At 41.8% G+C, this 72,089-nt stretch overlaps 1 protein-coding gene across 1 annotated transcript; it reads right to left on the bottom strand.

Moving 5' to 3' along the window:
• Nucleotides 1-33,251: 33,251 nt before the first annotated feature.
• Nucleotides 33,252-63,212, bottom strand: LOC145396812 (uncharacterized). The gene is made up of 3 exons (XM_080270100.1): nt 63,055-63,212; nt 34,046-34,217; nt 33,252-33,479 (listed from the first exon to the last, which is right to left on the bottom strand). The coding sequence occupies exons 1-3, from the start codon at nt 63,210-63,212 to the stop codon at nt 33,252-33,254; spliced, it is 558 nt and encodes a 185-aa protein (XP_080126226.1).
• Nucleotides 63,213-72,089: the final 8,877 nt, after the last annotated feature.

Genomic DNA, 72,089 nt, shown 5'->3' with positions numbered 1-72,089 from the left:
AAGAAAGATGCCAATAATCAAGAATAAAGAATATAAGCACAGGTTAGTGGTGACCAGTTTTATCTAATAAAACTGGTAAAGAAAGAAAATTAAACAAACAACTGACTGTAAAAACTATTACGAAAATTAATAGAACTGAATCAATAATCACCAATAAGTTAGTGCCGATAGACCTTAATGATAAATACCTAAGTATGAGTGAGTGAGTATTATCTCATGAATAGCTTTAAAGATAGGAGTTAATTTCCTGGAATGAGGTCGCCAAATGTCACGGGGTTTTGAAAAAGTATGTAATATTAAAGAATATTATTCAATAATACTTGAGAACAGGGACTAAGAATTTACTTGTGAAAATCAAGCAAAGATTACTAAATGCCAGCTTACTTCACCGATTCTCTAAGGATGAGAATTTATAAACTTTCTCAACAGTACACAGCAGAGATTAATTATTCATACGTGCCATTTAGTAGTACTGTTGGCCTCTGGAGAAAGTGACTCCACCCCTGACAATCAATAACTAATGCCATTAATGACAACACGTTCTTGCTGATGCATTAACTCCTGGTTGCACAACGGATTTTAAGCTTAATACAAAAGGACTGGCCTGAGTACCAGTTATGAATAGCAAAGCGTTTATGCAAACTAGGAGCTATAAGTGAAATTAGCTCGTGGAGAAATAAAACACGAATTTACATTACATTAAGGTCAAGAAAAAGAACTGTTAATTTATTGATTACAATAAAATAAATTAACCTTACATGAGTCTCAAGATGAATCCAAAATTAGTAGATCGCACTCACTCACTCACTAGAAAGCTAACTCTTAAACCTAGGAAAAAATGAAAAGAAATACTGGTCAGAAAAGCGGACAATGCTGATGACTGGGCGTCGTTGCTGAGGAAGGATGCTGCACACGCTGAGTCTCTCGCCAATCATGCTAGGTGGAAATTGAATAGCAGCGGAGGAGGAAAATAGGCGTCGTTGCTGAGGAAGGACGCTGCCACACACACTACCTGCTTCCGCAGCACTCAAATCTTACCTGATTCAAATCGTGGGAGAGAGGCGAGTGTCGTGGCTGCACTTGCTAACGGCCAACGAGTGTGAGAGATACACACCCGCAATATAACTCAGGCTGAGGTAAATGTTGCATACAAAGACGATCACATATGAAATAGTGAAAAATGCCGTGAAAAACAATCCCAATCAGGTGAATACGTGGCGGTTAAACTGAGCGATAAATACTTGGTTTCCCACCAAAGTTAATGTCACGAGTTTATTCAAATACTTACTCGCGCCAACTTGTGACAGTGATGTGGTGTGTGGGAGGAAGAGAAGACGCAGGGGTAGTGCAAGGAACAGCATGGTGGACTGAAGAGGTGAGACAGGCTGTGGCACAAAAGAAGAAAGCATACAATGAATGGATGAGATATAGGGACGTGGAAGAAGTTGAGAGGCGGAAGAGAGAGTTATATGTAGAAAGAAAGAGAGAGGTGAAAAGATTAGTAAGAGAGAGTAAGAAGAGAGTGGATGAGGAATTTGGAAGGATTTCGATTGTAAAGTGGAGGGACTGTAAGAAAATGTTCTGGAAAGAGGAGAAGAGAGTTAGACAGGATGGAAGTGAGGTTAGCAGGGGAGTGAAAGATAAAAATGGTAGATTACTAGTGGAGAAGGGAGAAAAAGTGAGCAGATGGGGAGAACACTTTAAGGAATTGTTCAACATAGAGGATGGACGTAATGCGAGTATATGTGGCTGAAGAATGGCTGGGAGAAGGAGGGAGGTGAGAAGACAGGAAGAAATCAGTAGGATAGAAGTTGTGGAAGCAATGAAGAAAGTTAAATCCGGGAAAGCACCAGGAATTGATGGAGTGTGTGGTGAAATGCTGTAGCATGGGGGAGAGATAGTAGTAGAATGGATGTGGAAGATGTGCAGATTGGCCTGGGAGGAAGGTAGAGTCCTGGAGGATTGGAAGTCAGGTATAATTATTCCCTTGTACAAAGGAAAAGAGGAAAAAGAAGTGTGTGGTAATCATAGGGGCATTTGTCTTCTTAGTATAATAGGAAAAGTGTATTGTAGGATACTTATTGACAGAGTTAGAGAAAGAACAGATGAATTAGTTGGAGAAGAACAGGGAGGCTTTAGGAAGGGGAGATGTTGTGTAGATCAGATATTCATTCTTAGATCTTAAGTGGAAAAGTTTCTAGAGAAGGGAAAGAAGTTGTATCCGGCTTTCATGGATTTGGAGGAAGCATATGACAGGATGGATAGACAAGGATTATGGAAAGTATAAAGAATATATGGAGTAGATGGGAAGTTGCTGAATGCTGTGAAGAGTATGTATGATGGTGCTCAGGCTGCAGTGCATGTGGATGGTGAACTAAGTGAATTTTTCTCTTTGAATGTTGGGTTGAAACAGGGATATGTCATGTCTCCATGGTTGTTCAATCTGTACATGGATGGGGTAATAAAAGAGGTACAAGGTAGGGTAGTGGATTTTGGAGTGGCCCTGGTGAGAGAGGATAATGTTTGGAAACTCCCTGTACTGTTGTTTGCAGATGATACTGTGTTGTTGAGTGAAGACGAAGGGGAGCTGCAAGGCTTGGTGGATGAGTTTGGGAGAGTGTGTAAGAAACGAAATCTAAAGGTGAATGTAGGGAAGAGTAAAGTGATGGTCTTTGAGAGAGGTGAAGTCAGTGAATGTACAGCGAGGTTGAATGGTGAGGAATTGGAAAATGAGTACGTTTAAGTACTTGGGTAGTGTGATGAGGAAGGATGGAGGTTTGGAGAGTGAAGTGCTTGAAAGGGTTCAGCAGGGAAGAAAGGTTGCTGGTTCTTTGAAAGCAGTGATAAGAAACAGGGAAGTGAGCATGGAAGTGAAAAAGTTACTACATGACAGTAATGTGATACCAACTCTAATGTATGGAAGTGAAGCTTGGACGTTGTTGGAAGGACACAAGTCAAGAGTGACAGCAGTGGAAATGAGTTATTTAAGAGGAGCCTGTGGAGTCACATGGATAGACAGGAAGCGTTAGGAGGAACACACTGAGGTGGTTTGGCCATGTGGAGAGGATGGTGGGTGAGAGACTGACGAAAAAAGCGTATATGAGTGAGGTGGAGGGGGGAAGAGGGAGGGGGAGGCCGAGGATGAGATGGAGGGATGTGGTGGAGAGGTTTATGAGAGAGGGAGGTGTGATTTGGGAGCAGGGCAGTGAAATGGTGAGGGACAGGGAGACGTGGAGGAGATTTGTTTGTGGCCACCCCAAACGGGATTGAGGCGTCTGGCAATAGATAGATAGATAGAGAGAACAAACAATACGTATGATAAATTTTTATGTATGAAGATAGATGAAGAAAAAGAGATTTTTTTATATTTCAGATCATAATCTGATGGAAATAACAGTACAAGACAAAGTGAAAAGGTAAGAGATATGAGAAAGGGGAATGGATTGAAAGGGATTACTATAAAACTGAGAAAGAGACGTTAAAGGTCTATATAAAAGAAATGGAAAAAGCATTGAGAAAAAAGGAAGTAGAAAATATGAAAGAGTTAGACATAATGATAATTGAAATAGCTGAAAGTACTTTAAAAGGCAATTATAGGAGGAGGCAAAACAAAAACCAATATGGTTAAGTGAGAAATTAAGAAAAATGGAAAAGAGACGAAACAGAAATATGAGAAAGGCCATTAAAATAATAAACAGGAAGAGGAGGTATGGAAAAGGTTTTAACTAGAACAAATAAAGGTACAGTTACCGATAAAGGAAGCAATGTATAAACATGAAACGAAATTAACAAATGTAACAAAGGAAGACACCAGAGAGAAAAATATGTGGAAATATATCAAAATGCTGAAAGAAGATAAGGAAATGGCAGTGGAGGATCTAAAGATATGCAGAGAAAATGGTAAAGAAGGAGAGGAAAATATGCAGATAGAAATATTGAATTTCTGTGGTGCAGTATACAGGACATGAAAAATGATATCAGTAGAGTATGGAATGAGGAAAAAAGAGGGCAGTATGAAAATGAATGTGAAAGGATAACAGAAGACATAAAAACGAGGAAGCAGTTTCAAGTAGTGAGACTAGGAGAGAAAGCTGAGGAGCAGGAAATACGGCATATAAGTGCATGCAATGTGAAAAGTAGCGAACACATGGAAATATATTCAAAGTAAAAGGAGGGATAATCAGTATGAAAGAAGAAATTATTAATGAGAAAATGGTTAGACAATGTTTAAAAAAAAATGAGAAACAAAAAGTCAGTGGGACAGGACGGAATTAGGCCAGAATTTTACAAAAGTTTCTTGGAGAGCGATATCATGATGACAACATTATTAGAATGCTTGACTAATGTAATAAGTACGGGTAATCCAAGAGAGGAATGGAAACACAGTAACAGTAATGAGCCCCAAGACAGGCAAACCTAAAGTAAATGAATTAAGACCCATAGTGCTAGCAAATAATGATTATAAGCTGTTAATGGCAGTAATGAGGTTAGGCATTGAAGAACACCTAAAGAATAATGAAATGAGAAAAGATACACAAGCCGATTTCACAAGAGGGAAAATAGAAAATAATGCATTTGTATTGTTATTGTACTGAAAACACATTTAGAATGAAAATGCCACTAATTGTAATTGCTATAGATTATGCGAAAGCATTTGATAGTAAGAAGAGAGGAAATGATAGAAATTCTAATGGCGAATAGATTTAACCCACATATGATAGAAGTAATAACGAATATGTACGAAGGATATAAAACAAAGAAGATTGGGAGAAGGTAGAGAGGTAATAAAATCAGTAGAGAGTGGAATACGCCATGGGTTCACAGGTTCAACAACTATTTTCAAGCAAGTAACACAAAATAATGGAGATTGGAAAAACTAGGCAAAGGTTACCAAGGTGAAAGGTGTAAGATAACGTAATTATATTACGCAGTGATGGATTATTGCAATCAAAACAACATAGGGGATGCAGAAAAAGTAATACAGGAGGTTATAGAGGTTAGTGTGGGCTAACAAGAAATACGCAGAAGAGCCAAGTATTAATATTTAATATGAAAAATAAACCTGGTGAGATTAAGGGTATAAGGGTGAGTCAAAGAATAAAGTATTTTAGGATAACAATAAATGATAGTAAGTGTAATGCTAGGTGAAATTAGGCTCAACTTCTCGTTCCTATTACACCTAACGTGGAGCGGGGTCCTCTTTCGAGACCGGAGCTTAGTGCAATAAAGAGAGGCAGAACACAAAAACTCTAAGCAACAACCTTTACACGTGTATTACCACAATCAGACACAGGACAAGTCAGCAGATATTACAGCACAATACATAGCAATGTAAAACCTTATCTAGGGTATGGGTATCTAGCAGGATACTTGCTTCTCTGACAGTAATGACAACACAATCAATCCTAGTGTATTAAGGGTGCAGTGAATATAGGCGCGCGCGGGAGGCGCGGGGGTGGGGGTGGGGTGAGTTTCCCGAGGAGGGGATAGGGGAGGGTGCGGGGAGTGACTTGGGATGGCTAGGGGAAAGTTATGGTAATATTGGAGAGAGGCAGATATTAGCAGTGAAGCATATACGTTTTCCACTAGCCAAGGGACTTTGGTAATTGATTTTATTATTGATTCACACTTACTCGGGATACTGGGGTGAGAGACAGTGATATACAAGATTTATGGGCAGCGTGGAGGGGGAAGGGAATACCATTAATACTCTCCTTCATAATATTCCTTTAGAGCTCGCAGTAGTAGGGGTATGTCACTACAGAGGAATCTCCAGGCGGCACAGGCTTACTAATTGTAGGTAAGGGACGTCACTCATAAATATAGTTCAACAGATCCTGTTCCACACACTCGTCCTTTGGTTTCTCACTGTGATCTTACTCGCCCTGATATTCACTATATTAAGTCACTGCACAATACTATACTAGGGGAAATCACACTTAACCTAAATCACTCATACTGCAGCATCACAAGTATTCATCATGGGGATAGGCGGGAACATGCTGTCGGCGATCCTGCCGGGCTAGGGGCACCGCCAATGTGAGGCATGCCAAGAGGGCACGGGACAACTCGTAAGGGCGTCCTCTCGCGTCCTTGGCTACCCGTGGCTTCCGGGCTAGGCTCAGGAGTGTGGCCCTCGGGACTGGGGCCGAATAGCTCCACGAACCTCTGTTGTAAGTCTCGGCCTGTAGTGGGAGCCTTACGGCGTCGTGGGGGCGTAGGGAGATCGCGCCCGGGTGTCCTGGGGAGAATCGAGAGAGACTGCGGACTGCGGTCTCCAGCGTCTAGGGGCGCCGACAGAGGAGGGCTGCGGCATCAACTTCCACTGGGGCCCGTCAGGTGCATCTGCTCTAGAGCCAGACGTAGGGAGCAGAGGCCAGGGGAGGCTGTGAGGCCTGTCTGGGTCACTCTGGGATGGGAGGCCTGGGCTCTAGTCTCCTGCTGTAGTGACGTCTCACTCCTTGCCTCTTTCTGTGTACCCTCGGAGCGACAATAGATCGTCTCACGAGGAAGGGAGCGACAATAGGCCGTCTCTACCAGGACACTTTCAGAGCGACAATAGGCCGTCTCACGAGGAGGGGAGCGACAATAGGCCGTCTCTACCCGAGCACTTTCGGAGCGACAATAGGTCGTCTCACGAGAGCGGGAGCGACAATAGGTCGTCTCTACCGGGACACTTTCGGAGTGACAATCAGCCATCTCACGAGAAGGGGAGCGACAATAGGCCGTCTCTACCAGAGCACTGTCAGAGCGACAATAGGCCATCTCACGAAGGCAGGAGCGACAATAGGCTGTCTCTACCTGAACACTTTCGGAGCAACAATAGGCCATCTCTACCTGAACACTTTCGGAGCAACAATAGGTCGTCTCACGAGGGCGGGAGCGACAATAGGCTGTCTCTACCGGAGCACTTTCGGAACGACAATAGGCCGTCTCAAGAAGAGGGGCGCCGTCTGGAGTGCCTATGACAACTCCACCCCTAGCTGGTTCAACAATCCCACTCCGTGAAGGTAGTATCTTTGTCCTACGGCGGCGATGGCGTGGTGGCTGTGTGACATAGGGGTGCACGGCCCGGGCTGACACATGTCGCTGTTGCCGGGAGTAGTTCTGACTGGTGGCGGCTACCCCGTGGGGTCCGTGTGGGGGTGTCGGTACATTCTCGGGCATACTGAGCTGTATTTTGCTTGACCCGTTGTTGGGGGCACTATGGTATATTTCGGGGGCACTGTTCTTTAAGTCACGCATTTTACCACTCTTCCCCTGTAAAAAGTCACGTCCTCGTGGCTGGAGGTGGAATGCTTGTGTGTTGGAGGTGGTGTACACGGGCTGGAGGTGTTGCAGCACAGTTTGCCAGGCGACAGTGTAGGGGTTTTCTTCTTGTTCTGGGTTGCAGGTGAGGAAGAGTGTGGAGGTGGTGGTGGTAGACTGGAGGAGGGTTAGCAGCTGGTGTGGCCCGCGGAGTCTGTGGTTCCTGCCAAGGGTAGACGCCCATACGGCCCGCTTCACTCTCATCTTGCTTGGTGTGGCTGTCTGTGTGGTTGGAAGCTGAATGCTGGATACCGAGGGTAAGGGCCGGGTTTTGTGCCGCGGTAATGCGGCGTTGAGTCTCTGGGGAGTACAGGTAGAGGAGATTTGGGCCTGATGTAGCTTGATGGTGTGAAGTCGTGGAGAGGTGGGTGGTGTAGGGGTGTGGGTTAATCAGGTGGGTCGGCATGAGAGTCGGCCAGAGGGGGTGGTGGTGGTGGTTCTGAGGGTGGGTGTGGGTGGGGAGGTAGGCATGCGGGGTGGGCGGGGTCGGTTAGCACGGGCTGTTCCGCGCGTTGGGGGCGCAGTGGAAGGTAAGATCGTCGGAGTGGGCGTGCATAGGTGTGGAGGGGAGAGGGCGGTGGTAGTGGGTTGTCCTGTGGGGGTGGCGGGGTGGGCGGGGTACGTGGGCTTGGGTGGAAAGGGTGAGGTGGCAGAGAGAAGGGGTGAGGGTGAGCGAGGTGTGGCGGGTGAGATGTCAGGTGAGGTGCGGGGGGTGGTGGAGGTGGTGGAGGCTGAGGTGGTAGGGGAGGTGGAGGGGGTTGGCGAGGAGGAAACATAGCACTCGTATGTGGAAGTGACAGGCAGTGCGGGAGCAGGGGGAGGTTGGGGGTGTGGGGTCGGTAGCGGTGGTGAGGTGGCAGGAGAGTTGACTTGGAGGGTAGGTGGCGAGGAGGGAGTGCGATCTTGTGGCGCCATCCCTGTGTTTGGTGGTGGGGTGGTTTGGGCGGTAGCAGGGTTCTGTGCTAGTGGTGTGGGGTGGGCGGTGGGTACTAAGCTAGGGGATGGTGCGGGTGTGGGGGTGATGGCGGACGGTGTGCGGTGCTGGAACCGTGGTGGCTTGGCAGGGGCTGTGGAGTGGGATGTGGCAGGTGGTGTGTGTGTCGTCAGAGGCAAGGAAAGGTGGGGTGAGGTGTAGGGGGAGAGGGAGCCGGTGGTGGCGGGGAGATGCTGCCTCGCGGGGTTGTCTAAATGTTCGGGGATGGGGCGGTGCAGGTGGTAGCAGGGGGCTGAGCTCATGAGAGAGCGATGGGTGGTGGGGTGTGGGGTGTGGTGGGTGGCAAGGCATCTGGTGAGGTTACTGGGGACGAGGTGGTGATCTGTGGGGATGGTGAGGTTGAAGGTGGGGTAGAGGAGGTGAGCGAGGAAAAAAAGGTGGCTGGGGATGAGGAGCAGGGAGTGATAGGGAAGGTGAATGAGTTAACCATGTGGGCGAGGAAAGTGAGCGGTGGTGAAATGATGGTGGTGGGTGGTGCGGGGTGGTAGGTGGAAGGCAGTAGACAGGGGGAGGTGGTTTTAGGAAGTAGGTTAGGGGAAGATGAGGAAAGGGTCCTAGAAGGCCTGTGAAGAGGGAGGCCGGTTTTGTGTTGAGGGGGTATAGTGGTGTGTGGGGTGGGAAGGTTAGAACTAGGGGCAGGAATAGGGGAAGGTAGAACAGAAGAGATAGTGAGAGGGGAGGAAAAGGAAAGATAACGTTCCCCCCTGTCATAGACTGGGGGAGATGTGAGGTGGCCCCCGCCATTATGGTGGGATGCGGGGGCAGTGGGGGGGTGCTTTTTGTGTTTCCTTTTTTGTATTTTCTTCCCCTGAGGCTTAGGGGAATTTGCGTATGGTGGGGAGGTTTGTCAGCGCCCTCGTGCCATTTGGCTGCACTGGGCAGTTTCTAGCCGCTCACGGATGTCGTGGATCAGGCATCCGTGGTACCACGGAGAAAATTCCCACGGGTTGAAGGTGATGAGGTCAACGAGGAATTGATTTATTTCGCCAATGCGTTAAGGGGTGGCATGGACGGCTAAAAGGCGCCTCATTAAACTGATATCTTTATCCAGGTCTCCCGTCGGTTTGTGTATTATGAAATGTTCTTTAATATAATCGGGGAGAATCCTGAGGAGTGTATGAAACGTGAGTTGTTCCTGGGATTGTTCATCTGCCTCTGGGTAGGCAGTGGTGACTTGGTGTCTTGCCAGAGTTAGGGTATCATTTAGATTCCCATCAAATTTTAGACTATCCAGTTGGATTTAGTGCCACCACTTTCCCTAATGATGGGGTGATGGCTTGTACAGTGAACTTTGTAAAGTTCTGCCAGGTGAGCTCCGGGACGATTTTCGGTGCTATGTTCGCCGCCGCTTTACCCAACAGTGGTAGTGTGATTGCAATTTTTTGTTGGTCATTTTCAAAGCCAATATTCAGTAAGGGTTTAATTATTGCCAGATATGTGTGTATATCATACTGGTTGGGGTCAAATTTGGGTAACTGAACGTGCGGTTCAGTTGCCATTTTGCCAAATATTCCTGATTACCTCTCTTTTACGCCCAGATCTAGAACCACCGCTGGCCACCAGTGTAATGCTAGGTGGAATTAGGCTCGACTTCTCGTTCCTATTACACCTAACGTGGAGCGGGGTCCTCTTTCGAGACTGTAGCTTAGTGCAATAAAGAGAGGCAGGACACAAAAACTCTAGGCAACAACCTTTACACGTGTATTACCACAATCAGACACAGGACAAGTCAGCAGATATTACAGCACAATACATAGCAATATAAATCCTTATCTAGGATATGGGTATCTCGCAGGACACTTGCTTCTCTGACAGTAATGACAACACAATCAATCCTAGTGTATTAAGGGTGCAGTGAATATAGGCGTGCGCGGGAGGCGCGGGGGGGGGGGTTGAGTCTCACGAGGAGGGGATAGGGGAGGGTGCGGGGAGTGACTTGGGACGGCTAGGGGAAAGTTATGGTAATATTGGAGAGAGGCAGATATTAGCAGTGAAGCATATACGTTTTCCACTAGCCAAGGGACTTTGGTAATTGATTTTATTATTCATTCACACTTACTCGGGATACTGGGGTGAGAGACAGTGATATACAAGATTTATGGGCAGCGTGGAGGGGGAAGGGAATACCATTAATACTCTCCTTCATAATATTCCATTAGAGCTCGCAGTAGTAAGTGAATATCGGGGCGAGTAAGATCACAGTGAGAAACTAAAGGACGAGTGTGTGGAACAGGGTCTGTTGAACTATATTTATGAGTGACGTCCGTTACATACAATTAGTAAGCCTGTGCCGCCTGGCTTACTAATTGTATGTAAGGGACGTCACTCATAAATATAGTTCAACAGATCCTGTTCCACACACTCGTCCTTTAGTTTCTCACTGTGATCTTACTCGCCCTGATATTCACTATATTAAGTCACTGCACAATTCTATACTAGGGGAAACCACATTTAACCTAAATCACTCGTACTGCAGCATCACAAGTATTCATCATGGGGATAGGCGGGAACATGCTGTCGGCGATCCTGCCGGGCTAGGGGCACCACCAATGTGAGGCATGCCAAGAGGGCACGGGACAACTCGTAAGGGCGTCCTCTCGCGTCCTTGGCTACCCATGGCTTCCGGGCTGGGCTCAGGAGTGTGGCCCTCGGGACTGGGGCCGAATAGCTCCAGGAACCTCTGTTGTAAGTCTCGGCCTATAGTGGGAGCCTTACGGCGTCGTGGGGGCGTAGGGAGATCGCGCCCGGGTGTCCTGGGGAGAATCGAGAGAGACTGCGGACTGCGGTCTCCAGCGTCTAGGGGCGCCGACAGAGGAGGGCTGCGGCATCGACTTCCACTGGGGCCCGTCAGGTGCATCTGCTCTAGAGCCAGACGTAGGGAGCAGAGGCCAGGGGAGGCTGTGAGGCCTGTCTGGGTCACTCTGGGATGGGAGGCCTGGGCTCTAGTCTCCTGCCGTTGTGACGTCTCACTCCTTGCCTCTTTCTGTGTACCCTCGGAGCGACAATAGATCATCTCACGAGGAAGGGAGTGACAATAGGCCATCTCTACCAGGACACTTTCGGAGCGACAATAGGCCGTCTCATGAGGAGGGGCGCTGTCTGGAGTGTCTATGACAACTCCACCCCTAGCTGGTTCAACAATCCCACTCCGTGAAGGTAGTATCTTTGTCCTACGGCGGCGATGGCGTTGTGGCTGCGTGACATAGGGGCGCACGGCCCGGGCTGACTTTTGTCGCTGTTGCCAGGAGTGGTACTGACTGGTGGCGGCTACCCCATGGGGTCCGTGTGGGGGTGTCGGTACATTCTCGGGCATACTGAGCTGTATTTTGCTTGCCCCGTTGTTGGGGCACTATGGTATATTTCAGGGGCACTGTTCTTTAAGTCACGCATTTTAGTAAGTATTATTTTAAGGTGCATTAGGAAGAGATGATAAGGAAGGCAAGAAGACCGGCAAATATGGCCTATTCAGTTAAAGCCCAGAGTTGTTCAAAAACGTTAATAGGAAAGACGTACTGGAAAAACATAGCTTTGCCATCAATATTGTATGGTGTGAATCTTACTGGGTTAACAAAGCACGAAATAGATGAAATACAAAATATAGAATATAGCATATATAGACAAAATTGGGGGGATCAGGGATATGTACACATAGCCGCACTGAGATGAGAAATGGGCTGAACAAGTATGAGGGAAAGAAAAATGGAAGGGCAATGGAATTACTTAAGCCAAATATTATATGGTAAAAGTAATGATTTGATGAGGAGTATAATTGATGAAATGAGAGAACAGAGGAAGGGAAAGAGGTTGAATGAGCTTATCAAAGATCTGAAAGGGGCAGGGATAGAGAGTGGAAGTATAAATACTGTAACTTGTGAAGAAATAAAAAAGAGAATGAGAGAATGGGACACAAAAGTGTGGAAGCAGGAAATGAGAGAAAAAACAAGTCTGAAAATATATCAAGAATGGATTGTAAGGGGTGCGAATTATGAGGTAAAAGAGACAGAGATTGTCCAGGTGCTTGAGGGTGCAAAGGTGGATGTATGTGGAGTAACTGAAACTAAATGGAGAGGAGAGAGTGTGAGGGAATGGTAGTATGGATGGGGTATATGTGCAGGAGTAGGTGAGAATGAGAGGGCAAAAGAAGGAGTATGTATTGTTGTGAGTAAAAGATAGAAGAAGAACATAAGAGAGTATGGATCAGTTGGCTCAAGGATTGTGTGGGTAAGATTGAAAGTTGGAATACAAATGTGGGCAATTGTGTGCGTGTATGCTCCAACGCAAGATCGTGCAAGCAGAGTGAGAGAAGAGTTCCGGACAAATGTGGAAGTGTGGATGAAAAAGTTTGGAAGCAATGAGAGAGTGTTTTTGATCGGTGATATGAATGGTAAAGTAGGGAATGTGAAGGTGGATGGAATAGTTGGTGAGTGGGGTGTGCCTGCTGAGATAGGTGAGAATGGCAGTGCGTTAGTGGACACTTATGCCGGGAGGGGGTTGGTGATAGCCAATACCCTCTTCAGGCACAAATTGATCCACAGGTATAAATGGCGAGTGATGAGAAGAGTGGGTAGTGAACTGAATGAAAGGAAGGCAATGTTTGATTATGTGGATGAAAGGATGTGAAGGATGTGAAGATGAGTAATGAATGCAAGAGCATATAGAGGTTGGGGGAGTGGACTTTCTGATCACTACTTAGTGGTGGCCAGTATCAAGATCCAAGTAAGATGGACAAATAGAAGAAGGGAAGGACAGGAAGAAGGAGTAGTTGCAAGGAAAGTGGAAAGGTTACAAGAGGATGAGAAAATGGCAGATATAAGAGAGAAGTAGCGGAATGATTGGGTACATATGAACTGGAGCAGATGGGGGACGTGAAAGGTGTGTGCAGGATATTTACAGAAGAAATATGTGCAGGGTGATGTGGTGTGTGGGGTGAAGAGAAGACAAAGGGGGGTGCAAGGAACAGCTTGGTGGAATGACGAGGTGAGACAGGCTGTGGCACAAAAGAAGAAAGCATACAATGAATGGATGAGATATAGGGGCGTGGAAGAAGTTGAGAGGCGGAAGAGTTATATGTAGAAAGAAAGAGAGAGGTGAAAAGATTAGTAAGAGAGAATAAGAAGAGAGTGGATGAGGCATTTGGAAGGAATTTGAGTGTAAAGTGGAGGGACTGTAAGAAAATGTTCTGGAAAGAGATGAAGAGAGTAAGACAGGGTGGCAGTGAAGTTAGTAGGGGAGTGAGAGATGAAAATGGTAGATTACTAGTGGAGAAAGGAGAAAAAGTGAGCAGATGGAGAGAACACTTTAAGGAATTGTTGAACATACAGGATGGAAGGAATGCGAGTATAAGTGGCTGGGGAATGGCTGGGAGAAGGAGGGAGGTGAGAAGACAGGAAGAAATCAGTAGGACAGAAGTTGTGGAAGCAATGAAGAAAGTCAAATTGGGGAAAGCCCCAGGAATTGATGGAATGTGTGGTGAAATGCTGAAGCATGGGGGAGACATAGTAGTAGAATGGATGTAGAAGATGTGCAGATAGGCCTGGGAAGAAGGTAGAGTCCTGGAGGATTGGAAGTCAGGTATAATTATTCCCTTGTACAAAGGAAAGGGGGGAAAAGATGTGACTGGTAATCATAGGGGCATTTGTCTTCTTAGTGTAATAGGAAAAGTGTAAGGTAGAATACTTGTTGACAGAGTTAGGGAAATAACAGAGGAATTAGTTGGAGAAGAACACGGAGGCTTTAGGAAGGGAAGAGGTTGTGTAGATCAGATATTCATTCTTAGATCTTTAGTGGAAAAGTTTCTAGAGAAGGGAAAGTAGTTGTATGCGGCTTTAATGGACTTGGAGAAAGCATATGACAGGGTGGATAGACAAGGATTGTGGAAAGTATTAAGAATATATGGAGTAGATGGAAAGTTGCTGAATGCTGTGAAGACTATGTATGATGGTGCTAAGGCTGCAGTGCGTGTGGATGGTGAACTGAGTGAATTTTTCTCTTTGAAGGTTGGGTTGAAACAGGGATGTGTCATGTCTCCATTGTTGTTCAATCTGTACATGGATGGGGTAATAAAAGAGGTACAAGGTAGTGGATGTTGGAGTGACCCTGGTGATAGAGGGTAGTGTTTGGAAACTCCCTGTACTGTTGTTTGCAGATGATACTGTGTTGTTGAGTGAAGACAAAGGGGAGCTGCAAGGCATGGTGGATGAGTTTGGGAGAGTGTGTAAGAAACGGACTCTAAAGGTGAATGTAAGGAAGAGTAAAGTGATGGACTTTGAGAGAGGTGGTCAGTGAATGTACAGTGAGGTTGGATGGTGAGGAAATGGAAAATGTGAGTACGTTTAAGTACTTGGGTAATGTGATGAGTAAGGATCGAGGTTTGGAGGGTGAAGTGCTTGAAAGGGTACAGCAAGGAAGAAAAGTTGCTGGTTCCTTGAAAGCAGTGATAAGAAACAGGGAAGTGAGCAAGGAAGTAAAAAAGTTACTACATGACAGTATTGTGATATCAACTCTAACGTATGGAAGGGAAGCTTGGACGTTGTTGGAAGGACACAAGTCAAGAGTGAGAGCAGTGGAAATGAGTTATTTAAGAGGAGCCTGTGGAGTCACATGGAGAGACAGGCTGACAAATGAGGATATAAAGGAGCGTTGTGCTGTGGATGTGGATGTGATAGGAAGCATTAGGAGGAACACGCTGAGGTAGTTTGGCCAAGTGGAGAGAATGGAGGGTGAAAGACTGACGAGGAGAGTGTATGTGAGTGAGGTGGAGGGAGGGAGAGGGAGGGGGAGGCCAAGGATGAGATGGAGGGATGGGGTGGGGAGGTATATGAGAAAGGGGTGTGTGATTTGGGAGCAGGGAAGTGAAATGGCAGGGGTCAGGGCGACGTGGAAGCGATTTGTTTGTGGCCACCCTGTACGGGTTTGAGGCGTCTGGCAATAGATAGATAGATAGGAAAGAGAGATTGCGGGATAAGAAGGGGTGTATGATAATAGAATACTGTATCTTCAGTGATACTAAGTGAAGGACAAACAATCTGAATTTGAAGGATAGGAATAGGTTGAAAAATGAGTAGACAAGTTATGGTATGTGTGGAGAAGAAAGAGAAAACCTGAAGCACTTCATTACGTGGTGTCCACCCTATGCAACAGAAAGGCAGAAATGTGCCAGGCTTCAACTGCCTTACGAAGAAGAGGAACAAGTTAGAGGAAAAGTTTTTATTCGGTAGTGACAGTATGGAAGAGACAAAGAACACTACAGAATTTTTGGAAAATAAGGGAAAAAAGGGTTCAGCAAGGTAACTGAGAAAAAAAAATACAGACCACAGAAGGAAAGAAAAAAAAGCAGGAAAGACTAATAATAAGAACACAGGGAGTGCCTTTGCAAAGGCAATACTCCCTCATATCAACTGAACTGAAATGAACTGCGTCCCGTGTCTAAACTTTCTCTTCTCTTTGGTACCCCTACTCCCTCTCACCCACACATTATTAAGTAATTTATTCATTTAACCCTACGTACTTGAAATGATTATTATGTAATATACTGATTGCCCTACTGGAAGTTGACACCCAAGCAGACTTTCATACTCATGCCCGCGATAGCTTTTGTAATCCGTTTAGTGACAGCTGTCGATGAAATACCCAGACGTTGACCTGTGGTCCGTATGCTCATGCAGATGTCTCTTACCTCGGTAATCTGTCTGCCTAGAGCTACCCTGATAAGTTGCACGTTCATGATGCATCCAACAGATGATATAGATACCCTGGCCAGACGAGGAACAACACCTAGCTCTGCAGGCCCATAATCACCATTCTCACATTGATTAATGAATTAGTCGGATATTGTACTTAAATATAAATATAAATTCACACTCTGGTATCTAATATAACATAAATGGAGAATTAAATTTTCTGTTCATTCCTTGGTTCATAATTATAAATAAACACCCAAACGACAGTTCAGGGGGATGAGAGGGTGAAATTCCAATATACAAAAATTGGTGAGGCAAATGTGGTAAACGAGAGAAAAATACACAGGTGATTTATGAGTAGATCCTTTCAGTACGACACATACTCGTTGATTTTATTTGCATTAAAACATATCCTTCTTCAGAGCAAAATAAAATCCAAGTGGCATTATACCTTGCTTGGAGAGAGACCTGAGACTACTGATATGTGATCAGACTTACCCTCTAATTGCAAAAAAAAAAAAAAAAAGTTAAGGTTTATATATGAGGACACTCACAATATTATATATAAGCTGAATAAACACAAACTTTTGACATATGTTGATAGTAATACAGGTCCGTGTTTTCGCCAGGAAAGGAAGCTAACACCTTTTCCTAAACAATTTATTTTGTTTCTTACACGTTACTATAGTCTTCTGTGTTGCTCAGATCATTTTAATATCGCCATACTCTGCGTAAGTATGATACAAACGATATTAAACAGCCGGATCCAAAAATGTATCGTTGAGGAAAGGGTGCTAGAGAGCTTCCTTAGGCGACTAGACTAGGGGCCACAGTCTTCAGTGTATATTAAGGGGGGGGGGGGCAAATTTAGGATTTAGTTGGCTGAAACTGTAATACAAAGAGCAGCGTCGTCGTCATAACCCACTCTAGATGTTATATGAAAAAGATAATTCTGAGGATTATTTCATTGCAAATAAGAATACAGTATTGCTCCTGAAGATCCGTTGCTTCAAAAGAATGCTGTACTCATTGAAGTAAATACCTTGTCCCGACTAAGAGTGCGACTCCAGAATGTGTGTGTGTGTGTGTGTGTGTGTGTGTGTGTGTGTGTGTGTGTGTGTGTGTGTGTGTGTGTGTGTGTGTGTGTGTGTGTGAAATTTTCAATGTATGTGTGTGAGCGTGCGTGTGCGACCGTGTGCGCTCGCTCGCGCGTCCCTGTGTGTTCACAGGCACCTGAGTGTGTATTCATGTCTGTGTGTGTTCAGGTGTATTTGTGTGTGTGTAAGCAATAGTCTATGTATATATTGTGTGTATTTATGGCTGTGTGCGTCTGCGTGCATATGTGTGTATGCATAATGTAGGCAGTGTTAATGTTGTGTTGGTCTCTTTATTTTGTAAAATATACTGTGACATGTTATACTGGATACATTTTTTCTTGAGTTTTCATAGGCATATTAAGTACTTTAGTGTTGCTAAGTTCTCCCTTTTGCCTATCCGACTATTCTAACTAAGTCTCCTCCGGCACAAAACCCCGTCATCCTCCCTACGGTACCTTCCACCACCGCTTAGTTCTAAAATTCCCTTGACCTCCCTCACCACTGGTGGCTTGAAACACGAGCTAACCACCTCAGGATTCGCACTCTATGGAGAGATGAGATTGACAACGCTGTAAGATGGAAGTGCTGGCGAGTGTACACTACATATCACACTCCAGGGCAAGTCATCACGAACACGATACTCCTTAACGGAGTTCAGCAGGACTCCGTTCTTTCACCTACACTTTTCAACATACAGTATTCATGCATGAAACTCCCACATCCCATCCACCGATAATCATTGCCTCATATGCAAATGATATTGCCAAAGCATCTATACATCACGTGACATTGCCTGGACATTTCAACAAGACTACCTCAAGACTTCCGGCATGGATCGAGGACAACAGTTGACGATCATTGTAGCCAAGTTACCACTACAATCTATACCAGCAGCAATTACAAGTATAGGTACTCCCCTATAATCACACATAGCAATTTACCTGTCTCATATATCACTCCCACTAAGATTCTTCGAGTGATATGTGACATTGGACTCAGCTTCCAGGACGATACATGAGTACAAGACGCCAAGAGGCAGTGAAATGGATTCAAGGCACTTACAGGGACAGGCTTTGGGCAACAAAAGCAATAATGCCCCTACTCTTCAAACTACAAGATCAACGATGTCTTATGCCTCCTCGGTGTGGGATCCCATCCTACAGGATAACCACCACAACACCTTGCAAACGATTCAGAACAAGCTCTATTAGTCAGCACTGGCTGCACCAGAACGATCCATATACACCTTGAATCTAAAGTTCTACATAGAGAATATCTCGACTTGAAACGCACACAGCTTGTGCCTACACATAACTCCTGTCAGTGACAGCCACACGACAGGACTAGTCACATAGAACAATTACTACACAAACTTTACCAAAGCCTTTTCAACAACGACCCACATTCCAGCACTTGCAAGAAAAAAAAAAGAAAAAAAAGGCACTGAGCAACGTCTCGATCAGAACCCTTTACTACAAGCCCCCTCCCCCCAACTCCCAATATCCGCCCCTAGAGTTGATGGAGTTCGCCTAACTAGATTAGATCAGAATAGCACCCAGTCCTCCTCAGTTACCAGCTTAGATCTGGGTTGTTTGGAATTAGATGTCATGTGCCCCACATGCAAAATAGGCATGCACAACAAAATGCACATACTGGAGCAGTGTAGAGCAAAAGCCGCACTAAAAAGCAGATGCAGCATCAACGGTGGAGGGCTAAGTCTACTAATACCAATTTGGTACACTTTCTGTCAGTGTGCAGGGAGGCTTGGCTTGTGTGACGTCAGCTGGCTTAAGTAACAGAAAATGTATAAAAGGGCAGACTTAAACATTTATGATAAGGGAAAATGAAGAAGGGGAAGAAGTGCGGACTCGTTTAACCCTATAATATAGCAGTAGGTTCCCTCACACCCCTACACCTTCCCTCACACATTTCAGTCCCTTCCCTCACTTCTCCGGACCGAAAATGTGTCAAGGTCTGCTAAGTGGAGCAAGCATACACTCACCGGCATGGCCAAGAGTCAACTGAACACTGGGGTTTCATCATGCCAGAGCCAGTCGACGTCACTTCGATGCTCCGCCCCCTGCGCGAGCTTGGAGCTGTTTTAGAAGGAAGTGATCCGAGTTGGTATTAGTAGACTCAGGTGTAGGGAACCTATGGGACGACATATTGGGGACAGCTGCTTACTTACCTGCCGTCGAGCACTGTTCCACCAAGCAGACCAGAGTTGGGCAGGAGTAATAACAACTTTACCTAGAATGCACATTTTTCTGTAAACTGATAGTAGTAATAGTAATACCTGTATTCGTAGCAGACGAAGTAACCACGGTCTGCTTGGCTGAGCAGACTCATCAACTGCAGGCAAAAATCGCCCCAGCAGGACCATCCGGTTAAGCGATCCGATGTTTCCTTTCGGCAAACAGCTCCTCATCACAGTAAGGCACGGGGAAGAGTGTGGAAGTTTGGTTCCCGAATGGATGCCGCATTTGGGTCTATCCACTCAGTTTACTGCGAACCGTAGTAGGCTCCACATCACCGCGCTATTAGGTTATATGATTTTCCCCCACCTCAACATTGTAAATAGTTTCCTGGGTTAAAAAAAAAAAAAAAAAAAAAAAAAACTCAGGCTTGTCGTGAAGAGTCGCCCTAGGATAAACTAGGCAGCACTACGAGTGAATGACGGTCTACACCACCTACGATCAATGTACACGGACATTACCAGTCTTTTCAACACTGATAAACCATAGTACAGTTTGGAAAGCCGAACGACTAGAGAGAGAGAGAGAGAGAGAGAGAGAGAGAGAGAGAGAAGTACAACTCGCTAGGAAAACTGAAAATTGGAACGCCGAGTCTTCCTCCAATCATTCAAGATATCATCAGGCTAATACAAGAGTGAGGAGAGAAAGTGAAACTTTGAAGACTTCCAATATCGTCTCTCAGATGCCAGCTAGTGAATATATTTTGGTACAGTTTTCAACGATCAAAATAATTACTTCAATTTAAAATAGAATACATAAAACATAAGAGTACTTAAATAGAAACACAATTCTACCTGCGATTGTTTAACTAAGTACATTATGTACAACCCACAATCAGATTTTTCAGGACCAGACGACGATAAGCTATCATTTAACGACATGACACGAAATATTAGATCATCGTCAGAAAATAGACCCAAATAAATCACACTGGCCCAGACCTAATATATCCTCACATATTACGTGAATGTTATGGTTAGTATTTTCTATAACTAAAATATTTAATAAATCATTAACTGAATGCTGGGTACCTCATCAACGGAAGCTCAATAATATATCACCTGTCTTTTAAAAAGGCGATAAAAACGCCCCACAAATTACAGCCAAAGAAGCCTAACGTCAGCTCCATACAATAGAACAAAATGATGTTAGAGATAAAATTACCACGCTTCTTAAAAAGCTTAATCTTATAAATAAATTATCAGCACGGATTTTGCAATAATAAATCATTCCTTACAAATTGGTTTGAATTTTTTACACATATAATAACTGAGACCTAAAAATACCGTCGGATCTCATTTACCTAGATTTCCAGAAGGCATGTGATGAGATCCCCTATCTAAGACTACTAGAAAAACTAAAACACCACGGCCTCTCTGATAAATTATGTTCATGACTTGCTGATTGGTTAACGAATCGTAACGCGTATGATAACTGGCGAGTCATCAGACTGACTCGAAGTAACAAGTGGAGTTCCTTAATGTCACTTCTAGGACCAATAATAACAATGATCTAGTAAACAGACTCGTTTCTAAGGAAGCGAAATTTTTGATGACAAGAAGATTGGAGGCAAAGGCAGTACGGAGGCAAACTGTGAATCTATAGAATAACGACCTGGATATGTTAGTAAACTGGAATGAAAGAAATGGCAGATGAACTTTGATGAAGTTTGGCGACAAAAATATTAGATATGAATATCGCATGCTCACACTGACTGAAGTAAAGGACGAGAAGTATTTGACTTATTATCAGTAACGCCCTCAAAAATGAAAAACAGTGTATAGCAACCAATAACACGGTAAGCAACATGCTTGGCTTCATTGCAAGCAAGATTGAAGGACCTACAGGTTAGCTCACTTCGCGCCTAAAACCCGACCACTCATGTGCATGACGTCACCGGGGCCCCCTCCTCCCGTGTGAACTGCACAGATTAAGGCGGAAAATTCGTCGTCACTCTAGTAAACATTTGATTTGGTCTCCTTTGTGTGCAGTTGCAGTGAAGTATGACGGGTAATTGTGCAGTGGCTGTAACTTCTGTTACAAAAAAGAAATGGATCCATTACTTTCCACCATTTCCCCTAAACTGATGATATAAGAAGCAAGTGGGTTCATCTCCGAAATAGAGGTGACAGAACCGATCCAAGCACGGCACGGATATGCAGTCTACACTTCAAATAGTCTGAATTTCTGAGAAATCTTCAGTATGAGCTGCTCTGCCTGCCACTACCAAAAGGCCGTGTAAGGTTAAAGGATGATGCAGTTCCAACCCTTCTGCTGCCACTGTCAGATCACGGTAAGCCTACTTGATGTCCCTGACTTTTTTTTTTTGGTTAGTCGACCGGTATATTAGTTAGCCTATCGTTGTATTTGTCTACAAATATTTTAGGTAGCCTAACAGTATAGCTAGCCTACTGTAACAGTGTAAGGTTCATAAGAATATATTGTGGAATGAAGACAATATTGGTGGGAAAAATTTTGAAGTAAGGTACTGTTGATGGGCAATGCAGTGGCTTTTTTTTTTTTTTTTTTTTTTCACAAGTTAACCTGGGTACTACCAAATTGTTCTCCTTAGCTTGGGAAAGCTCTGCTCTTAATGAAGGGGTTACTGACGACACAACTAATCCTTCAAGTTTGCAAAGGCTCTCATGTGAACGACAACAAAAATGGAAGAGAATGTATGCTACTGTAGTGAAGGGGTTACAGGAGAAGCAATGTATTCTTCATGACAGGGAGAGGTGAGCTGTGTGAATGGTGATACTGTACCTGTAACCTGTAACTGAAATTGGTTTACTGTTTAGCAAAAAAAAAAAAAAAAAAAAAAGATTGCTATGAGATGCATTTTGTTAGTAAAAGTAAGTTATTTAAGAAAGTATACACTATTATAATTCAGATTACAAGAATTTCATTCCCTGTCCTTTTTTTTTTTTTTTTTTTTGCCTATCGACCACTAGGGCCGAAGCCCTTGGTCATTAAGGCAACTATCTATATATCTATATCTATATCTATCCATCTATCTATCTATCCATTTATCTATCTATCTATCTATCTATCCATTGTTACATAGCCTATGATTTCATCATCCTTTGTATAATTCTAACGTACAGTATGCTGCATGTTTGATCACGATTCGCCTCGTGGCTTCCAAAGTGACCAGACTTGCGTGTTCTACCTCACTCCCCCCTTCTCCCCCTTATAGTAGAGTAAGTCGTTCTTTCTGTTGTTCAGAGCAGGACTGTCAACTCTTCCTCCTTTGTGCCTTCATTTCCGCATCCTTCTTGCAAGTTGAATCAAGCTCTGCCGGCCCTCTATATAATAAGCTCAGTCTCGACATTAATTGCCACTTAGATCTACTCCTCATTTTGTACACATCTCTGTCCTCCCCTGTATAGTGTATTTTTGTGAGTGCTCAGGAAGTCTCCAGCCATCTAGCTGCTGTACAATTTGAGTATAAGTGTTATTACCATTTTTCTTGTACTGTGTAGCCTGAGGCGTTGGTTTGCGGGCCTGGTAAGCTTTTTGTGATTCATGTAAAGTTTTTAATGTCAGCCAGTGTGAGTAGTGTTTTGTATCTGTGATAATATTATATCTTACTTTAACTGAGCATTATTCGGTTCTCTCATTTATCAGGGCTGACTTAGATAAATTTGTTCTTGCTAAATTCGTGTTAATAGAGGCTATTCCAGTTAACCATATATGTAACCTGTTTTGCCATTACATTATCCTTATGAGTCCTGAATGTTTAGTTGTTAGTTTGAGCATTAAACTTTAACTTGTCATTTTACCTAACTCTTTTGTTTTGAACCTGGAACTTTGCGGGACAGTAGTGATTTTAGTATTCTCACTTGAAGTGTTCATTATCTCTCTCTGTTCCGTAACATAAATTTGGCGACCTCTTATCAGGATATTCAGGATATTATCATAAGGATATTGCTTGATATTTTGTGACTGTGATTTATTCATGATGTCTACTATTACTACTCTTGATGAAGCCAAAGATTTTTTGTCAAATGTGCAAACAGTGTGTGATGTAGAAAACAGAACAAAGAATGAACTTAAGCTTGTTGCTCAACAATTGGGAATTGCTGTTCGCTCTCATCATTCTAAAGATCAAATTGACATGATTAATAAAAGCTTGTTTAATGTAACTCCTCCAGATGAGCAAACGCAGATTGAAATAGCTAAGTTACAGCTAGCCCTGCAGAAGGCTCGTGCTAAGGAGGCCGAGTTTCAGGCTCGTGCTAAGGAGGCTGAGGCTAAGGAGGCTGAGTCTCAGGCTCGTATTCAGGAGGCACAGGCACAGGCTCAGGCACAAACTGAACTTGCTGGGATTCAGGCAGACCATGAGTATCGCATGAAACAAGGTGGAACTGGATCATCTAGCTCTGATGATTTTGATGTGGCTAAAAATGTTAAACTTGTCCCTCCTTTTAATGAATCTGATTTAACAAAGTATTTTCAGTTGTTTGAGAGGGTAGCTACAGGTTTTAATTGGCCCAAAAAGTATTGGCCAGTACTCCTACAGAGTGTTCTCACCGGTAAAGCTCAAGTAACTTATGCATCTTTGCCTCAGGATCAATCTGATAATTATGATGTAGTTAAGAGCTTGATTCTTAAGGCCTATGAGCTTGTTCCTGAAGCCTGTAGAGTAAAATTTAGGACAACTTATAAGCAAGATAAGCAATCCCATGTTGAGTATGCAAAAATCAAAGACGATCTTTTAGAGCAGTGGTTAAATTCTAAGAATGTAAATTCTGATTTTGATAAATTTAAGCAGATGATTTTGCTGGAGGACTTCAAAAGGTGTATTAATAAAGATGTAAGCCTATACCTTGATGAAAAAAGAATAGATAATTTGTCTGATGCTGCAGTTTTAGCTGATGAATATGTTCTCACTCACAAGAGATATTCTAAAGAAAAAAGGAAAGCTGAGAGTAAGTACGTTGCCTCTACTCAGAGTACAGGTAACAGGAAAGAGAATAAAGATGATGTTTCTCAGGAAGTAAATACCAGCTCCACCTCTAGATTTCAGAAAAGTAAATGTACTTATTGTAGTAAGCTTGGTCATACTACGGAGAAATGTTTCAGGAGACAACATGATGTGAACAAAAAGGAGTCTTTAAATATTCAGTCAATTGGTCTAGTGTCCACCCTTGAGAGTTCCCAGAATTCTTTAACCGAGTTAACTGAACCTGCTTTGAGGGGTAAATTAAATTCTCATGATGAAGCTCCTCTTTTGAGCAGTAACGTGGGTGACACTCTCAAGAGTTCATGTGCTAATTTCCTGTCTGATGGTTTTGTCAGTCCTCTGGACAGTAATGACAGGAAATCAGTTAAAATATATCGTGATACAGGTGCTTGCCAGTCTCTTATGCTGACCAGTGTTCTAGGCTCTAATGTTAATTCCTCTGATGAAACTGTAATCTTACAAGGTGTAGGGAATAATTACTTCTCTGTCCTTCTGTGCAGAGTGAATTTAGAGTCTGGTTTTGTTAATGGTTCCGTTATGGTTGGGTTGGTTGAGACACTCCCAATGTCAGGTGTAACTTTCTTACTTGGAAATGATATTGGTGGAAGTCAAGTGTGTCCAGCTCCTCAGTTGTCAAGTGAACCAGTGACTGCGACCCAGGATTGTGATATCCCTCATGTGTTCTCTGCATGCGCTGTCACTAGGGCTAAGTCTAAAGTTACTGGTAACTTAGAGGATAATGATGATGATGATGTTATCCTAGCTGACACTTTTCTTGCTAATTTGGACCACTCACCAAATGAGGCAGTACCCCGTAGTGTTGATAATTTGTCTCGTCAAGAGTTGGTTGAATTGCAGGTTGCCGACCCTGAGTTGAAAGGTCTAGCTAACTCTGCTTGCAGTGAGGAAGAGTCAGCTGGTGCTTCTACTTGTTATTATATAAAGTCAGGAGTACTTATGAGAAAGTGGAGACCCCCAACAGCATCAGCCGACTGTGAATGGGAGGTTGTACATCAAGTTGTCATCCCTCGTGTTTGTAGGCAGGATATCATTAGAGTGGCTCATGATTCCAGTTTGACAGGACACCTTGGAGTGAGGAAGACTGTGGCACGCATTTTGAAACACTTCTACTGGCCAGGTATCTTCAGAGACGTTTCCTGGTATTGTAAGTCTTGTCACATCTGTCAAGTTGTGGGGAAGTGTAATCAGACCGAAAAGGTTGCACCACTAGTTCCCATTCCTCCTTTTGAGGTGCCATTCACCCGTGTGTTGGTGAATATTGTGGGCCCTCTTCCTAAGACTTCTTCAGGATTTTCTTATGTGTTGACCCTGATTGATATGGCTACTCGTTATCCTGAAGCCATTCCATTTAGAAACATCTCAGCAAAGAACGTGGTTAAGGAAATGCTAGGGTTCTTCATCAAGTTTGGTCTGCCCAAGGAGGTACAGTCAGACCGGGGAAGTAATTTCATGTCCAATGTTTTCAAGCAGTCTCTGAAAGAGTTGGGCATCACCCAGATCACGTCTTCAGCTTACCATCCCCAGACCCAAGGAGCGTTGGAGAGATATTATCAAACACTCAAATCGATGCTCAGGAACTACTGTTTGGAACATCAGAAAGACTGAGATAAAGGTCTTCCATTCGTTGTATTTGCCGCAAGAGAATCTCCAAATGAATCACTGGCTTCTCACCCTTTGAACTACTGTTTGGCCATGAAGTAAGCTACTCAAGGAATGCTGGCTGTCGGAGGAAGATGACGTCAACCTGCTGGAGTAAGTGATGAAGTTCAAAGAACGGCTGTCCACTGCTTTACAGCTGGCGAGAGAGAATTTAGGAGCTGCTCAGGAGAAGATGAAGACTTGGTATGATAAGAAGTCCAGGTTACGCCACTTTCAGCCAGGAGATCAGGTTTTGATTCTGCTACCGGTGCATGGGCAACCTCTTCAAGCCAAGTTTAGTGGTCCTTATTTCGTGGAGAAGAAACTCAGTGATGTCAACTATGTCATCGCCACACCAGATCGTAGAAAGAACAAGCAACTTTGTCTCATCAACATGCTAAAGTTATATCACAGGCTGGACGACAATAACCCAGTCTGCACTGTAGCTGTTCCACCCGAGTCTGCAAGTGAAGCTCTCCCATGCAGCATGAGCCTGAGTGATAGTTTGGGGAAGAATCCTGATATCATGAATGATCTCCAGACTAAGCTTTCTCATCTAGCTCCCGAGGAAAGGCAGGAGTTTTCGGTATTACTGCAGGAGTACCCACAAGTGTTCCGTGACACTCCAGGAAGAACACTGTGTTGATGCATGATGTCGATGTTGGAGACGCAAAGCCAATTAAACTGCCTCCTTACCGTGTGAACCCCGCCAAAGGTCCTCTCATCAAGAAGGAGCTTGGCTACCTGTTGGACCACAAGATGATTGAGCCCTGTCAGAGCGAGTGGAGTTCTCCTGTCACTCTAGTCCCTAAGCCAGGTGGGTCACAGCGGCTTTGCATCGACTACAGACGTGTTAATCAGATAACCAAAACAGACACTTACCCTCTCCCTCGCGTGGAAGATTGCATAGACAAGATCGGAAAGGCTAGGTACATAAGTAAGTTTGATTTGTTAAAGGGATACTGGCAAGTACATATGACTGAACGTGCTAAGGAGATCTCATGTTTTGTAACACTAGGAAAGACTGTTGCATGTTCTGTAATGCCATATGGTATGAAGAATGCACCAGCCACTTTTCAGAAGCTCATGAATGTTGTAACAGAGGGTTTGGCAGGGTGTGTTGTTTATATTGATGATGTATTAATCTTCAGTGACAACTGGAAAGATCACCTATGCCATGTCAGTAAATTTCTTGAGCGTTTGGTTCAGGCTAATCTTGTAGCTAATTTATCAAAGTGTGAGTTTGGTCAAGCTAAAGTTCAGTACCTTGGGTACGTAATTGGTGATGGACATGTTGCACCACCAGGAGCTAAGGTTCAGGTTATAAGTGATCTTCCCAGACCTAAGAGTAGGAAAGAGCTGCAAAGATTTTTGGGAATGGTAGGTTATTACAGGAGATTTGTTCTTAACTTTTCAATTCTTGTATCACCACTTACAGACCTACTGAAAAGGGGAGTTAAATTTGTCTGGACCGATAACTGTGAATCCTCTTTCAGTAAACTTAAAGCTATCCTATTAAGTCAGCCAGTGCTCGCTACTCCAATTTTGCTAAGCCTTTTAAGATGGCTGTTGACGCAAGTGATACAGGAGCTGGGGGTGTTTTGCTGCAAGAGGATGATCAGGGTATTGAACACCCTGTATCTTATTACAGTAAGAAGTTCACTCCACCTCAAAAGAACTACTCCACTATTGAGAAAGAGCTTTTGGCCTTGATTTTGGGTTTACAGCATTTTTCATTTTATTTGTGTTCTGGTTTTGACCCCATAGTCATTTATACCGATCATAACCCACTGAAATTCCTTAGTAACTTTAAAGATAAAACTCAGAGATTGACAAGATGGAGTCTACTTCTTCAGGAGTATTCATTAGACATACAACATGTCAAGGGGAAAGAAAATGTTATTGCAGATTGCTTATCTAGACTTTAGACAGATTGTTTTAGAGTAATAAGAAATTTCCTTTGTAAATTTCTTTTTCTTTGTGGGGAGGTGTTACATAGCCTATGATTTCATCATCCTTTGTATAATTCTAACGTACAGTATGCTGCATGCTTGATCACGATTCGCCTCGTGGCTTCCATAGTGACCAGGCTTGCGTGTTCTACCTCACTCCCCCCTTCTCCCCCTTATAGTAGAGTAAGTCGTTCTTTCTGTTGTTCAGAGCAGGACTGTCAACTCTTCCTCCCCTGTGCCTTCATTTCTGCGTCGTTCTTGCAAGTTGAATCAAGCTCTGCCGGCCCCCTATATAATGAGCTCAGTCTCTGCATTAATTGCCACTTAGATCTACTCCTCATTTTGTACACATCTCTGCCCTCCCCTGTATAGTGTATTTTTGTGAGTGCTCAGGAAGTCTCCAGCCATCTAGCTGCTGTATAATTTGAGTATAAGTGTTATAACCATTTTTCTTGTACTGTGTAGCCTGAGGCGTTGGTTCGCGGGCCTGGTAGGGTTTTTGTGATTCATGTAAAGATTTTAATGTCAGCCAGTGTGAGTAGTTTTTTGTAGTTAGTTTGATTAGATTCGTTCTCCTAAAAAGGAGAACACGGGCATTGAAAGCCCGTCAGAGTAGTTATTCTTACTTCTGGCAGGCTATTCTCTATCGAGGAGGAGGGTAGGCAGTAGTGTTTTGTTGTTGTTTTGATTCTTTCCTCATTAGAGGAGACCGGGCCTTGCTGTAGCCCGGTTGGTGGTGGCTGGCTTCAGTGGAGTAAGGGGGAAGACAGGGCCTGGGGAATGCCCAGCACACACGCCCTGTCTCCTGGCTGAGTTTGTGGTGTGTGAGTGTTTTGTATCTGTGATAATATTATATCTTACTTTAACTGAGCATTATTCGGTTCTCTCATTTATCAGGGCTGACTTAGATAAATTTGTTCTTGCTAAATTCGTGTTAATAGAGGCTATTGCAGTTAACCATATATGTAACCTGTTTTGCCATTACATTATCCTTATGAGTCCTGAATGTTTAGTTGTTAGTTTGAGCATTAAACTTTAACTTGTAATTTTACCTAACTCTTTTGTTTTGAACCTGAAACTTTGCGGGACAGTAGTGATTTTAGTATTCTCACTTGAAGTGTTCATTATCTCTCTCTGTTCCGTAACACCATCTATCTATCTATGTATCTATCTATCTATATACATTCATACACACACATCCATGCATATATACATACACACGTTCGTACACACATACACACATTTTTTTTAACCTTACATTATCTGATAGGAAAAAAAATGCCTAAGAAACCTAAAGTCCCTAAAACTAATCACCTAACAGACAGATAGCTAACCTATACTAAATCCTAAAAAGACAAATGGCTAAACCTACAGTAATGATAAAAATAAAATACCTCGACCAAGAGAACACCATCGACTGCAGATATGTAATGCCTCTCTACATTACATACCTACACTCATCACCTGGTGACTGTCAGTCGAGCCACAACCTAATACGAGTACTGTATAGGTGACATCAATATATGAAAGAGAACCAGACGAGTCAAGAACATTTCCATATACGTCAGCTGTCGGCCCTAATTAGAATAACTTAAGCAAGATGGTATTATGTATTTAAGTAATATGTACAAAAAATGAACAACCTCGCCCAACAGACCACCATCGACTGCAAGTGCCCAATACCTTTCTATAGTGCACACTTGCTCCCATCAGCTGGTGACTGTCATCCGAGGAACGGGGTTTAATGTAGGGGACATCAATGTTAGAAATACATCAGTGGGAAGAGGGACTGTTTCAAATATGTCAACTGTCAACCCTAATTAATAGTGCAATATATACATATTTACAGTTGATAAAAACCATAACTATACAGTAAAAAAGTCACATCACTCTGATCAGTCCGGTCTCTCTCAAGAAAGCCATCAATTTCTCAGTCATAACAATGTCCTCATCACCCAGGATGGTGGAAAGGGTGAAGGGGACGTCTGCTGCCCCGCAGTAATTTATTTGTGAAGCACGTTCACGAATAAATCGCCGACAGCGCAGGATGATATGACTGATAGATAATACCGCATCACAGATGTCACAGTGTGGTGGGAATCGTAATTTCCATGTAAGGTTTCATATGCGTTAATATGGTGGCATCAAGCCTTAAACGAGCCAACACTTTTTCTTCAAGGCGACTGGGACGGTTGGCAGTGTCCCAGTCGCCCAGGTACGGCTTACATATTGGAATATCTAGTGTGGTCCACTGACCTTGCCACAGAAGATTTACTGATGTCTTTCCGAGAGAGAGAGACTCGACCGTAGATCACGAGGAACGTCCCAAGTCTCCTCGAGCTCTACAGCAGACTTTGCAAGTAAGTCAGCCTGCTCATTGCCTTAGATACGACAATGACCAGGCACCCAGATCAGCGTGAATGACTTGTTGCATGAATGCAACTTATTAACGATGCGGTCCTGGATCTCGTGCGAGTCCGTAGTGGTAGATGCAATTGCCTGAAGGGCTGATTTCGAGTCTGAAAATATGACAAATGAGTCATGCTGAGAATTGAGAGCATAGTCTATGGCTTGGTCAATAGCAAAAAGTTCGGAGGTAAACACAGATGTATGAGTCGGCAACCGATAAATGAGGGCACATTCAGTCGACCACACACTAGCACCCACACATTCACTCGACTTGGAGTCGTCCTGTCTGTCTTTCAGCTCTAAATTTTTTAAACTGATTTACTGAATTCTTCATTGCTGTGTCATTAGAGTAAACTGATAACCATGGTACCTCTTCATAATACTAACAAAAGTACCAATGCACATTTCATATAAAATAATCTGACACTACAGGTGATGAAAAATGGCACGATACTGTAATCTTACATTTGCTGCTCATATTTCTTGAGAATGTATATTGCTAGCTCTTAACATTACTGTAATCCCATTGTATGCAGTACAGTAACAGTCTTTATAATAAGAACTGTAATTACTGCATAGATATGCATTTTCACACAAATACTGATCAATCTTCTTGATCAGTATTTATGTGGTGTCATGTGTATTAGGTGTCATGTGTGTTGTTGATTGTTTAGTGATATTCCATAAAATAAAATTGAAAGAGATATTCCATAAAATAATTCTGACGAGTAAGAATTGAAAGAGCACATAAGTGCACTTGAGTCTTGTACTTTCCTGATCATATTTCACCATGAAATATTTGTATTTTTCGAGCTGTTCTTATGCCATTATAAAGGGGTGACTTTGTAGAATATGATAAAAGAAAAGAGAAGTTGATATTGCATAAAATAAAAGAGTTTCGGCGATTATAATTTAAAAGAGGGCTTAAGAATCCATCCTCACACACGATTTGTCTCCTTTCTTTTCATCTTTTAACCAAGAAATAACTGTAGTTTCGGATTTGTTTCTATACCTTGAGAAGGCCGAGACTTTGTAGAACACAATGCAAGAAACACGAAAGTCATATCACATAAAGTTCATAATAAGAGTCATTCATACAAACTCAGCAGACTGGCCTAGGTGAGGGGGCTATGCGACGTCATCACAGCCCAGCTGGATGAGCGAGAGTTAACCTGTAGGTCTCTCAATCTTGATTGCAAGGAACTTTGAGCATAAAACGCCTTATACAATATCTAAGCTTTATACGTCATCAGCTAGACCACACCTAGAATACTGTTTGCAGCACTGATTCTCGAATCTTATTATGGATGAAAACAGACTCATGAATGCGCAACAGACAGCCACAAAAATGATCCCATCGGTGTGAAATTTACCCCAGGAAGAGCGACTGAAGAAACAAAATGCGTTTTCTCTAAAAAGGCGACGACCCTGAGGACATTTGAGTATTTAAAATTCCTAGCACATTCGACGATGTTAGATATGATAATGTCTTCGAAATGCAGAATGATGTCGTGACTTGAAATAATGGAATGAACACAATTATGGGGAAAAATTCTGTTAATGTTCACGTAGTGAAATTATGGAATAGGCTATCAGCAACATTAGTAAAACTAATGATACGTTAAAAATTCGGTTACACAACTATTTTGAAACTATAAGCTATAACTAACTGGGTCTTATTTTTTCCAGGGTGAAATGTATGCTGCCGACTTAGGCGCTTGCTTAATAATGAGAACATCGGTGATTGTGTACGCTCTTTACTTTACAGATCCGTAGAACAGATATTACATGATGCACAGCCGCTCCTCTTCATCATTTCCTTTGAAATTTCCACGCTTGTTCTTTCTGACAAGCATTATTTTTTTCCTTTTTCGTGGCGTACTACCGTATGGTGTGATGGGTGAGGGAGTCTTTTTTTTTTTTGTTCTTTTCTCATACATATTGGTAAGATCTTAGTGGAATTGCCTTTTTTGCAACAGGTAACCTCGTCATGGGCCAACAGGTGTCCTATTTGTTATCTGTAAGCCCTATGTACTCTTGTGCACATCTGAGAGAGAGAGAGAGAGAGAGAGAGAGAGAGAGAGAGAGAGAGAGAGAGAGAGAGAATTAAGGTACAAAGAATGAGTCTTAAGTTTACCTTTGAGCTGATGTAATTGTATTAGGATGCTGTTCATATTTTTGAACATCTTATCAATATCCTGTGTATTTATATTTTATTTCAAGATTTTATCATTATGAATATCCATTTGTGTGCGTTTTTAATTATGTTTGCGTAAGCAATTCAAATATTATATGGTTAAACATTTACAGCAAGCTTTTTGTGTTTTCTTTTTATGATTCTAGGGCTATTTTGTTAATGATTTTCACCATAAAAAAACATCAAAATCTGGTCACTTTTTGGCATCTGAGAGACGATGTTGGAGGGGAATATACAGTTACCGTAGCTACTTTCGACCTGCAGGTCACTACTGGGCCATTTTTCGTAGACAAGGGCCCGGGTTAAAATTGTAGACTGTAGTTTTAACAAGTCTGTATGAAGAAATCACCTTTGCATTACCCTGAAGATTTACTGAGAGAATAGGTGAGTCATGTCTGAAGATGTAATATACGAAAGTACTTATTATTTTTATTTCTCCCATGGTCAAATTGCATACATATATTCAAGGCGAGATTCCTGTACACACACACACACACACACACACACACACACATATATATATATATATATATATATATATATATATATATATATATATATATATATATATATATATATATATATATATATATATATATAGGATAATGACGCGTTATTCGTGACATTGTTTGGTCATAGGTGTTGAGACAACTTTCTTCAAAGCAGCCGTGACAAAGAGAAGAAGATTGTGTGTAGGTTTACAAACTTTTATGAGTGATAAGTGTTCAGTTTTCGTTATACATTGGCTTTACTTGCAGTAAGACCACCAGACTGCCTTTCTGCCTGTTTTTTATGTGTCTGGTTCCCAGTTCCTGAAGCTGACGTGTCAGGGTGACGGTTTGACGTGTACCATTTAAGTATCTCCCCCATCAAGACAACGCAGGCGACACCGTGGCCTCCCACTAGGAACCAGAAGCCAGTCTGCAGATGCTCCAACCCAACAACCACCAGTTGTCTCTCAACCTGTTCACATGCGGCTCATTATCATCATCATCAGTTTCCTGAGTTTACTGTAAGTATAATTAGCTATACAGACGACATACTGCCCGTGTATAAGCAAGGCTTGCTGCATTGTATGGATTTCTTAACTTTTTATTATTATAACGTTAGATTTTGTTGGTCTGATCCCTTAGCCTAATAACTCTTCATCATTTGCCAATACTTGTAGCTAAACTATAGGAAGGCTTAAATTCTGCTGACCAGTTAAAGCAAAGTTCAAGCCTCCAACGTATGCTTCACGGATGCTATAATCATAACATCATTATCTGATTCTCATCCGAAGAGCCAGTGCTAGATTGTTTATCGTCATCCACAATGGTTAAGCCTTGACTATTAACATCTGAGACATGATAATACTGTAAATTAAAAAAAAAAAAAGTGACACCGTTGCATGATAGTGAAGAACGGTCGAATCTAAGCTAACGTTAGAAAGAGCCTCATCATCTATAATTCCTTAGAACCTGAATACTGTAAGTTTAATGCGTAACTTTTTTACAGTCATGTTTACCAAAATTAAAGAGGTGTGTCACCTGAGTCTGAGGTTGCCACTGTAAATCCTTGATGGCATAATCTGTGCCATATCGGTGTCTCTCCCGCCTCACCCTGGCGTACACCACATCATCCAGCCAGTGATGAATTAGTCCTGCCTCGATCAACCTCTGGGTCAGCTTGGTCACTGCACGGCGAAAGGGGGCGCCTTTCCTGTATTGTGATAAACGGAAGCGAAACGAGAGAGAGAGAGAATCAAGTGAGAAATCAAGTCACTTCTTGTGTGTGTGTGTGTGTGTGTGTGTGTGTGTGTGTGTGTGTTCTGACAACATATTTCACTGGTGGCGATACGATCATAATATATTAATACTGATCATAATGATATGTTAATACCGCAAATGATGATGATAATGTTTGTGCTTTAGGCCAGCATGGAATCACGAAGTAGTTTATGCATACCATACGTGGAATTTAAATGTCAGCGAAATTCTTGGTAGAAGTATACAGAAGTTTTAGTGATCTCAGCCTCAAGAGTTTATTCATTATACAGTTCAGTCGATCTCTGTGTAGTCCCTTGCGTAAAGATCGATACCAACGACCTCTGGTTCCAGAGATACCAGCGACCTCTAGTTCAATAGACTGTATTCTCATCAGTTTATATGGCGGCTTTCTAGCACCTGTTCCTCACCAGTTTATTTTTGAACTGGTTTGTCATTCCTGAGGCTCCTGCGACTCACTCCTATCTGCATCAAATAATCTAGCGTAAACAGAAACCGAATGCTGGAGTTATCCCGTCCATGCAAGGATTAATGGTACCAATAATTACACCGTCATGCCAATATATTCCCTCTCAGCTTTTTATTATCATATAATGTTGGCTGGAATAGCATTTTAAACGTGCCCCAACGAAGAGAGGATTATATTCCTGTAATTGTTTAAGCACTGTCTTCTTATATAGTTCTTCCATGCCTAATGAATCCTATCTCACCCCATCCTTCAGCAGAAAAAAAAAAAAAAAGAGGTCAGGATGATAATGATGATGATGATGTATCTGTCCATATCTGACCTTTTGCAGGAGTCTTGTTCTTTTGCCCGGAGGGAGCGTGACAGCCAGAAATCAATCATTCATCATACTGACGAAGTTCAGATGGGGAAGGAGTGTCTGTAAGAAGGGTGATGCATATGAAAGGAGAGGTGTTGCAGTGCTTATAATTGTTTATCGCAGAATCTGTATACATCATCAGTAGAATCGACAGGGTGCATATATATGCAAGCATATGAAAGGTCATACTACCATACTACCAGCATCTATTGCAAAATACTGTCAGCCAAAGTTGAAGTTTGAGCCCTAAATACAGGACATTTCCAGCGAGACGGGAACGTTAACCACAGAGCTGCTTCGTACGGGACTCATCAGTTCTATAGCATCCTCACTTTAATCAAGGTTACATTTTTCACGAAGGAATGGAATGTTTATGTCTTCAATAGAAGTAATATTACCGTGCTTTCATTCCAAAGTGTTGTTTTAAGGTGAAATTAGGAGGAAGAAAGGAAATCAGTACAACCATTATGAATAAAGAACCAAATAAATAAGCAACCAATGTTAATGATAAATCTCCTAGACAACGAATTTTCATCAGAAAAAAAAAAAAAAATACGTTTTCAAATTCTATTTTTTACTCGTTTGGTTGAAAAACGTTTGTTAGTTGTATAAGTAAAATGTAAGTAATGGGAAAAAAAACTCATAGTAATGTACAGTAGCTCCCAAAAGTATCTTTAAAAAAAGTAATATACATTCTGACACAGTGGACGATGTATCTGACACGTGTTGCCTGAAGCTTCAACAAAATTGGTAGACCTGCATGCTGGGGAGTGGTTGCCATACACCTGCATATGCCCTGGGATTGTATATACCGTTTTCTAACTGACGTAATACTAATCACTTTGTCATATGTAGATATATTTGATGTTATTATGGTGACAACTAGTTCGTTTTAACATAAGCACGGTTACTCTTTCTGTGGTTCATCTGTAATGCTTTCACGTGTGCCAGCACAAGGTTATCAGCACTCTAGATAAATAGTATACAAGCTTTCCCAGAACTTATATATTTTGAGAAAGTGTTTATATAATATCTGTGATTATGACTGGGAGACATCACACCCAGTGTAATGTGAACGGCACAAAAATATTAGAGAGACAAGTAGAGGTAAACGAAATGTAAAGACAGTAAATTAACTTATCTGAACTAATTCCCAGAGCAGCGTATAAACCTATTTGTCACTGATACACCAGCCGTATTGTGGAGCTGACTTGCGAGATTCATTCTTATATTGGACATTATATGTAAAAGAAATACAAGATAAGGTTAAACACACTTTGGGGGGCTCCTTTTATTCATTTAATAACCACTGTATCCACCGCCTGCATCCAGACCTCTGTTCAATCGACGCGACACCTACTATGAAGCTGTGCCATTCGCGTAACGAAACACCACACCTCAATACCTTCCGACACCGAGATATTGCCACATTCGGGTAGTATGTATAAATAATGATGTGTGGGTAAAATTGTCCAACAGGCAGACCCTATAGGCTATTATTAACCTCTGCATTGTTAATCTATTTGTAGTTGTGATAACGAAGGAATTGTGACGGGTATTTTTCTCATGCTGTTTAGTAATCTGAGTTTCACTTATATTCAAGGGGGGCTGGGTGACTCAATGGTGGCGTCGTAGCTCAAGACCGTGAGGTAGTGAGTTCGTGCCCCACCCGAGTAGCTACTCAGCTGAAAGTTAGCGCTCTCATCACCCTATCAGGGCTATATGGTCTAATATAGGCCTAGCTCGGAGAATTCATTCCTTCACTTATATTCGAACATGACAACTTAGCCCATCGCAGTCAGTTTTCGAACATGGCAACTCTGCCCGTCGCGGTTACTATGTATCCCAAGATACATTTATCACAGTATAATGTGTGTAATGGGTTATATTCTTTAACACAGAGGTATAAATATCGCTGAACTGTTACCATTTACAAGTCGATGGACGTTTGCGGTCACATAGTGGCGTTGATGTGTTTATTAGCAGTACCACCCACGATACCTAACCATGCGTACCAACCGCACCGAGACGACAAGTGGCCGGGAATAATGTTTCATTCTGTTCATTCTGCCATTCTTCGCACCACATTTTAAAGATACTTTTGGGAGCTACTGTACACACACACACACACACACACACACACACACACACACACACACAAATATATATATATATATATATACACACATATATATATATATATATATATATATATATATATATTCCCACATCACACAGGGTCAAAAGAACGCTAAGCAGAATGCAGGTAATTAAACACTGAGTATACCTTGAACCAGAATATTCATTGCTATGTAATGATATATGAGTAAGAAATCTATTGTATTTTAAAGATTTTAAGCCTCTTTCCTATGTATTGGTGCATCATATTTACCTCTTCCATTTTTAATAGCTCTATTAAACGGTCAAGCTGCATTGCGACACTTTACTAATATTATATATGACACTGACATAGTTGTTCCAGAATAAACTATCTGCAGTCTATTTTTATAAACACATTTTACAACTTGTCATATGGAACCTAGTAAAAAAAAAAAAAAAAAAAAAAAAAAAAAAGGAAACTATCCTGAATCTGAGCTCTAACAGCACTTCACTGGTTGTCGATTTGTGTTGAGCAATGAAAGAAAAAGAATGAGGAGAAAAATGATGATGATCGATACCCGACTACTGGAATAAAATGCACATCAGCCTCCAAGATTATGATGGGGCAAGGAAGTCGTCGCCATCATCATCATCATTATCATCATCATCATAATCGCCACCGTCATCACCCTCACACATCAACATCAGCTTCGGTCATCATCACTATCAACAGTATCAGTCATATTCATAAATCATCAGTCATCATCATCAGTCATCATTCATTATCATCATCATCATCATCAGTCATTATCCTCTTCAGTCATTATCATCTTCATTAATCATCATCATCATCATCATTTTCATTCATCATCATCATTATCATCATCGGTTATCATCATCATACGTCTGTCACCGTCATCCATCATCAGTGATTATCGTCAATCAGCATCATTATCATCACCATCATTATTATTCAGTCATCATCATCAGTCATCATCATCATCATCATCATAAGTTATCATCATCACCATTATCATCATCATTATTATCTTTCCTCAGTCATCACCACCAACTCATCATCATCATCATCAGTAACCATTATCAGCCATCATCATTATCATTCATCACCATCATCATTAGCCATCATCATCAGTCATCATCAATCATCATCATCATTATTATCACCATCTTCATCATCATCACAATTATTATAATCACCATCAAGTACTAACATCATTATCATAAATCATCATTATCATCATCATAGGTCATCATCATCATCACTATCATCATCTGTCATCAGTCATCACTATAATCAGTCATCATCGTCAGCATCATTATTCGTCTGTCATCATCATCGACATCAGTCACAGTCTTCATCATCATCATCATCGTCATCATTTTTCACAAGGGACTATCGCCATTCGTCAGCCATCCTCCTCATCCTCCTGCTCATCATCATCATCATCTTCACTAGTCATCGTCTTTCATCACAATCATCATCATCATCATCATCATCATACATTACCATCAATCATCAACGACATCATCGTCATAAACATCAATCAGCATCATCAGTCATCATCATCATCAGCCATCTTCATCACCATCATCAGCCATCTTCATCAACATCATCACCATCATAATTTATTATTCATCAGTCAGCATCATTAACATTAGTCATCATCATCATCATCATCATCATCATCATCATCATATTTCACAAGTGATCACTATTAACATTCTTCGGTCATCATTATCATCATCATCAGTCATCATCCCCAATCATCATCATTCATCAAGATCATCATCATGATCATCATTCACCATGATCATCATTCATCATCAGTCATCATCATCAGACACCATTATCATCATCATCGCCTTCAGTCATCATCATCATCATTATCATCAGTCATTTTCATCAATCATCGCCAACATCAGCCATCATCATCAGTCATCATCATCGTACTTTATCATTATCATCAGTCTTCATGATCATCATCATCATGGTCATCATCAATCACCATCAGTCATCAACATCATCAGGCATCATTATTCATCATCATCATCATGCATCATCATCAGTCATCATCATCATTGCCATCAACATTCTCAGTGATCATTATCATCGGCAATCAACCTCATCATCGTCATCATCGTCATCATCATCATCATCGGTCATCATCATCACTCATCATCTTCAGTCATCATAATCATCATCATTATCATCATCAGTCATCGGCATAATCAAAAGCCATTCGTTATCTTTCATCATCATCAGTAATCATCACTAGTTATCACCATCAGTCACTACCAACACCAGTCATCGTTTTCAGTCATCATCGTTATCATCATCATCATCATAAGTCATCATCGTCATCCTTCATCATTATCAGTTATCATTATCACCATCAGCCACGATAACCAGTCATCCTCAACATCAGTCAATATCATTCTCATCAGTCATTTTCATCAGCCATCCTGTTATCATAAACAGTCATCATCATCAACGTTAATCATCATCATCATGGTTAGTCATCATCAAAAGTTGTCATCAGCATCAGTCACTATCATCATTCTCTATCATCGTCATCATCATCATGATCAGTAGCATCATCAGTCATCATCATCATTATCATCAGTCATTATCATCATCATCGTCATCATCATCAATCTTATCATAAGGCATTACAATCCTTTTCATCATCATCATCATCATCATGTCGTTAAAATCATCATCAGATATCACAGTCATCGTCATCATCATCATCATCATCAGTAGTCATTATCATCAGTCATCACCCATCCTTAACATCACCAGTTATCATCATCATTATCATCATCATCATTATCAGTCATGATCAACAATCACATCATTTATCATCATCATTAGCCATCATCATTATTATCAGTCATCATCTCTAGTCATCAACATCATCATAATCAGTGTACATTTTCCTTAATATTACAGTACCATCACCATTCTTCACCAGTCATCATGATCATCATCATCATGATCATCATCACCATAATAATCATTATCGTCATCATCATCATCATCGTAATCACTTACCAGTCATTATTTTTCGTCATCATCATTATCATCATCATATCATTGTCATCATCAATCATCATTCATCATTATTACTGGTCATCATCATCATCACCATCAATATCATCAACATTATGATCATCAACTGTCATCGTCATCAGTCATTACAATTAGTTTCACTATCATCATTATCATTATCACCATAAGCCATCACTCTTAGTCACCTCCTTCATCATCAGCCATAATTTATCATCATCACTCATTACAAGTCATCAGTCATCACCATGTGTTATCATCATCAATCATTATCATGTTATCTCCGTTTTCATCATCAGTCGCATCGTCTTCATCATCATCGTCATCATCATCAGCAGCAGCAGCATAATCATCATCAACACCAACATCATCATGTCATCATTATCTGTTATCTTCATCATTATCATCATCATCATCATCATCATCATCAGTCATTATAAGCATTTTCATCACCATCATCATTCATCATTACAGTCATCATCAATCACCACCGTCAGTCATCATTATCATCGTCAGTCAGCATCATCAGTCATCACCGTCAGTCGTCATCATCATCATCATCATCGTCGTCATTTATCTTCAGTCATCATCTTTAATCATAATCAGTCATCAACACCATCATCATCATCGTCGTCATTTATCTTCAGTCATCATCTTTAATCATAATCAGTCATCAACACCATCATCATCATCGTTATCATAATAAGTCATCATCATCAGTGTCATTCATAACTCATAGCCAGTCATCATCATGTCATCATGTCATCGTAATCATCAGTCACCATCCTCCTCGTCCTTCTCCTCCTCCTCATCATCATCATCATCTTCATCATCATCAAAATTAACGTCCGCATCATCATCATTAATCAACCTCATCAGTCATACCAGTTATTCGTCTTCATCAGTCACCGTCGTCATCATCATCATCTTAATGAGTCATCATCATCATCATCTTCATTATATATCATAATCATCATTATCAGTCATCATCAACCATATCAGTCATCATCACCATTCATCATCATTCGTTAGTCATCTTCATTAGTCATCATCATTATCAGTCATCATCACCAGTTATCAACATTATCAAAATCAGTTTTCATCATTGTCATCATCATCCTTCACCAGTCATCATCATCACCATCACCATATTTAGTCTTCATCAGTCCTCATCATTATCATCATTCTTTGCAAGTCATCATCATCACTATAATCATCATCATCATCATTATGAGTTATGCAGTCATCATCACTTCAATCATCATCATTACTCGTCGTCATCATCACTGCTATCACCATCATCATTATCATCATCATCATCATCTTCATTAAATCAGTCATCATTATTGGTCATCATTATCATCATTAATCACCAGCCATCACTGCCATCAGTCATTATCATTATCTTCACCACCATCACCATCATCATCATCATCATCATCATCATCATCATCAGTCATCACCTTTAATCAGTGCCTTCATCTTCAGTCATCATCAGTCGCTCTCATCATCATCATCATTTTCAATCATTATAAGTCATCACTCATCATCAAAATTAGTCAATAGTCATCATCATGATTTACAATTATCATCATCAATCAATATCATCAGTCATCATCATCATTATTATTATGTCACACTATCAGTCATTCCTATCTTCGTCATCATCATCATCATCATGTCATTATCAACATCAACTTCATCATGTCATCATTATCGATCATCCTTGTCATCAACAGTCATCATCACTCGTCTTGAGCCACCATCATCATCGTCATTGTCACCATTTTCATCATAATAATAATTATCTTTATCAACAGTCATTGTAATGTTTTCATCATCACCATCATCATCATCATCTTTATCGCCAGTTATTATAAGTATTTTCATCATTATCATCATCGTATCATTATCATCTGGCATCATAATCATCAGTTACCACCCTCAGCCATAATCATCATCATCAGTCATCATAATCATCAGTCACCACTGTCAGTCATAATTATCATCAGTCAGCTTCATTAGTCATCACCGAAAGTCATTGTCATCAACATTTATCATCAACATTATCAGTAATCATTATCAGTAATTATCACCATCATCGTCATCATCATCATCATCATCATCATCATCATCGCTCATCAGTCATCATCGTCAGTTATCATCAGCTATCATTCTCCGTCATCACTGGTCATCATCATCATAATCACCAATCATCATCATTATAAAAAAAATTATCAGTCATGATCATCATCGTCATTCATCATCATTCATCACTAATCATCATTATCAGTCATGTGTTGTCATCATCAGTCACCAGTATTATCATCGTCATCGTCATCACCATCAACATTATAACCGGTAGGTCACCATCATCATCATGAGTCATATCACTCATCATTTTTATTACCGATGTCATCATCATCATCATCATCATCATCATCACCAGTCATATCAGTCATCAACATCATCCGCCATCATCATAATTACCAGTATGCCATCATCATCATCATCATCACCATCATTAGCCTTATCCGTTATCATCAGTCACTGTTATCATAATCATCATCACCTGTAATCATTGTCATTACCAGTCATCATTATTCGTCATCATCATCATCATTATTATTAATCACAGGCCATCATCGTCATCAGTCTTTATCATTATCTCCGCCCCGACCATCATCATTCTAAAAATCATCATCAGCAGCATTGTGGAAACTATTTTCCCCCAGGCCAAGGTATCCTATTAGCAGTACTATTTGCTCTCTTTTCCTCTTTTTAATAGTTGTCCCTGTTGAAAGCAGTGGAAAATACCAGAGAACGTTTATTACTAATTCAAGCGGTTTAATAAACCAGAGATCTAGCTCTAGTTTCTGGTTAATTATTATTATTAATAAATTAAATGCTACCGAGTTTAACCTTTGTGGACAATTATATTGTAAATACTTCTATTAATACTTAGGAATTTTCCACTGTATCTAGTCAGCGTCACACTGGGTAGATAACGGCTAACATGTTAGCAGTTTTTGAGAGCCGAATGACCAACAGTCAGTGGGATTCAGCTTGCAAGGAGGTTTATAACGACTCAAATAAGGTAAATACCATTTTCCAACATATTTTAAACTGAATGAAACATTTAATTAGAGCGGGAGGTAAGTTTAAATGAAAGTGACTCGCAAAAGTGGCTAACATGTTAACCACTTTTGTTCAGTGTGACTCCACCGTAATTGCGCCGGCATGATAGGATGACGTGGTATTCTGATGGAAATCGGAGGAAGGTCTAACATATCTTGACAAAGATAAAGTGAATACTTGGCTTTAGTTTCATTTAAAACTAAGATTAACTTGTTAAGTTGGATTTTTCTTGTAAATTTCGAGAGGTAATTAAATGTATTTACGTACAGGTAACTGAAATTAAATACTATTTGGCATCTCTAAATCCTATGAGGAGAGAGAGGGTCGCCATGTCTCATTTGTGTTCCTTGAGCTCGTTCATTCTGCACGCTGTAAATAAATGCACCACTGGATGCTTGAAAGGCCCGAGCAAACCAACAGTGATCTCAAGCCCGTCGTCATCTGTTATTCCGACTCTAGCTAAGAAACCTTCATGAATTGGCCAAATCAGGTGAACTAGCAAGGATATAAGGGGATAATTATGGGTGAGTTAGTATTAATTACATCCTAATTTTTTAAAGAGACTCCTATTATTTACATTTAACATATGTCGTTGTTAGACTAATACTCGTCAGAAAAGAGCAAAAAATTTCTGACACTTTGGTGCCCTGAGTGAGGTTACAAATGTGCGCTATGGCAAACAAGTTTAACCCGTGCCGTCCCGGCAACGTGAATTAACGTCCGCACATGATGTGCACTCATGTCCCGGCGACGTGCATTAACGCGGCAACATTGCAAGGTCCCTAATTTGCACAATTTTCAATTTTCGAGAGTGATTTCGCGAGTGATTTTTGGCACGTATACACGGGACACCTTCCTCTATTCCTCTACAAGATGCCAAGCAGGGACAATGCCTTACACCGCATAACCTCTCCCCCCCCCTTCACGCCATTGTCTCGGCAATTCACCTGTTACCAGTGACCTGGCCAATAAAGACATTCAGGGCCAGAGTGATTCCCCAATCGATGACAACATGGAGGACAAAGTTTACATAGAATTAGAGGAAGAAACAGTCAGAAATGATGATCAGGTAATGTGGGAAAAAAAAGGTCATGAATGGTGATGAGTTAGTGAGTGAAACAATGCTTATAATGCCTATATTACTGTTTGAAAACCAATATACTCTTGTACTACATATAAATTCGTACCAAATAAATAAATACTGTTTATGAGTGGATAAAATAGTTACCCTCCCATAGAACTCGTTTTCTTTGGTGCCAGCCTGTTAGAAAACCCAGTCAGATAAGGAAGTACTCTACCTAAATCGAGTATTTTAAACCTCAGGTGAGCGATTTCTCTATGAATTTTCGATGTTTCTCACCAAAAGCGGATGTTTGAGCCCCCCCCAAAAAAGGTCCAAAAATGTCAGGACTGGGGCGTACCACTGCCCAGAAAACGTAGGGATGGAGTCGCATTCGTGGGCCATAGTTTAGTTCCGCGTTCAGCATATACGGAAATACGTATCTACAGGGCTCCAGGAAGAAAGGCAAGTTCCTTTTCTAATGATGAAAGGTTAAATGCCGTATTGGATTTGAAACATGACTTTTTTTTTAGGAAGAAATGATATTTATGAGGATGAAGAGTTAATGAAATTGTTGAAAATATTTTGGCCGTGGTAGGAGCAATTGAAGGCCCATCGATAGCCAGAACTCTCCTTGAGCCTAGAAACCTACTATATGGTACATTAGTTAATTACGGTACCTATAAATTCGTCAGCAGGGCCGTAAATAGGAAGCTGCGGAGTATATGCAGTACAAGGGATTTTATCCATTTTGATGCTAAAACCCTTACAGGCAAACCTAAAGCCTGGCGGTATCCATTGGAACCGTCAAGGCAGAGAGGCGGTCCTGACGAAATTTACAAACTATATAGAACGAAAGAAGGGAGATTTCTACTTTGTTCAGGCTTTGGGTGATCCAAAGGAATACTCATGATCAACTACTTCTGAGTTCAGGTAAGTTTGTTGTTTATTTAGAAATACAGTTGTGGGGACAAAATTATAACCCAAGCTGCTTTAACAACCCAGGGAATAGGTTTAAAGTAAAACCTTCCCCACAATCATCAAAATTTAGTGAAATATAGGAATTTAATGTGTAAATAAGGTAATCAGCCAAAATGTCTATTTCCTTGTTAAAAAAGTTAACAAGTGGTAAGGCAGGATGGCTAACAAGAGCCATACACGATTGTATGGAAGTATTAGAGGAAATACCACTGTCGAAGGAGAAATTATGTAGTTTTTTTTTAACATAATAAAAGACAGATGGACTATGTGTGAAGAAAGTTACATCAGTTTAGAAACAGCTATTGTGAAGGAAGATGATAAAGATCTGTTGGAATCAGAGACTACGAAATATGAAAGTAACTTAGAGGAATATATAACAAAGTTGCCGGAAACCAAATTAGCTAATACCATCGCAGAAACTCGAATTATAGAACTACAGAGTAAAGCCACACTACCAGAAATTACGTTCGCAGAGTTTGATGAGGAGCAAAATTGGAGATCTCTTGGGGGTAAATTCAAATATCTAGTCCACGGCAGAACAGACCTCTTCAGTGTAAGTAAATTCTCCTGTCTGTTAGGACAGGTCAAGGACACGCCTTTCAAGTTATGTGAATTACCTGTTGAAGAAAATAATTATGAAGCCGCTTTAACTATCCTCAGAATAATGAAGATAGGGAGCAGGTCATTACCTAGTTACTGTAGACTCTAACTGAACTACCCATACCTAATCAAACCATGATTTTGATACCTTGCAAAACTTTCGGATTGCAGTGAGTTATAATTTAAAGGCTTTAGGTACTTACGAAGATGTAAAAGCAGCAGACCGGGCGCTTTCTAGGACTGTATCCTTAAAGTTGTTACCTAGAACCAAGGATACATTGTATGGTAGGTACCAAAAGGATCATTTCTCTTGTGAGGAGACAGGAGGACTTAATGGAACTCTATAAACATTTGCAAGGAACAGTGAAGCCTGCTGAAAATAAACAGAAACTCGAGCTGAGGAAAAAAAAACACTAACCAATTGCCTATGAAACCTAAGTCAGGGTCATTGAAGACTGTAAATAAAGAAGAAGTTGGCACTTTTCTTAGGTCCGTAAACTCTGAGGAGAAAGAGCTAAAGACAAGGAATGGACAAGCTGATGACAGAGGTAAAAGCTTTCATGGTAAAAGGAAAGTTAGTGTGTTTTGTAGCGAACAACATTCCAGTGCATTTTGTCCGACTTATCCTGATTATGCCTCTAGAGTAACGAGGCTGAATGAAGTGGGGTGTTGTACGATTTGCATGAATTAAGGCCACACGTCCGCAGACTGTAACAGTATTTAAATCCTTGTTTCAAATGCAAAAGGTGTAACCATCATAGTGCTTTGTGTCGAAGGATGGTCAAGCATGAGGTTTCTAAACCCGCAAATGTCATTATGACGGTTGAGAATGCAAATACTCCAATAACAATGCCAGCTGCAGTTCCATTTGCAGATGTGAAAGTAATGAAAGAAAATAGAAGTGTATCAGCAAGTACTCTTTTTGATACTGGTGCACAGAAAACCTTCATTTCTGCAGATACTGTGGAGAAAATTAAAGTTACCCTATCTTGGAAAGATCATATTACATCTCTTGTAAAAACTGCTTCCAAGAGATTAGGTGTACTTAGCCGACTTCGTTCCTTCTTTACCGCTGCACAGCTGTTGACTTTATACAGGGGTTTTATCCGCCCCTGTGTAGAGTACAACTCTCATGTGTGGGGAGGCTACCCACATACCGCTCTTCTCAATAGGGTGGAGTCAAAGGCTTTTCGTCTAACTCTTCTCCTCTTACTGGCTCCCTTCAACCTCTGTCTCTTCGCCGCACTGTTGCATCTTTATCTCTTTTCTATCGTTACTTTCATAGTAACTGCTCATCTGAACTGTCTGCTAGCATCCCTCCACCTCTACGACGGGCGAGTAGCACTCGTCTAGCAGCAAACTCTCATCCCTTTTCTGTCTAACTCTCTAATGCAAGAGTTAACCGATACTCCCAGTCCTTCATTTATGCAACATGTCAACTCTGGAACTGTCTCCCTCTGTCTGTATTTCCTGCTAGCTATGATCTCTAGTCTAAAACGCAGTGTGTCCTGGCATTTCGAAATGATCGGGTGTTGAATTTGGCTCTCTCTTGTACAGTATTTTGTTTTTCTCTTGGAAGGAACAGTATCGCGGGCTTATGGCCTTTGGTTCGTTCTCCCTAGCATAAAAAGAAAAAAGTATTATCGGCAAAGTATATCTAACCATTGCGGGGTTCAAAACTACTGAGTTGCACAATTCTTTTAGTTAGACCTTTAATACAATTTGGCAGATACAAATATCGGCAACAGCAGCTGTACTAGATAAGATGGAAACAAACATACTTATCAAGGGACTGAAGGAAACCTCTGATTATCTACAGAGCTTGGGGATAAAGTTGGCTAAACAGAACGTGAAATCAGATACTGTGGGTCCCATTAAGATGATCATCGGGTTAGATTACTGTGGAAGATTCTTACATTGGACTTTCAAGAAGAATAAAGTACAATTGATCAAGAGTCCAGGAGTTTTTTTTTATGCGAGGAAGAAGAAACCAAAGGCTGAGCCCGGATAACAGCTCTTCCAAGAAAAACAAAAATACAAAAGTGAGCCAGATTCCAGATCCGTTCATTTCGAGATGCCTGGACACACTGCGTTTGAAAGACTGGAGATCATAGGAAGCAGGAAATACAGATAGAGGGGGACAGTTCCAGAGTTGAACCGTTGCATAAATGAAAGACTGAAAGTAACGGTTAACTCTTGCATTAGAGAGTTGGACAGAAAAGGGATGAAAGTTTGTTGCTAGACGGGTTCTCCGCTCTCGTCGCAGAGGTGGAGGGATGCAAGCAGACAGTTCAGAGGAGCAGTGACCATTGAAGCAGCGATAGAAAAGAGATAAAGAGGCAACAGTGCGGCGAAGAGACAGAGGTTGAAGGGAGGCAGTAAGAGGAGGAGAGCTGATGAGACGAAAAGCTTTTGACTCCACCCTATTAAGAAGAGCTGTATGTGGGGAGCCTCCCCACACATGGGAGTTGTACACTAAACATGGGCGAATAAAACTCGTGTATAGAGTCAACAACTGTGCAGGGGCAAAGAAGGCACGGAGTCGGCTTAGCACACCTAATCTCTTGGAAGCAGATTTTACAAGAGATGCAATATGATCTTTCCAAGATAAGTCCCGAGTGAATGAAACCCCAAGCAAGTTCAAGGATGACGCAGGACTGAGCTGGATACTATTAAACATTAGTGAGTACTGTGGAAGATTTTGATGGGTTGATAGGTGTAAAAACTGTCTTTGATGCATTAAAAACAAAATTATTTTTACCCCAGTCACAGATACGAGCCAAGTCAAACATTAGGTGTGCCATAGCCTCATTGCTTGTTTCTTGAAGTAACTGCTGAGATGGTCGTTGCAGAAACTGAATGGAGGCCAGTGATGGCAGAAAATACATCAGCTGAAGAAATTTTAATGTCAGCCATGAGGAAGTCAGTGAGGGAAAGTGATGGAGGAACAGCACCGGAATCGTCTAAGGTGGAATTGGAGGAGAAAGTCTGAGTGAAGAGATCTGCTTTATCAGTAAAAGAAATAGCTACAGAGCAATCAGAGTAGAAAAGAGGAGGGAAGGATGATGAGGTAAAGTTGTTTGAAAGGTTCTTGGCAAGGTGCCAGAAGAAGCGGAAAGAATTCAAGTTGGAGAGTTGAGAGCATTTAGCACAGATGAAATTATTTTTAGCAGAGCGAAGAACAGACTTAGCACGATTCCAGGCAGAAACATAAAAAAGATGTGATTCAGGGGTGGGTTGGCTCTTGTACCTTTTATAGGCCCTCTCCTGGACAGCATTAGAACAAGCGTGATTAAACCAAGGCTTTCTTGCATCAGTCAGAGGATATGAGAAAGGAATGTATGATTACCTCCGTAATGCGCAAGCCACACCCAGATGGCCCCCAGCCACGGAAGCAATAATCATTCCAGGGAAAATCAAAGAAATCTGCAGCTCCAAAGTGCCACAGACGACGTTTCTTTGGAGGGTCCACAGGCCGTACTGGAGCGACAGGACAGACTAAGGTAATAAGGTTATAATCGGAGGAGAGCAACGGAGAGAAAATATTAACAGTGTAAGCAGAAGGATTAGTTGTGAGGAAGAGGTCAAGTGTGTTGGAGCTCTCTACAAGGCGGTCAGGGATACGGGTAGGGTGCTGTACAAGCTGCTCTAGGTCATTAAGGATAGAAAAGATATAGGCTTGTTCACGAGGTGGATCAGTGAAAGGAGAGGAGACCTAAAGGTGGTGGTAAACATTGAAATCTTCTAGAATGGAGATTTCAGAGAAAGGAGCAATGGATAGAATGTATTCCATCGTAGAAGTAAGGTAGTCAAAGAATTTTTGATAGTAGAATTAGGAGATAAGTAAATAGAGTAGATATATTTAGACAGAAAACGACAAGACAGCCGAAGCCAGAGAGTAGAGAATTCAGAAGAATCAAGTTCAGGAACACGAGAGCAAGATAGGTCGTTGCGTGCATACACACAACAGCCAACTTTGGCTTTGAAATGAGTATAAAGAAAGTAGGAGGACACAGAAAAGGGTTTGCTGTTAGTTGCCTCAGACAGCTGAGTCTCTCTTAAGAAGAGAAGGTGAGGTTTAGAGGAGGAGAGGTGGTGTTCAGCAACGAGAAACTTAGAGGAAAGGCCGCAAATGTTGCAGAAATGAAGAAGTGAGTCAGACAGTGCTTCCAGGCATGTAGAGTCATCACCGGGAGAGGAGCGGACGGTGGGGACATTTATGGTCCCCCACCCCCTCAGGACTGAGGCATAGTTACTATTTGCCATTTTTCTTTAATTTTGAAGAGGTAGTGTAGTGTGTACTGTGCAGGGAGATTGATGTTGACAGTTAGAGAAACTTGTATTGGAGGGCATGCTGGCCTACTCTCTGTAACTGAAACACTAAAAAAATTCAGCAAAGGGGGATGGTCAGGAACTAGTCCTGAGGGCTGATGAAACGGGAGCTCCAGCTCTCCCTGACATCAGCTTTCCATCCACCTTGGGAATACTGCCTTGTTCGACTGGTGCTACAATCTACCCCTTATGAGAGGTCAATTGCCTTTTCCAAAGCAAATAAATGACTTACTGGATGAGAAAATTGAGCCTGTACACAAATTTTGGGTCTTAGATAGTGTTGGAATACCCTCTGAAGAACCAACTCCTGAAGATAAAATAACCATGGATTTGTATGATCAGTCTGTGAAATTTAAAGCTGGACAGTAATGGGTTGGATTAGCATGGAAGCTAAACCATTCGGAGTTACCAACAAATCAGCAGGGTGCTAAGGCACAGTCAGATACTCTTCGAAGAAAGTTGAGAGATAAACCACAATATCTAACAATATATGATTTTATTATAAAGGATTAATTGAAGAATAAATTCATAGAAGAGGTAGAATTCCTTGTCAACCATAATGATGGACATTATTTACCATATCATGCTGTAACCAAGGATTCAGTAACCACTCTCATAGGAATAGTTTATAACTGTAGTGGTAAAGCGTGCAAAGGATCAGCTAGCTTGAACGACTGTCTATACTGTGGACCTACACTAACAAAGAAGTTGGGGAATATGTTATTAATATTTAGAGAGAAAGTTAATGCTTATACAGCTGACATTAGTAAGGCTTTGCTCAGAATATGATTGAGAGAAGAGGATAGGAAATTTACAAAATTTCTCTGGCCTCAAGACCCTCAAAACGAGGATAGCCCATTGAAAACTTACTGTTTCCGATGTCCTCTCTGGCTCTTGTGCTCGTCCTTTCTTACTAAGCAACACTTTGAAGCATCATTTTGAAAATGCCAAATGCGTAGAAATAGGGCAGCCCTTCTGTATGGATAACTTGTAAGGTCATGCTGATAGAGACAGAAGCACTGAAGGCTCATTAAGTAACAAATTCCCTATGTGGGAAGAAAAATTTGCTGCTGCAGAGCAGGAATACTAATTTGCAGCTTTTAAGGAATACTGTTCAAGAGGACTATCCTAATATTGACATTCCCAAAACTCAAAATGTGTTGGATCTTAACTGGGATACAAGGGCTAATGATATAAATCTAAAACCAATTAAGTTCGCAGACGGAATACTCACCATGAGGTCCTTGTTTAGTCAGGTCTCCATGTTATTTGACCCATTGAAACTGGTCAACCCCATAGTTATTAAGGGCAAATGTTTAGTGCATGAGGCTTGGCAAGAAAAATTGTCTGGGACACTGCGTTAGATGAGACGTATACTGAACAATGGGAACAGATTAGGAAAGAATTTGAAAAATCAAGTATATGTATTCTCAGGCAGATAAACAGTAACGAGCAGTCACATTTGTATATATTTTGTGATGATTCTCAAAAGGCATGTAGAACAGTAGCTTATTGTGCAACAGATTATAGTAAAATCATTATGACCAAGGCCAGACTTGCACTAATTAAAGGAAGATCCCTACCTCAAATGGAACTGGCTTCCATATAAGTAGGAACTAAATTGGCAAGGTATTAAACTACTACTCTTGACACTCAGTTTGAGGATATTTATATATGGGCTGACAGTGAAATTTGTCTAGTGGGTACGAAAGGAAGGCAGTAAAATCCCTTTCATCCACAATAGAGTGAAAACCATATAAGAACTGTCTTCCAAATTTAAATCCATGCATGTATCCTCCAATCAAAACCCAGCTGATCTGCTCTCGAGTGGCTCAACAGTAAAGAGAATGATAAGAGATGTCTTGTGGTTCAAGGTTCCTAAATGGTTACTTACTAAAGAATGGCCTGAGCAGAAACAGTATAATATTGCTGAGTTAGTGTTGTAAACCTGGACCCTGTAGTACCTGAGCCAGATGTGATACACATCAGTAGAATTTCATCAATAAGACAACTCCTGAACACTACTATATTTGCTGCAAAATTTTTGAATAAGAAAGTGGGGTTTGAGGAGGAGGATCCTATGGAATATTGGGTAATAAGGTTGCAAAAGAAATATTATGGAGAGATTTTTTACTTTTTATGGTAAGGCATTAGCAGCAATAGTAAGCTGATAGGAGATTCAGAATTATTTTTAGACGGAAAGGGACTAATCAGATGCCGTGACAGAATAGTTAAGGCTGATATGCCTCTCCAAACTAGACATCCTATATTGTTATCCAAGAATGATTATTTTGTACAATTAATTGTTAAGGAAGCCCATGAGTTAACTCATCATGGAGGGGTGCCCCAGACTTTGGTCCGAGTCCGAAAGAGGTATTGGTTTCCCAGGGATAGACAGGTTGTAAAGGAATATCTCAAGAGTTGTATTATATGCAGGAGGTATGAACAACGACCATATGACTATTCAGGACCACCTGCTCTGCCAAATGATAGGGTAATTGTAAGTCGGCCCTTCAAAGTAACTGGAGATGATTACACAGTGGCTATAACTATTATGGGTGAGGGAACTCACCATAAAGTGTATTTATGTTTGTTTACTTGCACCAACACAAGGGCAGTCCATCTAGAAATGGATGAAGATTTAAGTTCAGAGATATTCCTTAACGTCTATCTATCTATCTATTGCCAGATGCCTTAATCCCATACGGGGTGGCCACAAACAAATCGCCTCCACGTTGCCCTATCCCCAGCCATTTCACTGCCCTGCTCCCAGCTCACACCTCCCTCTGTCATATACATCTCCACTCCATCCCTCCATCTCATCCTTGGCCTCCCCCTCCACCTCACATACACTCTCCTCGTCAGTCTCTCACTCTCCTGTAGTGCCCGAAGTGATAATGAATTGTATCTTGTTCATTTTATGACCAAAAGTTCGGTTTAGTGAGAGAGTGTGGCCGGGATATGGCTGTTTCCATGTGAACATGATCAGAATGTAGATTAAGTTACCTAGTTGCTTGTCATTTTTTTCTGCTGTAATTTATTAGTATTAAGTCTATAATATTAAAATCTCGAGCGGGTAGGAATATGTGCCTCTGATCACGTAATCCAGCATAATATACACATGCGCAAACGGGTGTGAGGCATGATGATTTTCAGTGCTTTTTTCGATGCATGGGTGTTGAGATTGTTGGATAGTAATTGCTGTAATTAGGAAATGTAATTTTTTTAGAGTAATCAATTGTAAGAGGAAGGGCATCACAATGGGTCTATCACGAGTCTGTAGTAATGAAAATTTTTAATTATGTAAGCCGTCATCATCCCCCCCCCCCTTCCGCCATGGAATGCTGGCGTACACTCGGAAACCATAATCTCTAGCCCACCTGGGTCGGTGCCGGAGGTTAGTACAGCGACCTTTCTGGACGGCGGCCCACTCAAACTATCACTAGGTAACACACGCACGAACACACACAGTCCTTATGAACCATTCGAGGCTTCGCTCTGAGTGTGTCGTATGTTTAATCATCCTGCTGTATATAATGTTAAGCAGTCATAGTATGGCTATATAGCTGTCATTATGTATAAGAAAAATTAACGTAAGTTGTAGTAACGAAAGTAAGAATGGAAAATATAGACTTCCAAACCACCCAGTGATTCGATACAATGTATTCAGCGTTTGTGTGTGTGTGTGTGTGTGTGTGTGTGTGTGTGTGTGTGTGTGTGTGTGTGTGTGTGTGTGTGTGTGTGTGTTTTCTGTAACACTAAGCTTCATCCGTAGAAGGAATGATTTTTCCTAAAGGGGTGTTTCCATTTATCATCGGTGATAGCTCGCCCATTCGTAATTGTGCGCATCGTCCCATGGCACATTGTTTCCATCAAAACTATGGTTCATCTATATTTCCCTTCTTCCGTGTAATTGTATCCATATGGCTTTGTGCTTACTTTTCACTTCTTTATTGACCAAACTAATATGGATCAGTTACTAGTTATCTCACACACACATGCACATAGCGCAACAAGAATGTTTTGTGGGTATGACTATTGGTTACATGAAACACTAAAAATATTTTTCACATGTATTATGCATAAACACTGTAAACATATATCTTGTCTGGACATATTCCCAAGAGTTATGTATATTTTTGCCTCGACATTATAAGCATATTTATGTGAAGTGATGTAAAATCGCAAAGTAAAATCTATCTATATACCTAGGCTGCTTCCCCCAAGGAAAGGGAGGTAGCCGAGACAGGACGACTCACTCTCCATTTACTCATCCATTCAAACACATTCATTCGCATCTTAGCCCCAAAGGGGAGAACGGACAGATCCTCACCGCATCACACCGCACAAGGGTCAACTGCGCAATGCAAGCAGTGACATCCACAGCAGGGCCCGACAGCAGAACTGGTTTACCCCTGCCACATCATAACAGACCCATCCCCTTACCCGCACCTGACCTGACTAGCTGATCAGACCAAATGCGGGAGAATATCCCCTCAGGGCTGCGTCATCACTTATTCATTCACAATTTCTCTCCATTTATTTCTGTCACGCACAGCCACTCTTCCTTGCTCAACAGACAACCCTCTCACATCCAGCGCTCTCTTCACACTGTCCATCCATCCTATTCGTGGTCTTCCTCTCAGTCTTACACCTCTCACATCAGATCTAGTTATCTTTTTCACCAATCGCTCATTATCCATTCTCTCCATATGCCCAAACCATCGCAACACCCTCTGCTCAACTCTACCAGCCATCTCCCGAACAACTCCAGTTCTCCTTCGCACTTCATCATTTCGCACTCGATCCATACGCGTCACTCCACACATACTCCTCAGACATCTCATCTCCATTACATTCAAACTTTTCCTCTCTGCTACACCCATATTCCATGTTTCAGCCCCATATAATGCAATCGGTACCACAACACCCTCATACAGCCTTCTCTTTACATCCATTCTAAGCGAACGACATTTAAACACTTTTTTCATTCCTCCCAGCACCTTTCCTACTTCATTTATTCTAAACTTCACTTCTGCATCTATTCTTCCATCCACAGCAACATGTGACCCTAGATATTTAAAACAATCTACCTCCTCAAGCAACTCACCATTCAAATCTATATTCATCCCCCTACCATCTATCAACCTCGTACACTTCATCACTTTACTCTTATTCTCATTTACTTTCAATTTCCTCCTTTCACACACCCTTCCAAACTCCTCTACCAACTGTCTCAATCTCTCCTCTGAATCAGTCACCAGTGCAGTATCATCTGCAAACAGCAGCTGCTTCAGATTCCACTCTCCTCCATCAACATTTACCAGACTCAGACCACCTAAAACTCTTGCATTCACCTCCCTTACAACACCATCCATGTAAATATTAAACAACCAAGGCGACATCACACATCCCTGTCGCAGCCCCACTCTCACGGGAAACCAATCACTCACAGCATTTCCCACTCTTACACACGCTCTACTATTTACATAAAAACTTTTCACCCCTTGTAGCAACCTACCATCAAGTCCATACAATCTTAAAACAGTCCACAAAGCTTCCCTATCAATTCTATCATACGTTTTCTCTAAATCCATAAATGCCCAAAACACATCCTTGCCTTTCGCTAAATACTTTTCACACACTTGTCTCACAGCAAACACCTGATCAACGCATCCCCTCCCTCTCCTAAAGCCACACTGCTCATCACTAATCACTCCCTCTGTACCCTCTCTAACTCTCATAATTAACACTCTACCATACACTTTACCTACAACACTCAACAGACTTATACCCCTAAAGCTAGTACATTCATACTTATCACCCTTGCCTTTATACAACGGGACCACACAAGCACTTGCCCAGTCAATTGGCACCATACCTTTCTCAAAGCACACATTCAACAATCTTACTAACCAGTCAACAATAGTCACTCCACCACCCTTCAGGCATTCCACAGCACACCCATCCATACCTGCAGCTTTCCCTGTTTTCATCTCCTTTACTGCCTTCTCCACTTCCTCCTTCGTGATCAAAGAATCATTCAACTCTCCCAACACATTTATTCCTTGCACCCTTCTATCTGCCACAATCTCAGCCACCCTTTCCTCCTCTACATTTAACAATCTTTCAAAATACTCTGCCCATCTCTTCCTTACCGCATCCATCTCAATTAACATCCTTCCATCCTCTGCTTTTACTCGTTCTTCCTTCCCAGACTCTCCCTTTCGCACCCTTTTCACCTCCTTCCAAAACATTTTCTTATTCTGTTGAAAATTCTCTGTCAGCCGCCTACCCCACCTCTCATCTGCTGCCACTTTAGCATCACGCACAGCCCTTCTCGCTCTATTCCTCTTTTCCTTATACCTTTCATATGACATCTCATCCTTCCTCTGCAGCCACACTTCATATGCACGTCTCTTCTCAGCCACAGCCATACTTACTTCCTCGCACCACCATTCACTTCCTTTTCTTACACCACCACCCACACGTCTCACACCACACACCTCTTCTGCATGCCCCACCACAGCACTCTTAAACAACTGCCATTCCTCCTCCACGCTGCCATTTTCCCGATCTTTCACTGCGTTCCACTCATCTTTCAATTTCTCCTGATACTCTATCTTTTTCTCTCTTTTATCCAACTCACTCACTTTCAAAACCTCCCTGCCACACCTAACCCTCCTAGCTCTCACCCATCTCTTACCTACTCTTAACTTTCCCTCCACCAGGTAGTGGTCAGACATACCTCCACCCTCCCCTCTCAGAACTCTCACATCCAATAATCTTCCTATTACATTCCTAGACACAACCACATAGTCCATCAAGGCTCTATCAACAACTCTTCCACCCTCCTGTCTCACCCATGTATACTTATAAATATCTTTCTTCTCAAACAGCGTATTCCCAATCACCATCTCTCGCTCAACACACATCGCTATCATTCGTTCCCCATTTTCATTTCTTCCAGGCACACCATGCATACCAACTACGCCTTCAACTGGTACATTTCCCACTCTAGCATTCAGATCTCCCATCATTACCACATTCACATTCGCTCCAAAACTCTGTAGACACTCATCAACATCATTCCAGAAAGACTCCCTCTCTTGTTCATCCCTTTCACTACCAGGCCCATATGCACTCACAAACACCCACAACTCACGTTCAAATTTCGCTTTCACCCACATCAGTCTCGATGACACCTCCTTCCATTCAATCACACACTGCTGTACTTCCGGACTCACTAACAAGGCCACACCTTCTCTTGCCCTTCCTCTATCAACACCTGACAATCTTCCATTCACACTTCCAAACATAGATTCCCCCTTCCCTTTCATCTTCGTTTCAGTCAAAGCTAACACATCCAACTTTCTTCTCACAAACATTCTCCCAATCTCCTCCCTTTTAGCCTCAATTGTACTACATCCACGCACATTCATAGACCCAATCTTCAGGGTACGGGGATAACTCCATCCCCCATCCCTTTCTCTGGCCTGTCTCTTTTTAGGAACTAAAAAACAGAAGAGGGGGTCCCTAGTCCCCTCACCCCGCCCCTTTTAGTCGCCTTTTACGACACGCAGGGAATACGGTGGCAGTATTCTTCCTAACACAAAGTAAAATACCTTGACAAATTCCCAAGAGTTAGGAAAGAATGTGTAGTGTGTATGTGGCCCCAACGAGGTTACAGGAGGCGCTACCTCCCCCGCCACCCCCCACAAGGCACCGTCGTAGGCGGAGATTTAATTCCTGACAACAGGATCCCGAGGCAAGTCTGCTACCACTGAGATACCTCGTGCCCAAAGGTTAATACCCTGTCCAACCTCCATCTGCCGTTATAACTTCATAGAATCTGGCGGCATGGATTCTACCAGATTGCTGCTTGTTGTGTTGTTGTGTGATATTTGCCCCACACTTGGTGGGGCACGGGCAAACAGAGAGACCGTCAGGGAAACTGCAGAAAAAAAAGCACTCAAAGAGAGCGTAGCGGGAACAGCAAACTGGCGAACGAGGAAAAGGCGGCAGAGGCAAGGGAAGGTGCGATGGTTGGTGGTGAGATCGGCTGCCCTATGATCGACGAGTGTGGGCGGGGCTTGGCGGTGGATGGTGAGGCCGGCAGCACGATGGTCGAAAGAGGGCAGGGCGGGACTAGAGCCGGGTAGACAGCGCGGCGCCGATGGAGGAGGCGCCGACGAGAAAACGCCCCGACGCTGCCTTCAACCCCCTTGCCCCTGGTAGAAAGGGCAAAATAGACTCGCCCAGCTCTCCAGCAGCAGCTGGTGGAAGCACGAAAGGGGAGGCCCGGTCCTGGTCGTCACAGATGGCACAGCCCCGGTCCAGGTCGTGGCGGAGGGAGGGTCGTCGGCCGGGTAGTCTGGGGCGGAGGAGCCTCGACCTCCTGGTGGGCAGACCAGAGCATTCCCTCAGATAGGAACGACAGGCCGGTCCTTCGGCTGGTGTGGCTGCTGCGGAGAGCTAGTCCCGCCGGGAGGTCTTGCCGCGACGAGAGATGTGCTGCGAATGCAGATTGTTGCAGATGTTCTTCCTCCTTATTCCCTCCCACACGTTATGTGCGTGTCTCCTCACTGTCTCCCTCGTTTTCTCCCCATCACCACATTCAGCAACCATATGCGTCCAAAGATTTTCTGTTGGATTACAATCAGCCCCTTTAGAGGGCCAGTCCAATAGAATAATTTGTGAGTGCACCTGAAACCAACGCTTGACTGTCCGGATTGTAGGTATTGGACTGCGGTCTTGCACCATGTAAATAAACTGTGGGTCTGGGATGGGATATGCTTGCACCAATGGAAAAAAGGATATCTCTAGAATTTTTATATACTGCTCTGCAGTATGTTCAACACCACCTCACCACCACATCCATCCATGCATGGAGGTTGTTACACGACAGCTTGTCGATGTCTCATGGATGTGTCTTCAGTCATATCTTGTATTATGCAATTGCCGACACTGGCGCCTGCTGCGACAGATGTGAAACATTTCTCATCGGTGAAAATGACGGACCTCCAAATATCGAATCCCACATCCGCATACGCCTCAGCAAACCTTTTCCATGCTTCCTTCGGTGCCTCTGTTAAGGTTTCCTTACGCTCTGGGATGAGACATTGACTGCCAGTCTCCCGTATGCGCCTCCTGGTAGTTGTCGGGTGACACTGAACTCCTGTTTCCCTCGTTATATGAGCGGCACTTCAGAGTGATGATCGCTCTGCTGCCCTTTGTGATCAGACTCCCCGTGGGAGTTACGGTGAGCCTCCGTGTGCCCAGGTGGGATGGTCAAAGTATTACGCTATAAGTGTGTCAAATGAGGAGTGACTGATCGACGTGCATGTTAAGTTTGCTTAAATATATGGTTAATTAAATACGGTCTTTCATATACGTAGTTACACGAATGAAGGGGAAATAAAAGATACAGATGGGGTGTGGTGGAAGCATCGTGATCTGGCACTATGCTCAGACCAGCTTATGTATGAATTGTCTCGTATATGACCTAATTACCGTATATATTAACCTTCTGTATTAAGGTTGTCGCCTGATGATACCAATATACACACACACACACACACACACACACACATGCACGTGAATACAAGAGTTCACGTCCTTGTCAACCTTGCACACACACACACACACACACACACACACACATATGCACGTGAATACAAAAATTCACATCCTTCTCTAGCTTGCACACACACACACACACACACACACACACACACACACACACACACACACACACACACACACACACACACACACACACACACACACACACACACACACACACACACACATGCACGTGAATACAAAAATTCACATCCTTCTCTAGCTTGCACACACACACACACACACACACACACACACACACACACACACACACACACACACACACACACACACACACACACAAAAGCTGAATACATTGTATCGAATCACTGGGTGGTTTGGAAGTCTATATTTTCCATTCTTACTTTCGTTACTACAACTTACGTTAATTTTTCTTCGTGTCCCTATTTAATGAATATACAATGCCACATACAGTTCTTATACATAATGACAGCTATATAGCCATACTATGACTGCTTAACATTATATACAGCAGGATGATTAAACATACGACACACTCAGAGCGAAGCCTCGAATGGTTCATAAGGACTGTGTGTGTTCGTGCGTGTGTTACCTCGTGATAGTTTGAGTGGGCCGCCGTCCAGAAAGGTCGCTGTACTAACCTCCGGCACCGACCCAGGTGGGCTAGAGATTATGGATTCCGAGTGTACCATGAGCGTGTGACTCGCTCACCGACTGTCTGACGTGCCGGGTGGTCGGTGCTATTGCTCCTCCCTCCCTTCTCCTCCTCCCCCCCTCCCCGGCAGAGAATTCTGAAGTGTCACGTTTGATCTCGCGAGGTGACGCCAGTGGCCTCATTTGACGAGCGAGTCCTGAGTTCCCACTAACCTTCCTTGTATTCTGTAAACTGGATAGTGAAGTATTTCCCTTATATTTGTGAACTGTACTTTATATTATTATTTAGTGTGTAACTGGATTACGAGAATGTAGCTAAGAAGCAGAGTTCTGTCTGGACCTTAGACAAATATGTAATTTTTGTGGGCCAAATATCAGGTGCCCCGGAACTGCGAACTGTTTATTAATATGTGTTGGGATGACTGCAGTTAAGTACTTATTACGGCTGTGATAGTTGTGAGTTAATGTTCACGTAGTTACTTTGTGAGGCACAGTGATATCGATGCAATGATGTCTTTCATGGTTAGAGTAGGGTTATTCATGCTTATTTGTTATAGCACTTTTCTTCTATGTTATCCCTACAATATGTATGATATTGAGCAGACCTATGCATCTGTAGTGCCATGTGTTATTCTGTTTCTGATTGATATGTCGAGTGTTGTAATTCATGTTTCTTTATTATGAGACTTTCTCGATCATCCGTAGGGATTTCTTGCATTAGGGAGAATAGTTATTCATTGTACATATTAATTTTTAGCTGATCCAAGTGTGGAAGTCAAGGTCACAGTGTGGAAGTCAAGGTCCCGGTGTGGAAGTCAAGGTCAAGAATATCAGAGGATCGGACCAGTGCACTATGAGCTCAGAGGGATGATTATGGAGGCCACATTGGACTGAACCTGGGACAAGGGAACTATGTTTGTTGTAGAACGTTTCAACTGATTCAGGGTTATTCTGTAAGGCTAGTAGATGGGGAGATTTCTGTTTTTGGTCTTGTTAATAAACATTCCTCTCACTCAAATTTTATTGTTTGTATAACCCTTGAGAACTGGTGGTACAGAATTGACTTAGTAGCTGGTAAATGTGTAACCCAGGAGTATTTAGGGAAATCGCGAAGGTCGGGCTTGGGTCGGCCGAGTTGGAGACTGATCCCCGTCATTTTGGCATGTTATCACTCTTGACTTGGCCACTCAAAAAGAGAAACGCAACTGAAGAGGCCGCTAATGATCTCTGTCAATCTGAGTTCCCTACCATTCCAGCATGCAGTGGTCATCACCAGTGACTTGATTTTGCCCCATTTTGACCACGCTAAAGTCTGGATCTCAGAGTGTACTCCTACAACTGGTGGCAGTGGTGGGATGACCAATTCATGTGAGGGTAATTAACCTTGTAAGCAATAACTGAGAGGTCATTTAAATGACCGTCATTAAATTTAATTAAGTGAATAGCTCATTCCCCAGTTCTCAAAGGTATATATACTTGACATTCAATTATATGATATGTAGAATCATAGGATATGTGTATTTGTAGTGTGTACTATTTTGTTGTTGCGGTTGGGCATTTTAATAGTTGAGCTATCACCTGTGGGTTGCTCATGCTTGTATAGTTCATGATGAAGTCCCGTGTTGAAAAATTAATTGACTTCGAGACTGAAATGCCTGAGGGAGTAGGTGTACAGCAGGAACCATCCACAGTTGATGAGTGTTTTGAGTGTATTAGAGCTTTGGAGATGTTAAACCCACCCGGACTCACCCCGACCAAGATTGGAGGCCCACAACAGTATACCCCCATGAAGTCTGGAAATCCATTTAGGCAGTCAACTCCAATTAATGAGGTTTATACTCTTACGGTAGGTCTATTTCGTTGAAGTTTTGGGCTTTTTATTTTTTTATATGCTTTAAATCTTAATGCTCATGTTTGCTACGAAAATACTATGAAACCATAAGCTGTAATGGCAAATTATGTATGTCACAATTGTTGTACTTGGCAACTAGCTACTTCCGCGTGTATCATACATAACAATAGCAAGGTGCATAATTTCCAAGTTTAATAAAGTACACTTCTTAGTAGATCTAATACTGGATTACTGTGTCGTAGTGTTTGATGTCATTAGTGCTTGAAATATTACTTCGTCATGTTGGCATACACTCTGTACGAGTACTATTTTACTATTGAGGAGTTTCACCTCCCTCGATTCTCCTCCCTGCCCCATTTATTTTTTGCTTTAACCCCCATCCCCCCCTTTCCCAAATTCTCCCGCTAGGACTGAGCTCCATCCATTGGTAATCAAGTAAAATACACATGAAATAACGACGCCTAAATCTGAAAGATTCAAATATCAAAGACAAACTAAGGTGTGACGAAGCTTTAGTACAAAAATGCACTATACCTGAAACCCCAGGATGTGCCAGCAAACTTGGGGTATGTGGTGGCACCAGTGTATATCGGGGTGTAACCACCAGGGCTGGTGTACCGGGAGGCCACTAGGTACCGACTCTGGAACTGGGTGGTAATGAAGCAATACTTCCCTGCCAGCACAAGTGACATGTTCTCCTGCACGTCGTGACTCTGGTAGTTAGGAAAATTTCCATCAGTATTCCATATCTAAGTCTGCACAGCTTTTAATTCAAGTAGCCTGATTTTATTATTATCATTATTACCATTGTTATTATTATTATTGTCGCCCACCTTTAGCAAGGCGATATGGTTTTCCCCGGTGTGTGTGTGTGTGTGTGTGTGTGTGTGTGTGTGTGTGTGTTGCCAAAATATCTGAAAAAACTGTGAACGAATTATCACCAAACCATCAGGAAATAGCAACTGAGTGGATCAGCAAAAGTATTTTAACTTTTGATGAGAATATGATCAAAGACGATGGAATGCCATCGGCCATATATTTCTTTTAATATGGATTGGCTGTTTATGAAACGCAGTGATGAATACCGTAGTGTTTTCATAAGAAAACTATCGTTACCCTTCAGAGCTATACACTATGACACAAAGACGAAGTGTTGTGGAATGACGGGACAAGAAAGTTTTTTTTACCACAAACCCGTCAATGTCGGTTACGTGAGACATATTGAAATTTGTGCTAGAGGTAATAAAAACTAATTAGATCGTTTGGCCTCTGTGCATAGAGACAATACACTTTATTATCCGGCACCGATTTCATTCAGTAAAAATATAACCGAACGGGGTGAAGTCGTCGACACATATGCAGACGGGCAATGAATATGTGCACCCATGCCATACGTTTGATAGTACTTCAGCCGATACAAGCCAAGTTAGTACATTTCAGTGTAATAATGATGTGTATTGCTTATGTTGTGGAATAGAAGGAAAATAATAATACATGTTCAGTCTCCTTGCTTTAATATTTTGTATACCCACCCCCTGCTTCCAAAACAGCCTCTAGACGTCTGAAGCATTTAACAACCCATCTAAAGCAAACAAATGAACTCGTGCATCAACAAAAAAACAGTTGATGCCTATAGATTTAATACCCTCCAAAATAATTTATTTGTTGTATTCTATAGATAATAAGTGTTGAATAGTAGGAAAATAATAAACCTGCCGAATTTCGTTATTAATCCCCGGCGGGGCGCATAGGGTAACGCAAACACATCCTATATATTTACCCGCCATAGTGTTCATTCTTGATCATTATTCCAATTCTCGTAATGGGATTGTGCTATGGCAACACTAGATAAGGGGAGGGGCGAACAGCAAGGACCCGCCCACATAGCCCAACTAACATTCATTTAGCATCGAACATTCCTGGGGTAACGAGACTTGTTCTTATGACTTTACACTCACGATCATTAATTTCTTCTCGGGGTGCCCGCTTACTACCCCTGCATACCCAGGGAAGAGGGGAGGGGGATACGAAACAATCTTCACCCACCTCTACCCCAGCTCCCAACCCTCCCCCGTACCCCTAACCAAACCCCCTCATCCGTCATTCTTAACTGGCAGTTATATCTCAAGCTGAATTCATGCTTAATACTCTTGGTCCCACTATTAATACAAACATAAAACACTAGGATATGTTTAAAGTATATGATATAACTATCAACACGCAGCAGGAAGAAAATAATGCATCATGATGTGACAGTAAAACAAACATGTTAACAACGGCCACCTCAGGTCTAGTGTGTTGGGTGCACTGCTTTGCAAACACACACACACACACACACACACACACACACACACACACACACACACACACACACACACACACACACAAACAATCCAAAGTTAGTCAGAGATTCAGTAGAGATAAACAAATCAATAGTAATCACTGGTATAGAAGAGGATGAAATTAAAAACAAGATCACAAGAGACAAAAAGGAAATGGCAAATGTAATGAGCTTACTGAAAGAAGTATCAGAGGAAATCTGTAGTAAAGACATAGAGGAACACAAAAGGTTAGGGAAATACGAGAAAAGCAAGACAAGACCTCTAAAGGTGACTTTCCAGAGTGTAAACACTGTGGAAGAGATACTAAAAAATGCAAAGAATCTTAAGGAAAAAGAGTTCAAAAATGTATGGATAAAAAGATGCCTAACACAAGAGGAACTGGAATTACTGAAAGAGAAAAGGGAGGAAGCAAAAACAAAAAATGAGGGAAGATCAGAAGAGGACAAGAAGAAATTTTTTTACAAAGTAATAAGATTGCAGGTACGAAAGTGGTACACAAACATGATGGAAGAAAAAGGAGGAAGGTAGTAGAACCATGTCATGACAAGTATATAAACAAGATGATAAAGTTGATGTACTCAAATGTGGATGGAATGGTATCTAAATTACTAGAGATGAATGATCATGTCAGAGAAAATGAACCACAAATAATATGCCTAACTGAAACAAAATTAATACCAAGGATATCAAATGACATACTAAACTTAGAGGAATACAATATATGGAGGAATTATAATATTAACTAAGAAAAATCTAAAAGTCAAGGAAATAAAACTAGATATACCATCACAAGTAGAACTGATTGCAGTAGAGATCGACACATCTGAAGGGAAAGTAATTGTAGCCAATTTGTACATGCCACCCAGATCAAACACATGGGAAAGAGACGAATATGAGGACCTGGCAGAGAGTACAATTCAGAGTGTAAGATCATTGCTACATAAAATGGAAGAGAAATCAGAAAGAATTATACTAACTGGGGACTTCAATACAAATATAAATTGGAATACTCTAGATATAAATAGCCAAGAAAGCTGTTGGGACCAAAAGCTCCTGGATCTCGTACAAGAGTTTTTCTTAACGCAACATGTGAGGGAAACCACCAGAAAAAGAGGACTTGATGTACCTTCAGTGCTAGATCTAATATTTACAAGGCAAGAAAATGATCGGCAAAAGCGATCATGCAGTACTAAATTATAACTTCAGGATAGCATATGACATAGTAAACAGCAATGATAGTTACAAAAAGAGCCTAAACTATAAAAAGGGAAATTATCAAGACCTAAAGAAGTATTTCTTAGAAGTTGATTGGGAAAATGAGCTTAGAGGACAAGATTTAAATGCTGTATATAAAAAATTTTGTGAATTTTATGAAATAGGAGTCCAGAAGTACATCCCACAGCACAAAGAAGCAGATAAGAAAATACAGAAATGGTTCAATACCGAATGTAAAAAATCAAAAAAATGAAGAGATTTGTTGTGGAATAGATACAGAAGACACAATAGTGAAAGGGCATACAATAATTACAAACAGGTAAGAAACGACTATACAAGAATAAGGAGGGAAGCCCAAAAACAGTTTGAGGAAGATATAATAAATAAAAGTAGTGATCAACCAAAGCTGTTTTACAGCTATATCAGAAGCAAAACTAAAGTAAAAGATATAATACAATCCATTACGGACGAGGGAATCACTTATACACAAGAGAAAGATATTTGTGAAGCACTAAATAAGAATTTCCAATTAGTTTTTACAGAAGAAAAAAATTTTGAGAGGGACTATGTGGAACACGCATGTCCACACATACTACCTGATATACAAATAGCAGAAAAAGTAATACAGGAGGAGTTAAGTAGATTAGACAGAGGAAAAGCAAGTGGTCCTGATGAAATTTCATGTTGGGTATTACGAGAATGTGCAAAGGAGTTATGTAAACCATTATTTTTGATTTTCAAGAAATCCTTGAGTCAAGGTAAACTACCTGATATTTGGAAAAAAGCAAATATTGTCCCCTTATTCAAGAAAGGAAATAGACTAAATCCACTCAACTACCGACCAGTATCACTGACCAGTGTTGTAAGCAAGGTATTAGAAAAACTTATAAGAAAAGCTTGGGTAAATCGTCTAGAAGAACACAGTATGATAAGAGAAAGACAGTTTGGTTTCAGAAAAGGAAAATCATGTGTTACTAATCTGTTGAGCTACTATGACAGAGTAACAAACACAATACAGGAAAGGGAAGGATGGGTGGACAGTATCTATTTAGATTTCAAGAAAGCTTTTGACACAGTACCACACCAAAGACTTTCATGGAAACTGTACCATCAAGGAGGAATTCGAGGCAAACTGTTTTGTTGGATGCAAGACTTTCTCATAAAAAGAGAAATGAGGACAGTACTAAGAGGAAACTACTCATCATGGAAAGAAGTGACTAGTGGAGTACCACAGGGTTCAGTGCTGGCACCAATCATGTTTTTAGTGTATATAAATGATATAAACAGTAACACTGGAAATGAGAGCTATCTGAATATGTTTGCAGATGATGCAAAAATACAAAGGAGAATTACTAACATAGACTCTTGTAAAGAGCTACAAGAAGAATTAAATAAACTTCATGAATGGAGTAGTACATGGCAAATGGAATTCAATGTGGACAAGTGTCATGTAATCAAGTTTGGTAAAAGTGGAAAAAGACCTGATTGGGATTATAAGTTAGGAAATAAAACCCTATACACATCAGAAAGAGAGAAAGACCTAGGTGTGATTATTAATAACAGACTATCTCCAGCTGACCACATCAGCGAGAAGGTACGGAACATGTATACACTGCTTGCAAATATGAGAATAGCATTCACATACATAAATGAAGACATGCTAAGAAGGATAATAACATCATTCATTAGACCAACCCTGGAATATGCATCAGCAGTCTGGAGTCCTCATCTCAAAAAGCACATAGACAAGATTGAAAAAGTTCAAAGGGCCGCTACAAGATGGATACCAAGCTTAAGGGACCTAAGCTACGAAGAAAGACTAAATAAACTGAATCTACCAACACTACAGGAGAGAAGGAAAAGAGGTGACATGATAATGCTATATAAATGCATATCAGGAAAGGAGAAAATAGACATAAATGATTACTTAACATATGGAGAAGCATCAGCAAAAGGATACTGCAAAAAACTGCATAAGAAGAGAGGTGATAAAGACGTAAGGAAATTCAGTTTCCCAAACAGAGCAATTGATCAATGGAATGCACTACCGAATGAAATAGTGTGTGCCAAAACAATTCACAAATTTAAGGATATGTACGATAAATATGGTTTAAGACACGGGACAGTACGAGCTTGACTCATTCCTGTAAAGATACAATTAGGTAAGAATTAGGTAAGGTAAGAACACGAACACACACACACACACACACACACACACACACACACACACACACACACACACACACACACACACACACACACACACACACACACACACACACACAAGCACCCGACGCATAAGGCCTGGGATGGCCGTTGATAATGTTTTTCTTTTATTGTCTACGTTATAAATCACTAATTTCTTGCTGCAGCGTGTTCATAGTTATATTATATACTGTTTACATATCCTAATGTTTTGTCTTCCCTGGGTATATAGGGGTACGAAGGGGGCACCCCTGAGCAGAAATTAGTGATCGTGAGTGTGCCTTAGCCAACAACATATTTTGGCAGGTGATTAGCATTGCCCCTGAATGTTTGTTTCATTATTATTATTATTATTATTATTATTATTATTATTACTACAAGCTGTTAAGCGACGGTGGCCAGCTCTAACTGGACTAAGTAGCACTCACTAACGTCTGTAAGCATGCAAAGTTTCATTCGATTCCATCCACCCACTGTGGAGCTAGAGGACTTGAAATTCGTGGAATGGCCCGCACGAGGTGCAAATTATTGGTGACGCTGCCAGGGACCGGGAGTGAGGTTCGACACCAGTTATTTGAGAAGGTGCTCCAGTGGAACATTCCACCCAACAATCATGGCCTTGATCTTCTGAGCCTTATCATTTTGCGATAGCAAGGTTGTAATTTAAGCACTATTTTCTGCACTTGATGACTGATGATTAACTGAAACTAAGTGGAGAGGTGAGAGTGTGAGAGAATGGGAGTATGGATGGGGTATATGTGCAGCAGTAGGTGAGAATGAGAGGGCAAAAGAAGGAGTGTGTATTGTTGTGAGTAACAGATGGAAGAAAAACATAAGAGAGTATGGATCAGTTGGCTCAAGGACTGTGTGGGTAAGAGTGAAAGTTGGACTACAAATGTGGGTGATTATGTGTGTGTATGCGCCAAAGCAAGATCGTGTAAGCAGAATGAGAAAAGAGTTCTGGACAAATGTGGAAGCGTGCTGGGAAAAGTTTGAAAGGACTGAGAGTGTTCTTGATTGGAGATATGAATGGAAAAGTAGGGAATGTGAAGGTGCATGGAGTAGTTGGTAAGTGGGGTGTGCCTCCAGAGGTGGATGAGAATGGCAGTGCATTAGTGGACATTTGTGCCAAGAGGGGATTTGTGATAGCTAATACCCTCTTGAGGCACAAAATGATCCACAGTTATACATGGCGAGTGATGAGAAGGGTGGATGGTGAAATGAATGAACGGAAAACAATGATTGATTATGTGTGTGTAGATGAAAGGATGAGAAGGTGTGTGATGGATGCAAGAGTACAGTATATAGAGGCTGGGGGAGTGGACTTTCAGACCACCAATTGGTGGTGGCCAGAATCAGTGTCCAAACAATGTGGAGAAATAGAAGAAGGGAAGGACAGGAGGAAGTAGTTCTTACAAGGAGGGGAGAAAGTTACAAGAGGATAGAAAAAAGGCAGAATATAAGAGGGAAATGGAGGAGCGATTGGATAAGTATAGATTGGAGCAGATGGGGGATGTGGAAGGTGTTAGATATTCACGGAAGAAATCTGTGCAGCATGTGAGGTGGTGTGTGGGCTGAAGAGAAGACGAAAGGAAATGCAGGGAACAGCATGGTGGACTAAAGAGGAGAGGGAGGCTGTGGCACAAAAGAAGAAAGCATATAGTGAATGGATGAGAAACAGGGGCGTGGAAGAAGTTGAGAGATGGAAGAGAGAGTTATATGTAGAAAGGAAGAGAGAGATGAAAAGATTAGTGAGAGAGAGTAAGGAGAGAGTGGATGAGGAATTTGGAAGGAATTTGAGTGTAAAGTGGAGGGAGTGTAAGAAAATGTTCTGGAAAGAGGTAAAGAGAGTTAGACAGGGTACCAAAGAAGTTAGCTGGGAAGTGAAAGTTAAAAATGGTAGATAACTAGTGGAGAAGGGAGAAAAAGTGAGCAGATGGAGAGAACACGTCAATGAATTGTTGAACACAGAGAATGAAAGTGAAGTAAGTATAAGTGGCTGGGGAATGGCTGGGAGAAGGAGGGATTTGAGAAGACAGGAAGAAATCAGTAGGATGGAAGTTGTCGAAGCAATGAAGAAAATTAAAATGGGGAAAGCCCCAGGAATTGATGGACTGTGTGGTGAAAAGCTGAAACATGGGAGAGAGGTAGTAGTAGAATGGATGTGGAGGATGTGCAGATTGGCTTGGGAGGAAGGTAAAGTCCAGAAGGATTAGAAGTCAGGTATAATTGTTACCCTGTGCAAAGGAAAAGGGAAGAAATATGGCAATCATAGGGGCATTTGCCTTCTTAATGTAATAGGAAAAGTATATGGTAGGATACTTATTGACAGAGTTAGGGAAATAACAGAGGAATTGGTTGGAGAAGAACAGGGAGGTTTTAGGAAGGGAAGAGGTTGAATATATCAGATATTCATTCTTAGATCCTTAGTGGAAACGTTTCTAGTGAAGGGAAAGGAATTGTATGCAGCCTTCATGGATTTGGAGAAAGCATGTGACAGGGTGGATAGACAAGGATTGCGGAAAGTATTAAGAATATTTGGAGTCGATGGGAAGTTGTTGAATGCCGTGAAGATTATGTATGATGGTGCCTAGGCTGCTGTGCATGTGGATGGTGAACTGAGTGAATTTTTTCTGTCTGAAGGTTGGATTGAAACAAGCATGTGTCATGTCTCCATGGTTGTTCAATCTGTATATGGATGGGGTTATAAAAGAGATACAAGGTAGGGTAGTGGATGTTGGAGTGGCCCTAGTGAGAGAGGATAGTGTTTGGAAACTCCCTGTACTGTTGTTTGCAGATGATACCGTGTTGTTAAGAGACGACGAAGGGGAGCTGCAAGGCTCGATGGATGAGTTTGGGAGAGTGTTAAGAATAGAATCTAAAGATGAATGCAGGGAAGGATAAAATTATGGTCTTCGAGGGAAGTGAAGTTAGTGAATGCACAGTGAGATTGGATGAGGAGGAAATGGAGAATGTGAGTGCATTTAAGTACTTGGGTAATGTGATGAGTAAGGATGGAAGTTTAGAAGATGGAGTGCTTGAAAGGATGCAGCAGGGAAGAAAGGTTGCTGGCTCCTTGAAAGCAGTGATAAGAAACAGGGAAGTGAGCATGGAAGTGAAAAAGCTACTACACGACAGTATTGTTATACCAACTCTAACGTATGGAAGTGAAGCTTGGACGTTGTTGGAAGGACAGAAATCAAGAGTGAGAGCAGTGGAAATGAGTTATTTGAGAAGAGCATGTGGAGTCACATGGAGAGACAGGCTAACAAATGAGGCAGTGAAGGAGCGTTGTGATGTGGATGTGGATGTGATAGGAAGCATAAGGAGAAACACATTAAGGTGATTTGGCCATGTGGAGAGGATAGAGAGTGAGAGACTGACGAGGAGAGTGTATGTGAGTGAGGTGGAGGGAGGGGGAGGCCGAGGATGAGATGGAGGGATGTAGTGGAGAGGTATATGAGAGGGGGGTGTGAGCTGGGAGCAGAACAGTGAAATGGCGAGTGACAGGGCAACGTGGAGACGATTTGTTTGTGGCCACCCCTAACGGGATTAAGGCGTCTGGCAGTAGATAGACAGATAAATAGTTGTACTCAAGTGCAACATTCCCCCCAAGAATCATGGCCCTGGCTTAATAACCCTCGGAGCCTTAGCATTTCTCGCGAGCATAGTTGTAAGTTTAGCTGTTTTTACTGTTTTTACAATTGATGACTTGACCTCTGACCTGGCCAGTGTAGCAAATAGGTGTACAATACAGTAGAAAGTTGTAGCACTAGTCAGTGTCTATAAGCACGGACACATTCAATT

The sequence above is a fragment of the Coenobita brevimanus genome, chromosome 39, assembly GCF_032717465.1.
Source record: "Coenobita brevimanus isolate Jiangsu-jjx chromosome 39, ASM3271746v2, whole genome shotgun sequence".
In the NCBI taxonomy this organism is placed as follows: Eukaryota; Metazoa; Arthropoda; class Malacostraca; order Decapoda; family Coenobitidae; genus Coenobita; species Coenobita brevimanus.
Note: the sequence above shows the minus strand (reverse complement) of the source record. Positions and strands in the feature narration are given on the sequence as shown.

Bases quoted from the DNA above. Each gene is read 5' to 3' on its own strand.
- LOC145396812 (XM_080270100.1), bottom strand. From the start codon at position 63,212: ATGTCACTTGTGCTGGCAGGGAAGTATTGCTTCATTACCACCCAGTTC. The intron at 34,218-63,054 runs GTATAGTGCATT...ATCACAATACAG, and splicing joins GGCACATCCTGGGGTTTCAG to GAAAGGCGCCCCCTTTCGCC. The intron at 33,480-34,045 runs GTGACACACCTC...GCATGTGAACAG, and splicing joins AGTGGCAACCTCAGACTCAG to GTTGAGAGACAACTGGTGGT.